The sequence below is a fragment of the Microcebus murinus genome, chromosome 10, assembly GCF_040939455.1.
Source record: "Microcebus murinus isolate Inina chromosome 10, M.murinus_Inina_mat1.0, whole genome shotgun sequence".
In the NCBI taxonomy this organism is placed as follows: domain Eukaryota; kingdom Metazoa; phylum Chordata; class Mammalia; order Primates; family Cheirogaleidae; genus Microcebus; species Microcebus murinus.
In genome coordinates this window covers 29,221,651-29,293,739 of record NC_134113.1, presented here as the reverse complement: position 1 = coordinate 29,293,739, position 72,089 = coordinate 29,221,651, and positions in this window count along the sequence as shown.

Sequence of the window (72,089 nt, the reverse complement as noted above, 5' to 3'; positions counted from 1 at the left end):
TAGCAAAGTACCTGGCATTTAGCAAGGACTCAATAAATATGAATTACATTATTATTCAGGCTGAAAAGTGAATACTTTAAGAGTTTTAAATATATACTGGAATCACCTTGAGGTTGCCTTTCACATGTAAACATGTCAATGCACAGAATGAGAAATTTCTTTATACAAAGATATGGTATGAGAGGGAAAGCTTTAGTTATGTATGCTTGGAGAATAGAGAGGGCTCAAAAGTGTTTTTAGCTATAAATAAAACACTAGGCAAAGAATGAACATATTCCGCATTCCTGGGAAGGGTTATGGGGAGAGGTGAAGCTAAGGCAAAGCTGATGCATTGGATGTGGGCCTGTGGACTAATGCAGAGCTGTGTGGTCCCACCCAGAGGAAGAGGCATTTCTTGAAGAAGCTACTGTGCTTTTGGATGTCCCTGAGGCTGCTGTATTGTTTCCTGTACCACCCTTTCCCTCAACTCCAAGGGAAAGAAGAAGAAGAGTCTTAAGTAGCCCATGCTCATCTCACCACTTTCAAATCTGGGAAAGAATGAAAAGGGACATCTGTGCTTGTCTAAAATGGGTTGAGGATATATAGGTCTTGTCCCAGGACCATTCTCTCCCCACATCCCTGCAAATATCCTTTTCCCCGGAAAAGGAGTGAGAGGTTTCCTGCAGGCGTGAAGGAGGTAGCTGCATAGACAGTACTTTTAACGAGAAACCGCAGGGTCCTATGGTGAAATGTAGCTTAATCAAGTGAGATGGGGGACTAGAAAGTGGGAAGGGAAGAGAGAGAAGGACCCTGATCACAAGGTCAGGCAAATTACTGGGTTTTGGGAGATCGAATGGGCTACTAGTTTACCAAACCCAATGCAGTCATCTTCACTTCTTGGTTCTGTGCCTAGGATGCCAGTTTGTGGATCTTGATTTATCAGGAGTAAATAATGTCCTTCCATTTGAGGCCCTTCTATCTTCAGTTTTAAGGTACTCTTTGTCTTTGAAACTCTGCAGTGACCCTTGGTTGACTTCTTTCTGTCCTCATACCTTATTCTGATCTGATGTCTCTGGGTTCTGTTTCTTTGTCTTATTTTTCCTCACCATTTTCTCTTTTCCCCTCTGGGCTATCTGTTCAATATGTTCCTGTAATCTGTTTCCATGTTCTTCCTTACTTTATCTTCTGCTGTAATTCTCCTAGTCCTGGTTGACAATTCTTCATTTCATAATCCACTGTTGCTCAAGGTTCGATGAAGAAGGAGGGTCTGACATCAGAGGGACACGACACACCAGAAGGGACTCTCCAGTGGGGGGGAGACAGAAGGGACAGGAATAGAGAGATGGCAATCAAGAATATTGAATTTGTTCTTCTAAGGGTCCTTAAATTGTAACTTGGTTGTATTTGCTAGCCTATGTGTGTAGAACTTGTGCTGAGAGGAGGTAGTGGAGAAGGAGACTAGCACGAAATGCATTGTTAGATGGAATCATGTGGCTCTGAGTGGGAGAAATCTTCCCTTCAGTCCTTCTCCCTTCTGCCTACCCTCTTTGCACTCTTTGAAGACAACACCACAGATTGCTTGACTTGCTTGTCAGATGGGTTCCCTGTCTATTTTATTACCCAGAAGTCATTTTGCTATTTGATGCTTATTAAATATGGCATCTTGTTATTCCGGGGGACACTTTCCAGAGACCAAGTGTGACAGCAAAAGCCAATTCAATTCTCAGATTTATCAGTATTTTGGAAAGAACATAGCCTTTCCCACTGTTTAATCCCTATCTATTCCTTGGTGTAAGTAAATGTTCTCTGGCTTCCTTCAGATGTTTCTGACTTACTTAGAAGTAGAATTGCAATGTTAGGCTATCTGACAGTATATTAATGATAACACTATTCCATGTTGGCTTTCTGTTCTGACCTATTCCCCTTCATCTCTTTCTTCTCATTGTCTAGTTTGTAAGGTTCATATCATGGTGGTTAAAATGTTATTTTAAACTAAAATACATTTTCTCATCATCTGAAATTCTGCTTAAAGTAAAAAAATTGGGATTGACATAAAAGACCAGTGATAGATAAGTGGGTACATTCAGAGTGTATCTTATGAGTAACAGGCAATCATTAAAAACGATCATTTCAGAAAATGTTTACTATAATGGAAAATCCTTACTACACAACTTAAAAGAAAAAAAAGTCAAACACAAAGCCATGCAGATAGTATGACTCCAAGTAGGTAAAAAAATAGATAATATAAATGAAAGAAAATATTAGAAGTAAAACAGCAAATGTTTACAGAGTTTATATATGGTACAAGTTTATAGCTGGTTTTACATATTTTTCTTTTCATGTTTCTATGCTTTTCAAATTTTCTTTTTAAGTGTATATTAAAGCATAATAATAAAAGTAAATATTGTGAAACTTTTGCTTAATCAGACCTTTCTTATTATTCCTTTTCAAGTTACACCTTCTAGTTCTACAGTCTCCCCAGTCTCCTTTATATTCATTGCCTTTTATTTTATATCATTTAGATTCTAAGCATTCATATGTACATATGGATAGCTCTCATTAGTATTTATATATTTAAGTGACTTCCCTATTACTTGTGGTTTTGTAAACAATATGTACAGCTGCTTGGTATGTAGTGATTGGAAACATGTTTCTGTTTTTTATTTTCATTTTTCTTAATCTTGGTGTCTAAGAAGCAGAACTACCAAGGAGGTGTAGGCTGGCAGTCAGAAATCAAAGTAAAATGCATATGGCAAGAAAATGAGTGGTTATGGAATGTTCTGTACGAGGCACATTCATGTTACCTCATATGCTCTTTGCAATGCACCCAAGAGGAAACCGTTTACTTCTTTTCATAGAAGAAATGGAGGCTCAGTGAAGGCATAGGATTTGCACAGGTCACACAGGCAGTAGGTAGTGCCTCTCTTGACTTGACTCTTCTACTTACTTGGTCACAAACAAATCTGTCTGGTAACCTGTGCATACTTAGAGAGCAATGACATGATTGATAAAGTTTGGGAATGCATGATGGAAATTGTGTGTACATGCATTTTTTATATTTGTTATTTGATATCACAGTGTTTTGTTTTGTGTATGTTGGTATGTAAGTTTCTAGTTGTCAGAGGACAAATTCTTTTATTATTTTTCAACTCCCTACAGTTAGCAATACATAGTGCCTTCCATCCAGATTCTCAGTAGGTGCTCCTACTAGCCATTAAATCTTAGTATTATATTATATACTACTCATAGCCTGCTACTATTCTGGATCTAAAGGTGGCTTGATGCATTTCATTATGTTAGGATTATATAGAGATGGATAAGAGCTAATGAGACTACAAAGCTTTCCAGACAATCAAAACCAATAGATATGATCTCATGTGTATCTTCATAAAATGGAGAGAATTAAATTTGGCCTATTTTGTAGTTAATTTTTAGACAGGAATGTTGGGAAATGCATGCATTGTTAATGCTACTTATATAACTGCTTCCTAGCAGTGGAGTCTCTTAAGTTAGTGGTATTTTCTGAGGTGCAAAAGTGTAGTAATAGTCATTGAGTTCCAAATATATTGCTGAAATGAAGACACTTTGGTAAGGTCATCAAGAAAAGTTGTAATAATTAAATCACCAGTGATGAGTTTACATAATTGTTCTTAGGTTGTAAGTATATTTTTGAATCAGAATATTTGATAAGATCAATAACAAAATGATCGTAGAATACCACCAACAAAACCCAATCTACCAGGCTTTCTCTCCGTGCATTTTAACTTGCTTTATTTAGCAGAACTTTATGTGTATCCTATAATTAATTGATTAATTGTTTAATTAACTGTATATCTAATCATGTCCCTGGTGGTCTGCTAAATATAACAGAATACAAGGATGAAAAGGACCTCCTGGCATCAAAGACTAGTAAGTTATTTGCATACTAACAAGGACACAGGTAATAGTCAATGAAAGTGGGGTAAGGAGAAAGAACAACTCTTCTGATTATAGAATGAATCAATTTAAAGACTTCAAGGAGTTCTTAGAAAATCCTGGTAGATGATGGCAAGAATGGTTTTCTTAACATTTTACTGTCTCCCATTTCCAAAAAATGTATAATATTTATAGAGCAATGAGCCCTATAGATCCGATCCAGGGCTGTTATAGTGTGCAAAGGAACTTAGCCACCAATAGTAATTTCAGAATATCTCAAACACTTTACTTGTATTTCTCTAATACCATTAAGGGGACACATAGCTCTCAGAAAATTCCCACAAAATTCTCCTTTTCTTTTTCCCAGAAGCTGTCTTCACACCCAGCAGCTATTGTCACTCTTAGCTTCTTCCCTGAGGTATTTCCTCTCACCCCAGCTTGGCTGTTTCTTACTTTCCTCTGCCCACCTTCTCCTGCTCTTTATCATAGTTGGCTTAAGATATTTTGTTAAGTTCTTCCCCTCTTTCTACCACCTCACAGGCCTTGCTTCTTAGTTCTCAGACAATTCTCTATTATTAATGACAAAAACATTGCTTTCTTTTGACTTCTCTTATCTTCTCGGAAGTCAGAGGAGAGGAAGAAGCTGCACAAATCCAAAATCTTCTTTAGCAGGCTGGAAGGACCTTAAAGGAGTAGTGTTCTTATGGTACAAACAAACAAACAAACAAAAAACTTTCTTAAAACCTACCAAATCTAAGGTCCTACACATTATTGCTTTAATCTCCCACCTATTAATTCTTCAGAGTGCTGTTGCCTATACATTTTTGTATGTCTTCCACTGCACATTTCACTGCATCTGTGATTCACTCAGGAAACAGCCTTCAACTGCGGAAATGTAGGTCAGGATCATATACATTTAAGATGTCATTCATACGAAAGATAAGACAAGAAACTCTATTGTAAATTTTCTATTTTTTTAAATTTATTCTAGTGTTTTCCACAATTGTAGGTTTTGGTACTTTGATTTTTCTTGGTCTCCTATGGAAAAAAGTGGGGTTTTTAGTATTAATATTCACAACCACGCATACATATGACACAATCAATAAGCCAACATTAAAAAGATTATTTACCAAAACATAATATTCTATATAATTGTTATGATAAAAGTAAATAGCTATGACCATCAGCATGTGTATTATAGTAATAATTTAATGACATATTCATGGATTATGGGCTAAGAAATGAACTTTTGGGTAACTAAGGAATTCTGTTATTATGCTGGTCGACTAATTACACACATATACACAAATATATATAGTTCTAATAATGACAGAGGATATAGAAAAAAATTGCATAAATATTATAAAAGACTCAGGCTAGTCTTTTCCCAAAATTTGTCTCCAAACCAGAAATACTAAAAAGCTTAAAACCAGTGAATGTGAGAGCTTTTCCCAGTTTCCTGCTTCCTCCCACTCTTGTTGGAAGTGCTAATGAACTGATCTCTCAAATCAAATCCAGCACACAGTAGTCACTCAAATTTTTACTGAATGAAAAATGAAACCCACCCAAATCAGAGCATGGAATGATACAAGGCAGAAAGAACTTCACTGTCTCCTGTTCATTTCTATACTGCATATCTGGTCCCTGCATACTCACAGAGTGGCTGAAGATGATTCATCTGAAAGACCTATTTAAGGAAGGAAGTGAAAGTCATAGGCTAAAAAATGACCCATAATCAGGTGCTGACAGTTGTGTGTTGAAAGGTTCTATGTAAAGCCAAACTTTCCAACCACAAAAGGGACCTGTTTTGTTCAACATTTTGGAGTGAAGAAATTAAGGGGAAAACAGTTAAGATGAATGGCCTAGAAATAGTTTTAACTTTCACACTTGACACAGAAAAAGAAAAGAAACCTACTGAGTAGATTAAACAAATAAATGTCCAATCATGCATTTAATTTGGATTCCCATGAAAATTTATAGAATTTGTAAGATTCCAAAGTTTATTTTTGTTATGAGAGAGGCCATCTCATATGCCAAAATTTAAAAGTCCCATAAAATTGTGTACAGGTGACATGAAGATTCAGGGGCAGAATATTCAGATTGTTTGTTATTGATGTCCTTTACTGCTTCCTTATAAATTCATGTATGAATTAATTCACTTATGCATTTCTTCTTTTGTTTTTTAGTTCAACATGTAGTTAATTACTTATTCATGCTGGGCATTGTACTAGGCTTCAGGGATACAAAAAATGTGTCTCTCTCTGTTAAAGAACTTACAGTCTGTGAGACAAGAAAATGGACTTTAACTGTACAGTGCTATAAATGCTGCAGCAAAAATAAGCCCATTCATGATGCTAATTCAGACTGGGAAATCTAAGAAGTCTTCCAGGAAGTTTTCATTCATGAGCTGAGTTTGGAAAAAGAATGGGTTTAACCAGATGAAAGAGAGGCACTAGAACATGGTTGCTAAATGCATAGATTCTACAGTCAGGCTATCTGGGCTAAAGTCTTGGTTATGCTATTATAGTAACTATGCATGGCCCCAAGCAAGTTACACAACCTTTCTTTCCATCAGTTTTCCTCATGAGTAGGGATAATAACAGTATCTACCACTTACCTATCCCAGGATTATAAGGAAAAGTACATGAGTTAGTATTTCCAAAGTACTCAGAACAGTATCTGCCTCGCTTAAGTGTTATATAAGTGTGTGATGAATATATAAAGGAGTGGGATGGCAGGTGTCCTAGGTAGCAGGCACAGCTGGTGCAGTGGCCTGAAAGGGCATGCATGTTGCGTTTACAAGAAAGTAAGGAATAGAGTGTAGAGTCCAAGACCGAGAAGTGAAAGATAAGGCTGGAGAGATTTGAAGGCTTTGGTAAGGAATGTGGTTATTATCCTAGACACCATGAAGAACCCTGGAAATATTTTAAGCAAAGAAGTGATAAGATTAGATTTGCATTTTAAACAGGTCAATCTGGCAGTATTATGGAGAGTGGAGTGCCGGCTGTGTGGCAGCTCTTGGAGGCAGGAAGGCAAATTAGGACAGTATTTCCCTGAAAACAAGACTCAACCAGGCAGGTCCCAGACCCCTTCCAAGTAGATTCTTATCATATGTCCCCAGAAGATTTGGGACAAATTTGGTAATCTGTGTTTTTAACAAGCACCTGAGATGATTCCTGATTTCAGAGAAATTTTTCAAACACTAAATTAGGTGATGGTCATGCATCCAGGTGAGGACTAATGAGGGCTTAAGCAAAAATAGAAGAAACAGCATGGTTGGAGAGAAGAGAGCAGATTTAAAAAGGATAAAGCAGTAAGACTTGGTGACACATAGGATGTAGCCAAGGATGACCCTCAGATTTTTGGCTGTGGTGACTGGGCAGATTATGGAAGAATTTGGAAGAGAAGCAGGCCTGGAAATGAGGTTAGTGAGATCAGATTCAGACAGGTCGGGTTTGGGATGTCAGTGGCAAGACAGTCCAGTCAGAGATTGCATACACATGCCTGAAGTTCAGGAAAGAGATTTGGGATGGAAACATATAATTGCAAGTTTTCAGTGTATAGGTATTGACGGAAGCTTGGCAAACTTTAACATTTAATCAGTGGGTAGGAGAACATAATCCTATTTTATTTGTTCATCCATTTATTCACTTAATTGTTCATTCAAAAAACCAATCTTAAATGCATATTTTGTGCCAGGCACCATGCCATACACTTTTTACATATGGGAGACTGTAAAGAAATAACTAAGAGGAGAATAAGGAAAAGAACAGTGTCATTGAAGTCACAGAAGAAGATTGTGTCAAATGATGCCAAGACTCCAAATGAGATGATGAGTGAAAAAGTTTCCCTGGATTTAGCCTGAGACAAGAAGGTTATTAGTTACCTAGGAGAGAATAGAATAGATTCTGCTAAGTGATAGGAAAGGAAATTGAATGTGAGGCGTGGCTTGATGCATGAATGGGTAGTGAGGAAGTGAAGGTAATGAAAGAAGAAGAGAGTAGATGTGGTAGACAGCAGACATGGTTACAAAATCTTCCTCTACCTGGATGCCTGTCCCTTTGCAACGTTTCTTTGCAGCTACTCCCATCAAGAGGTAGAGTCTGTTTCTTCACCCTTTAAGCAGGGCTTGGTCATGTGACTTACTGTGATCAACAGGGCATTAGCATATGTGATGCAAACAGACAATTTGAAAAGAGATTGTATTGGGGCTCACTCTATCTTGCTGCTCTTAGAAACCCTGTGACTATAACCAGGTAAATATAAACATGGACTTACTTGCTGGAGACCTGTGACCAATCATTTCTGTCATCATGCTGGCAGCCAGCAACAACTGACAGACAGTACCAACCACCGGACCTTGAATGAGATGCTGAATCATCCCATAGAATATCTGTCCACTGACTGCAGCTGCCAGTCTGAGCAGAAGAGCTGCCCAGCCAAGCCCAGCCCAAATTACTGATCCACAGGAAAGTGACTATTATTTCAAGCCACTCAGTTTTGGGTGTAGTTTCTTATACAGGAAAAACTAATATAACAGGACATTGTCTAAGTGTTATAGATTTGAAATGTCTTAGTTCTCCTGGGGTTTGTATTTGTCTTTGAGACTTTGGGTTGGAATAGAGAGTCAGAAAAACTATAGTTGTTCTTAGTCTCTTCTCTTCCTAATATACTGTTCTAGACAGAAACAATAAAGAAGTAGTATCTAGGAATGGAATAGCTGGGTCATATAGTATTATTGACTCATGTCACAATATAGGTGAATCTAAAAATAATAATGTTGAGCAAAAGAAGCCAGACCAAACAAACAAACAAACAGAGAGTACATAATATCAGTTCCATATATAAAACTCTAGAAAATGTACATTCATCTATAATGGCAGAAAATAGATCAGTTTTTGACTGGGGAAGGAGTGAGGGAGGGAGGAATGGATTACCAAGGGGCATGAAGAAACCTTTATGGATGATGGATATATTCATTATCTTGATTGTGGTCATGGATTTATGGATATATACTCTCTATATATGCCAAAACTCATAAAATTATACATTTTAGAGATATTCAGTGTAATGTACAATTGACCCTTAAATAACTCAAGGCTTAGGGTTGTCAATCTTCCTCCCCACAGTAAAAAATCTTCATATTACTTTTGATTCCCCCAAACTTAACTACTAATAGCTTACTGTTGAGTGGAAGCCTAACTGATAACATAAATAGTGTATTACCACATATTTTGTATGCTATATGTATTATATACTGTATTCTTACAATAAACTAATGAAGAGAAAATCATAAGAGAGAGAAAATATATTTACTCTTTGTTAAGTGGAAGTGGATCATCATAAAGCTCTTCATCCTCATTGTCTTCAGGTTGAGTGGGCTGGTTGAAAAGGAAAAGGAGGGATTGGTCTTATTGTCTCAGATGTGGCAGAGGTAGAAGAAAATTTGCATACAAGTGGACCCTCAAAGTTCAAACCAATGTTGTTCAAGGGTCAACTGTTCACCAATTAGACCTAAATAAAGCTGTTAAAAAGAAACAAATAAAACCTTTCCATTGGCTTCTTATTCATAAATGTAGAGTCAGACTAATGGTCCCTCAAAGATGTCCCTTCCCTAATCTCTGGAACTGGAGAGCTAAAAATGTACAACTGTGTAGGACTGTGAATATGTCCCCTTACATAGCCAAGGAACTTGGCAGATGTACAGTAATTAATGGTATGGACTTGTAGATCATAAAATTACCTTGGACTAATTGTGTGGGCCCAATGTAATCAATCACATGAGTCCTTAAAAGGAAAGAGTCTTTCCCAGTTGGGTCAGAGAGATGAGATGGAAGAGGGAGGAGCAGAGATTTGAAAGACTCAACTTGCCATTGCTGGCTTTGAAGAAAGAGGAAGGAGGCTACTAGCTAAGGAATGTGGTGGCCTCTAGAAGCTGGGAATGGGCCTCAGTTTACAGGAAACAAGAAGATGGGGACTTCAGTTCTACCCTTCCAAAGAATCAAATTCTACAAACAACCCAAGTGAGCAGGATATGGATTCTCCCCTGTGATCACCAGAGAGAAATACAGCCTGGGGACCCTCAATGAGACCCATACTAGAGTGCTGACCTACTGAACTATAGGATACCAAATCTGTGTTGTCTTATGCTACAGAGTTTGTGGTAATTTGTTACAGCAGAAAAATAAAATGTATACAAGAAGTTTTTATGGGCCAAACGTTGAAATTATTGGCTCAAGTAGCTGTTTGAATAGCCTATGTTTCTCGGCCATATAATACAAATCATCAAGATGTGATTGTATTTTGCCTTTGTTTACTGCATGCTCTCCTTTTACCAACTTTAGATTTACTCACTTTTTAAAATGCAGCTCTAGCCACTCAGGTTTGCTGTCATAGGCTAGTTGTGGGTGGCAGTAATAGCTCTTTTGACTTTCTAGTCTGAGCCATACCCAAGTGACATTTTCTGCCAAATATAAAAATATCCTCTCATTAAACACTGGTCCCACAAAACAACACATTGTAAATTATGGGGATTTGTTTGTGCAGACTTTTGAAAGCCAACAGACTCCAAGGGAAAACATTGTACTTTCTCAGATACCTACAATCTTGTCAGCTTTTAAAATCTGTAACCAGACTACCTGGGTTTAAATATTGACTCCATGCTGCAACTTTACTGGTTGCTTAGTCTTCTGTGCCTTAAGTTTTCTCATCTGCAAAATGGGGACAAAAGTGGTACGCTGAGAGTAAGGATTAAATGAATCTATGTAAAACACTTTTAACAATGACTGGTACATTATAAGCACCCAGTGAGTGTTGGGTTGTTAATTATTATTAAGATGATTTCTTTGCTACCAGTTAGGACAATTTCTGTCTCAATAGTGGATTCACCTAACTTCATGCATCCTAGCAGAAGAAACCTCAGTTTGCCTTTATTGTGTGTCTGTTCTGCTAAGAAGATGCAGGTCACTTCCTCTGGCTTTCTTGCCTTCAAAGTTCCTGTTTCAGCTGAGGCAGAAGCAGGAAGAGAAAGTGACAGTGATGTTTATTGAGCAGAGCAGAAAGCCATCCGGTGACTTCTTTTTCCCCAGCTAGAAGGGTGTGTTGCCAGGGCATGGATTATTCTTTTCACTTTCCCCATCTTTCCAGCTTTTTCCAAATGCCCATGATCTTTATCCTCTATACTGGGGGCTATCTTCATCAGCGCATGACAATGAGCTGAAAGATCCCTGAAGTCCTGTTGTTTCTCAAAACAAAACAGCACATTCCAACCGCAATTAAACAGAACCATTTACAATTTTATTACATATCAGCTTTCCTGTATGGCATTTATTTGAGGAAAGGCTCTCTCGTTTATGAGGGAGTTGGTTTTAGAAAATTAAATCAGACAGACTAAAATGACGATCTGATTCACGAGAAGAAAGAAGATACACTATGTGATAGAAGAGTTATTTTTGGAAAACTTATTTTCATGGCTCTGAGTGCCCAGAGGAGAAAACATATGGATGGTATTGCTAATTTAGTACCATGTTTGCTTCAGGCTCTATATGCCGTTTTCTGCAGACCGGGAAACCAACTCTTTGGTCTCCATTTTTGAATGGAGTGCTGCAAGAGATGCTGTCTGACATACGGAAGAGTCAACTGAAAATAAAGTAGCAGAGTTAACGTAGGCAGCTTTCTTCACCGTGATTATAAGATGGCAGGGCCTTCCAAATTTGCACACTGTACACTGAAGGGGAAGTAGATGCTAGCTCTAAGAGCTCTGCGTGGGTGGCCTTGAGAGTGGGTATTTTGATTTGAAAATTTTGTTAGTTGCCATAGTAATTGTCACAATTATGTGGTCTGTTCCATCTTTGTGATACTGAACACCTATTAGAGGCACCCAGCAAGCAGTGTGTTTTACTTTCTTTTTCCTTGTGCATGCATACTGACAGAGAGAAAAACAATAATGTGTGGCTGGATTTTAAGTTGAATTAAAAATAATAAAAAGCTATCACTTGCATATCTTTATGTAAAGCATGTTCATTTCATGATTATTTTTTAATCAGATTTTTCTTAAGCAGAAAAATCATCAGGAAGTGATTTCTTTTTTCCCCAAACAAGGAGCTCCCAGAAACCAAGGTGACAAAGCTTCGTAAAAAGAACAGGAACCTCCCTCTTGTTACTAATGTATTGTGTCAGCAATGATGCTCCTCAGGTTCAGACTGAAATTTAAACTAAAAGGAAAGTGTGTGTTTCTACTTCCTTTGAGCATTATGGTGCTCACCAGGGTCACTTATTATTTAGTCCCTGAATGCTATTCCCAGGGCGAGGTTTTGCAGGTGGCTTTTGAAACACGGAAGATATTCTTTGGCCAAACAAAATACTTATTGCAATTGTTATAAAAACTTGGCTGCCTATGTCTAAATCTTCACAGTCCTCTTTATTTTTGTCAGAGAAGTATTTTTTAACCTATCTGAACATTAATTTTTATGATAATTGAATATAGACATATAATAATAAAAAAGTAAAGAGTGTTTCCTTTGGGTTATTTTCTTGTTTTTATCAGAAGGTCAAAAGCTGGTTTTGACCTTTGGCTGAAGTATATGTCATGGAAATTGAAGTTCTCCCATTGTTTGGCAGACTCACGAGAGGAAGAGAATGTGGAAGCACTGGTTCATCTGGAGTCTGGATGGCTGTGCATGTTGGGATAAGGACAGTAGAAACTGTCCACCTCTTACTGTTTCCAATCAAATTCCCTGAAAGAATTTGGGACGAGTGATTGATAAATGGCATTTCTTTTTTTTTTCATGTTTATTTATTTATTTATTTATCTTTTTTTTTTATTTCAGCATATTATGGGGGTACAGATTTTAAGGTTTCACTAAATGCCCATTTCCCCCCCTCCCCCCAAAAGTCTGAGTCTCCATCATGACCATCCCCTTGATGGTGCACATCTCACTCATTATGTATGTATATACCCACACCCCTCCCCCCTCCCACCTGCCCAATACCCTATTACTGTAGTACCTATGTGTCCACTTAGGTGCTACTCAGTTAATACCAGTTTGCTGGAGAATATATCTGGTGCTTGTTTTTCCATTCTTGGGATACTTCACTTAGTAGTATGGGTTCCAGCTCTAACCAGGAAAATATAAGATGTGCTATGTCACCATTGTTTCTTAGAGCTGAATAGTACTCCATGGTATACATATACCACATTTTATTAATCCATTCTTGGATTGATGGGCACTTGGGCTGTTTCCACAGCCTTGCAATTATGAATTGTGCTGCTATAAACATTCGAGTGCAGGTGTCTTTTTTGTAGAGTGTCATTGGATCATTTGGGTAGATGCCCAGCAATGGGATGGCTGGATCAAATGGTAGATTCACTTGTACCGCTTTAAGGTATCTCCATATTGCTTTCCACAGAGGTTGAACTAGTTTGCAGTCCCAACAGCAGTGTAGGAGTGTTCCTCTCTCTCCGCAACCATGCCAGCATTTATTGTTTGGAGATTTTTTGATAAAGGCCATTCTCACTGGGGTTAAGTGATATCTCATAGTGGTTTTGATTTGCATTTCCCTGGTGATTAGAGATGTTGAGCATTTCTTCATATGTTTGTTGGCCATTCTTCTGTCTTCTTTAGAAAAATTTCTGTTCAAGTCCTTTGCCCACTTTTTAATGGGGTTATTTGATTTTTTCTTCCTGATTTTCGTGAGTTCTAAGTATATTCTAGTTATCAGTCCCTTATCGGATGCATAGGATGCAAAAATTTTCTCCCATTCTGTAGGTTGTCTGTTTACTTTCATGACTATTTCTTTGGCTGTGCAGAACCTTTGTAGTTTGATCATGTCCCATTTATTTATTTTTGTTGCTGCTGTGATTGCCTTTGGGGACTTCTTCATAAACTCTTTGCCCAGGCCAATGTCTAGGAGAGTGTTTCCAACTTTTTCCTCTAGAGTTCTAATAGTTTCATACCTTAGGTTTAAGTCTGTTATCCAGCGTGAGTTGGTTTTTGTGAGAGGTGAAAGGTGTGGGTCCTGTTTTAGCCTTCTACAGGTGGCTATCCAGTTTTCTCAGCACCATTTGTTGAAGAGGGATTCTTTTCCCCAGCGTATGTTTTTGTCTGCTTTGTCAAAGATTAGATGGCTATATGAGGATGGTTTTATATCAGGATTCTCACATCTGTTCCACTGGTCAATATTCCTATTTTTGTGCCGATACCATATTGTTTTAATTACTACAGCTTTGTAGTATAGCTTGATATCTGGCATATTAATGCCTCCCATTTTGTTTTTGTTGCCTAGAATTGCTCTTGATATTCGGGGTCTTCTTTGGTTCCATACGAAGCGTAAAATTATTTTTTCTATATCTGTGAAGAATGCTGATGGGATTTTAATAGGTATTGCATTGAATCTGTAGATCAGTTTGGGTAGTATAGACATTTTGATGATATTGAGTCTGCCGATCCACGAGCATGGTATGGATTTCCATCTGTTTACATCCTCTGCTATTTCCTTCCTCAGTGTTTCATAGTTCTCCCTGTAGAGGTCTTTTGCATCCTTGGTTAAGTATATTCCTAGGTACTTTAATTTCTTTGTTGCTATTGTGAAGGGAATTGAGTCTTTGATTTGGTTCTCAATTAGATTGTTGTTGGCGTATATGAATGCCTCTGATTTCTGTGTATTGATTTTGTATCCTGAGACATTACTAAATTCATTGATCAGTTCCAGGAGTTTCTTGGTTGAATCCTTGGGGTTTTCTAGATACAATATCATATCATCAGCAAACAGTGAAAGTTTGATCTCTTCTGCCCCTATTTGGATACCTTTGATTCCATTTTCCTGTCTGATTGCTGTAGCCAAGACTTCCAGTACTATGTTGAACAAAAGTGGAGATAGTGGGCAGCCTTGTCTGGTTCCAGTTCTAAGTGGGAATGATTTCAATTTTTCCCCATTCAGTATGATGTTGGCTATGGGTCTGTCATATATGGCTTGTATCATTTTTAGGTATGTCCCTTCTATGCCTATTTTCTGAAGTGTTCGTATCATGAAAGGGTGTTGAATTTTGTCAAAAGCTTTTTCTGCATCTATTGAAAGAATCATGTGGTCTTTGTTTTTGCTTCTGTTTATGTGGTGAATTGCATTTATAGATTTACGTATGTTGAACCATCCCTGCATCTCTGGGATGAAGCCCACTTGGTCGTGGTGGATTATTTTTTTGATAAGTGTCTGGATTCGGTTAGCTAAGATTTTGTTGAAAAATTTTGCATCTATATTCATTAGGGATATTGATCTGTAGTTTTCTTTTTTTGTTGCATCCTTTCCTGGTTTTGGTATCAGAGTAATATTCGCTTCATAAAAGGTGTCGGGAAGGTTTCCATTCTTCTCGATGTTGTGGAATAGTTTCTGCAAGATAGGTACTAGTTCTTCTTTGTAAGTATGGTAAAATTCAGGTGTGAAGCCATCTGGACCAGGACTTTTCTTTTTAGGAGATTTTTAATTGCTGTTTCTATTTCAGCTGTTGAGATTGGTCTGTTCAGGGAATCTATTTCTTCCTGGTTGAGCCTAGGGAGGCTGTGTGTTTCTAGAAATTTGTCCATTTCCTCCACATTTTCTAGTTTGTGTGTATAAAGATTTTTGTAGTATTCATAAATTGTATCTTGTATCTCTTTGGGATCAGTTGTGATATCTCCTTTTTTATTCCTGATGGAGCTTATTAGAGATTTCTCTTTTCTGCTTTTCGTTAGCTTAGCCAATGATGTGTCAATTTTGTTTATTTTTTCCAAGAACCAACATTTTGTTTTATTAATCTCCTGAATAGCTTCCCTGTTTTCAATTTCGTTTAGTTCTGATTTGATCTTGTTGATTTCACTTCTTCTGCTGGGTTTGGGGTTGGTCTGTTCTTCTTTTTCCAGCTCTTTGAGTCGTTTCATTAGATTGTCTATTTGTGATCTTCTTGTCTTTTTGTTATAGGCATTTATGGAGATAAACTTTCCTCTCAGAACTGCTTTAGCTGTGTCCCAGAGGAGTTGATAACTTGTCTCTCCATTGTCGTTTTCTTCATAGAATTTTTTTATTTCCGTCTTGATTTCTTCATTTACGAAGTAATCATTTAGTAAGAGGTTGTTTAATTTCCACGTTTTTGTGTAGAAATGTGAGTTTCTGTTAGGGTTGATTTCTAGTTTTATTCCACTGTGATCTGAGAAGGTACATGGTATGATTTCTATTTTTTTAAATTTCTTGAGATTTTCTTTGTGTCCTAGGATATGGTCAATCTTAGAGAATGTCCTGTGAGCTGATGAGAAGAACGTATATTCAGTGGATTTTGGGTAGAATGTTCTGTAGATGTCTGTCAGACCCAATTGTTCTAGAGTTTTGTTTAAGTCCATTATTTCTTTATTAATTTTCTGTTTGGAGGATCTGTCTCGTGCCGTCAGTGGGGTGTTGAAGTCTCCAGCGATTATGGAGTTGCTATTAATCCATTTGCTTAGCTCCAGTAAGGTTTGCTTTATGAATCTGGGTGCACCTAAGTTGGGTGCATATATATTTAAAATTGTTATCTCTTCTTGTTGGACTGTGCCCTTCACCATTATATAATGACCCTCTTTGTCTTTTACTACTTTTGTTGGTTTAAAAACTAAATCGTCTGAAATTAGAACTGCCACACCAGCCTTCTTTTGGCTTCTATTTGCTTGGAATATTGATCTCCACCCTTTTATTTTTAGTCTATATGCATCCTTGCAGGTTAGATGTGTTTCCTGAAGACAGCATATACTTGGCCTGTATTTTCTTATCCATTTAGCCAGCCTATGTCTCTTGAGTGGAGAGTTTAAGCCATTCACATTTATTGAGAGAACTGATAGGTAAGGTAGATTACTGATCATTCTGTTGGGTTGGATATTGTTGCTATGATTTCTGTCTTGAGCCATTGTAATATCTGGCCTTTAATATCTTTGGGTTTTGGTTGTTTTTATATTCGTGGGTTATTATTATGATGTTCCGTGCATAACACTGTTTTAAGTACTTCTTGTAGGGCTGGTCTTGTCTTGGTGAATTCTCTGAGCCTTTGCTTGTCTGAGAATGTTTTTATTTCTCCTTCGTATTTGAAGCTTAGTTTTGCAGGGATTAATATTCTAGGCTGGGCATTGTTTTGTTTCAAAAGAATGAGAATGGGGCCCCAGTCTCTCCTTGCTTGTAAAGTCTCATTAGAGAAGTCTGATGTTATTCGAATTGGCTTTCCCTTGTATGTTACTTACTTGCTTCTTTTGTCTTACAGCTCTTAGAAGGGCCTCTTTAGTTGATACTTTGGTCAGTCTGATGACTGCATGTCGTGACGTCTTCCTGTTTGCGTTGAATCTCCCAGGGGTCCTCTGAGCTTCTTGAACTTGTATATCAAGATTTTGAGCAAGGCCTGGGAAATTTTCCTCTATTATATCTTCAAACAGCTTGTCCAACCCTTGAGTGTTGTCTTCTTCCCCTTCTTGTAACCCTATGACCCTCACATTAGGTTTCTTCACATAATCCCACAGCTCTTGTAGGCTTTGCTCTTTTCTCTTGTTTCTCTGCTCTATTTCTGTGACTGATTTATTTAATTGGAGGGTGTTATCTTCAAGCTCTGAGATTCTTTCTTCTGTTTGATCTACCCTGTTCTTGAGACTTTCCACTATATTTTGTAGTTCCTTGAATTGATTCTTCATTTCCAGGAGTTCGGTTACACTTTTCTTCATTGTGTCTATTTCTTTTCCCATATCCTGGAGACTTTTTGTGGTTTCTTTGTGTTGGTTATTGAGTTGTTGTTGCAGCTGGATGAGTGTTCTTATGATCCACATATGAAATTCCTCTTCTGTCATATTGGTTGCCTGATTTTGGTTGGTGTCCGTTTCTAGGGAGCTGGTGCTCCTCTTTGGGGGTGTGTTTTCCGTTTGGTTCTTCATATTTCCTGAGTTCTTTCGCTGATTTCTTCCCATGTCAATCAGTTGTTGTTGCTTTCCTTAAGTTATTGTTTGGGTACTCACACACCTTGTTTAGTTTCTGAGGCGTTAGGTGGTGTCTGTGGGTGAAATTGGACCACTCCCTGTATATTGAATCAGTGGGTGCCGTGGAAAGGCTGTGCAAGATGCCGTCCCTGTCAGTAGGTGGCGTTTGCTTGGAGGAACAGGCTATACTGTTGATTTTGTGTCCTGGTAACAGCTCTTGTTCTGGGCGGAGCTGGGTTGGGTAAGCCTGCCCTCAGGCCGTTAGCAGGGGTCAAAGTTCTGTTCTCTGCTCCCAGGGAAAGCTGTCAGGGCAGGGCTGGAATGGTCCCACTCAGCCAGAATGTCTGTGTGTGGGGGTGGGGCTGTCTGAGACCCGCAGTCTGGAGCGGGCCTCGCTTCTTTCCACCGTCCCCAAGTCCACAGCTACTACTGGGCCTCTGCCAGCAGGGCAGACCACAAGCCACCAGGCCTCCCCGGATTGTGATGCCGGCGGGGAGGTTCCCTTCACAGGAACGCCACCTGGGTTGGGCACACGGCCTCCTCCTGGGAGGAGGGTTGCCCTCTAGGACGCCGATCCACCCCTGGAGGTACACACACCTCAGTAGGCTGTTCACTTATAACCCTTCTGTGCCCCGGGCAATGCTAGCCCTCGGTGCAGGGGATCTGGTCTGCAGGTCCGACCTCTGGGTCCCAGAGTTCAAACTGTATCCCCACCAGGGAGAGGATTTCTGGTCCCAATTCACCCACAGGGAGCCCAAGCTGTGTCTGTGTCTCTCAGCCTCTGAGTCGGCACCGTTCTCCTGGGAACACCGTGCCAGCAGCACCTGGGAGGGCGGGCGGGTAGGGAGCTCACAGTCTGAGTTCCCCTGAGTCAGGTGTAGGGTCCCAAACGGGAAGGTCCTGTTCCCTGGAGGTGCCTCTTGCTGGTGGCTGTATTGTCTCTCTGGGCAGCCTCGGGTAGGGTCGGCGGACGGGAGGAGGAGGCAATATGGCGCCTGCCGCGGCTCGGGTCTTTGCACACGGAGGTGCCCGGAGGAAGTTCGGAACCTGGTGCCACGTCTGCTACAGGCTCACTGTTGGCAGGTGGCGGTGGTCTCTGGGCTGGTGTCCGCAGGTCTCTCCACCCGCTGGGGAGCCCACCATCAGTCCTAAATGCAGGGGAGGGGAAACAGCAAATCCACCTACCCTTGCCGCTGGTCTCCGGGCTGCTCCGGTGGTCTCGGCTCCAGTTCTCCTCTGCAGCCTCCTCCCGTGGAGTCTCCCGGGATCTCAGGTACCCCTCCTTCCGGCCCTTGTCCGCTGTATGCTCGTCTTCTTGCTTCTTTCCTCTAATTTCTGCTAGAATCTGTCTTTTCTGCAGAGACGCTCTGTCTGGCAGTGTTATTCGTCTGCCATCTTGCTCCGCCCCCCCTGATAAATGGCATTTCTTACATTTAATACACTGGGCTTATAAACTGATCGGTTAAAAATTAGGCAACATGCTGCTGAGGCAGGAATGCAGTGCTGCAATCATAGCTTACTTTGACCTTGAACTCCTAGGCTCAAGGGATCCTCCTGCTTCAGCCTCCCAAAGTGCTGAGCTTGCAGGCGTGAGCCACAGGGCCTGGCCAACACTGGAATCTTTATGCAACTGTTGATTTCACTGCCTTTGATATTTATTGTTAGTATTTATATTATAAATTCACTTTTGTTTATTAAAAACACTTTGACCATGCAAATTGAAACAATGAGATACCACTCCACACCTATTAGAATGCCCCAAATACAGAACACTGACAACACTACATGCTAATGAGGGTGTAGAGCAACAGGAACTCTCATTCCTTGCTGGTGGCAATGTAAAATGATGCTGCCACTTTGAAAGACAGTTTAGGAGTTTCTTACAAGACTAGACATACTCTTATGTATGCTTAGATACCAAGGAGCATGATCCAACACTTGTGCTCCTTTCCCAAAGGACTTAAAAACTTATGTCTAAACAAAACCTGCACACAGATATTTATAGTAGACTTGTTCATAATTGTAAAACTTGGAAGCAACTGAGATGTCCTTCTAGGTGAATGGATAAATAAACTGTGGTACATTCAGGCAGTGGGATATTCAGCACTAACAGAAATGGCCTATCAAACCATGGAAAGACATAGATTAACCTTAAATGCATGTTACTAATCGAAAGAAATCAATCTGAATTGTATGATTTCAACTATATGACATTCTGAAAAAGGTGAAACTATGGAGACAGTTTAGAACAGTGATTGGGGGGGAGAGAGATATGAATTGACAGAGCACAGAGGATTTTTAGGGCTGTGAAAATACTCTGTATAATCCTATAAAGGTGGATATATGTCATTATATTAATACATTTGTCCAAACCTGTGGAATCTACAACACCAAGAGTGAAACCTAAGTTAAACTATGGAGTCTGGGTGATAATGATCTGTCAATGTAGCTTCATTAATTGTAACAAATGTCCCACTCTGGTGGGGCATGTTAATCATGGGGGCTTCTGCGCATGTGTGGGAGGCATACTGTATATGGGAAATTTAAGTACCTTCCTCCCAATTTTGCTGTGAACCTAAAACTGCTCTAAACAATAAAGTCTTAAGAAAAAAATACTTTTGTCATAAGAATTCTGTTGATCAGAAAATATGACCAGGAAACTATACAGTCCTGGCAAACTATTTTGAGTGAAACCTTTTGTAGTTGAAAAGTAATCAGTTTTATGGTTTGGGCTTTCTAATGTAGTTTCCTGCTGGAAATGTTAAGGATTATGCAAATGTTAAAATTTTATTAAAAAGGAAATAATGTATAGTGAGATATAGACTCTACTAATGCCTTCAAAATTTTATTTCCTACATTAAAAATGCATAAAATTAAGAAAAGTGAAAAAAGACACAAACCAGTATTAGCTTCATAACAAATTGTTCTTTCTTGTTTAAATATTTTAAATTTGATTTTGAATAGATAAGGCATTCTTGTGGTTCAGAACTACATAAGAAGTTATACAGTGAAAAGTGTCATTTATATCAACATCTCTTATTAACTCAGGCTCTAGTAACCCTATAGGTAACAGCTATTAATCATTCCTTGAGTATTCCTCTAGAATTTTTTTATGTATATACAGGAAAATATAGTTATATGGGGGAACTTCAAAAATTTTGTGGAAAAGTGGAATTAAGGGATAAAATTTAAAAATATGGACTTTATTTCTCAATATAAGCTCCATCAAGTTCAAGACACATTTGTAAGGGGTGATACCAGCCATTTAGTCCATCCCTAAAGAACTAAACATCCTAGAAATGTAACCATATCAATGCATCTTTTTTACATTATTAACTGAAGACAAATGGGTACCCTTAACAGACTTTTCTTAAAATTAGAAAACAAAAAGAAGTCAGAAAGAACCAAACAAGACTGTAAGGTGGATGCCTAATGATTTTCCACTGAAACTCCTACAAAATTGCCCTTGTTTGATGAGAGGAATGAGCGGGAGCATCATTGTGGTAGAGAAGGACTCCCTAGTGAAGCTTTCCCGGGCATTATTTTGCTAAAGCTTTGGCTAACTTCTCCCAAACACTCTTATAATAAGCAGATGTTATCATTTTTGGTCTTCTAGAAAGTTAACAAAAAAAATGCCTTGAGCATCCTCCAAAACTGTCCCTGTGTCGTTTGCTCTTGACTGCTCTACTTGTGCTTTGACTGGACCACATCCACCTCTTGTAGCTACTGCTTTGATTGTGCTTTGTCTTCACGATCATACTGGTAAAGTCATATTTCTCCTCCTGTTACAAGTCTTCAGAGAAATGCTTTAGGATCTTCATCCCACCTGTTTGAAATTTCCACAGAAAGCTCTGCCTTTTTCTGCAGCTGATCTGGGCACAACAGTTTTAGCACCTGAATAGAAAATTTGCTCAACATTAATTTTTCATTCAGAATTGTGTAAGCTGAACCAATTGAGATGTCTATGGTGTTGGCTATTTTTTGTGCTGTTAATTGTTGGTTGTCTTTAATTAGGGAACAAACAAGATGAATTGTTTTTTCTCAAAAATTGATGTGGATGGTTTGCCGCTAAAAGGCTTCATCTTCAACATTGTCTCATCCCATCTTAAAACAAGTTATCCAGTTGTAAGCTGCTGATTTCTTTGGGTCATTGTCCCTCTAAACTTTTTGTAAAGCATCAATGATTTCACCATTCTTCTGCCCAAAATGTCACCATAAACCTAGTATGTGTTCTTGCTTTAATTTTAGCAGAATTCACGTTGTTCTGTTAGGGACTCTTTTCAAACTGATGTGTCTTATCCTTAGTGCCTCAAACTAGATCCTGATCACACTGGTTATACCGAATTAGTATGTGTTTATTCTGGTGAAATTTTTTTTTTTAAATCTATGCATAGTTTTTTCATAATATGCATTTTCCATGAGCTTTCTGAAGACCCAGGAATATTATTTTCCTACTTTTTACCCAAAAGATCACATAAACATATACACTCTTCCCTTTTCACTTAACAAACACTATTCTACACTATTCCATTTTCACTTAGTTTCATTACTTTCACTTAATAGACCTTAGAAACCACTCAATGGGAGTAGATGGAGAGTTTCTGTATTCAGCATTTAACAACTACCCATAATTACATTATATAGATATTTAGCTAGTTACATTTTGGTGGATATTAGTATATTTCCAAATTTTTCATTGTAATTAATAATCTTATACATACAATATTTTACATATTCCTGGTGTATGTCTGGAATTTTCTAGCAGTGAAATTGCTAGGCTGAAAAATAGATGCATTTGTAATTTGTATAGATGTTAGCACTTTGTCCAATTTATACTCTAATCAATAATGCATGAGAAAATAATTTCCCCCCCAGAGCACTATCAACAGAGTATGTTAGCTAACTTTGGAATTTTGCCAAATGAAAGGTACAGAATGGTTTTCCATCTGTAGTTTAACTTACATTTCTCCTTCTTAGTGGTGAAGTTGGTTATCTTGTCATTTATTTAAGAGCAATTTAGTTTTTTTCCTATATTTCAAATGGATTATAGTCTTATCAATTTTTATATTAGGAAGTCTAGCCTTTAATCTGTGATGAGTTGCAACTCTTTTTATTAGTTTGTCTTTTTAAAACTTCATTTCTAATCCTTCTTTTCATGAAAAAATTTTTGATTTTTAACAACAAAATATATTACTAAAATAATTTATGATTTGGGGATTTTGAGTCATGAAAAGTTAGGCAGACCTTCCTAACTCCTGATTTATAATGAAAATCTCCCAGGTTTTCTTCTTAATATTTTATTGTTGCCTTTTAAAATATTCAAATCTTTGGTACATTTGGAATTTATCCTGGCATATGATGTAAGGCATGAATATTACTTCATTTATCCCTATACCAGTTATTGACTTAGTCCTTTTCCCCAATGATTAGAGATGGTATCTTTTTTTATATACTCAATTCCTGTATGTATATGAGTATGCTTACTTTTGGGCTTTCTATTTTGCTAATGGACCAGTCTGATACTCTTAATTATTTAGGTTTTTATATTATAAATGTTCTAATGTCTTTTAGTCCTTCTTCTCTGTTTATTTTTCTTGATAAATTTAGCATCAGGTGATGTAGCTTAAATTGTTGAGTTTTAATTTAGATTAGGTTACATTTACAAATTAATTTGAGAATTGACACATTCATGATGCTAAGTCTTCCTACCAGATAACATGGTCTTTCTACTTGTAGAAAGACTATTTTGTGTCCTTCAGTAGTATTTTATGTTTAATTTTCAATAGGTCTTACATATTTCTTGAAAACAAAGTTTATGCATTTTATCTTTTCTGTTACTATTATACATGAAATCTTTTCCCCCATTAAATCTTCTGATTGTTGTTTGATTATATGAAAATTATTTATTTTTGTACATTGATTTTGTGCTTGATTATCTTACTAAATTATCTTGCTGTTTATAGCAGTTATTAATGACATCTGTTGAATCTTCCAATTATACTACAATGTCATCTTCAGTTAGTGATTATTTTTACTCATATATTCCATTTTTTTATGTCTGTAATTTCTTTCTGTTGGGTAATTGTGTTAACTAGTAACTCTAGCATGTTGTTAAATAGTAATGGTATTAGTAGATACTAACCAACACAATGAAGACATTCCCATAAAAGTCAGGAACCATATGATAGCTTTGAATTGAAATAGATACATTTAACCATGATAAGACAGCCTCTTTCTCTTTCTATTTCATTCAATGTTTTCTTTGTTGTTTTGTTTGTTGTATCAAGAGAGGCTGATGAATTTCAGCTGGTGGTTTTTTAGCATCTGTTGAGAGATCTTATGATGTATCTTTTAGATCTGTCAATATGATAAGCTGCATTAATAGAGTCTTTAGTATTGAACTATTATGACCCCATTTGGCAATGATATTGCTATTGTTTTTCTGAGCTTCTGAATTCAGTTTGCTAATGTTAATATATTGTTTAGAATATTCATATCATTATTAATAGTGTTATTAGTCTCTAGTTAGTTTGATCAAATAATATTATTTATATGATTCTTTTTTTAGAGTTTAGAAGATTTGTATTGGCCCATTATTTGAAAAGATGATATATTCTCTATTTTAAGGTTATAGGGTTTATATCAATCATTTGTATTACATCAATTATGATATTTAGGTCATTCTATTATTATTTGCTATTTGTCCACCTAATCAGTTGTACACTAGGGAGATGAACTAAAGTTTCCCAACGTTAGTGTGTTTGTGTTTATTTCTCTTTATAATATCTTCTATAATTTTTGCTCTATGAATATTGTTATGCTATTTGGTGCATAGCTATATTTAATTGTACATTTGAATTGTGCAATGATATTTAATTACACATTTTGGCATTATGAAGTCCTATTCTTTGTTTCATTTAATGCTATTTGTCCTGAATTCCACATAGTCTGGTATAAAGATTGTGACTTTTCTGGGTCATCATAACTCACTGCAACTTCAAACTGCTGGGCTCAAGCCATCCTCCTGTCTCAGCCTCCCAAGTAATTGGACTACACGTGGGAACCACTTAGCCCAGCTAATTTTTCTATTTTTCTTTGTAGAGATGGGGTCTCACTCTTGCTCAGGCCTATCTTGAACACCTGACCTCAAGTGATCCTCCTGCCTTGGCCTCCCAGAGTGCTAGGATTATAGGTGTAAACAACCATGCCAAGCCTGAACAGGTACGTTTGAGCAGAGAACTTGTGCATGTGCAGAAACCAGCCACACAAGAGCCAGGGTAATAGCATTTTGAGGAAGAGCTAATAACAAGTATGAAGATTTAAGCTCAGAAAGAACTTGGTGAGTAAAAAATAGAAAGGAGATCTGGATGGTTGGAACACTGGCAAGAGGGAAAATAATACAAGATGAGACTAGAGATCCAGCAAAGGATTGTAAAGGTGCAGTGGATTAGAAAAGAAGACCAAGTAGGAGGTTATTCCAAGAGTCCATTTAGGATATCATGGCTTGGATTAGATGGTGGCAGTGGCGGTAGTCAGAAGTGGATGGATTTGAAATACATTCTGAAGGTTGAATTAAGAATCTGTGCTAATGAATTTGATAAGAAAAAATAAGAGAAAGGAAGTACTCAAAGATAATTCATACTGCAAATATGTAAGAATATCTGAGCATGAACCTATAATATGACTTTGAATCAAAAGAGCTGAGCCTTCAACATTTGGATTACTATGATGGGAATGAAAGTAGAAAGAAAAAACACACATTTACTAATTAACAATGGGATAGACATTTCCCATACGGCATCTCTGTTATTGTACATATAATTCATTCCTTCAACACATATTTGAGTGCCAGGCAAAGTCTTAGCTACTGAAGATACAGAAATTGGTGGAAAACACAAAAAGCTCAGATTTCTTGCTCTCATGAAGCTCAGATTTCTTGCTCTCCTATCAGTTTAAAAACTGATAGGAGATTACATTTTCTATTACTTTGTAATACCTAGGACCTAGGTATTATTTTTCCTCATTTTCCAGATGAGGTCCTGAGTCTTAGAATGCATAAATCATTTGTCCAATGCCCTATGAAGGGATAGGGCCTACATTCTAATGTTTATATTTATTTCATTACTTCATGTTGGAAATGCAGTATCTAGATATGGACCCACATACATGTCCATATAAATTGATGTAGATAATCTAGGAAATCAAAGATTTTTCTATTACAGTGCTTTTGAATTTTTCTTTGTTCATTTCTGCTTAATTCAAATTGATATTTAAATTTGGCATTTGCAATTACAGGATGCTGATAACAACATTCTCAATTAGGACTGAAGAAGTGTGTCTAACACTCTGGAAAACACATCTCCCAACCACCAAAGTGTCTGAGTTTATGTAAAACAGAGAGATTTTCTTTGCTGTAAGGTTTCCTTCCTCTCACTTCACTCCCACACCTGTGTGTCTGAATATTCAGCAGAAAGGTTGGAGGGAAGGGTCCATTATTTTGGGTAGGTGACTGTATCTGAGTTTTTCACTCAGTAGTGGAGGCAAAATACAGTGTAAGTAAAAACAGAGATTTTTTGAAATGTTTGAGTTACTATTCTGAAACTTCCAATAGAAAATACATTTATAATGAATTATCTCAAATTAAATTTTAATGGCCTCTAAATTGTATATAAAGTACTAGAACAGAAGCAGTCTCCTGTGCCGATAAACATCATTAGTGTGTAAGTAGGAAAACTTCTTTGGCTTCTATTTCCCTCCGGGTTTTCTAACAGCTCTGTGGATTCTTTTCTGCCTAATGTGAATACCAATGTGCTTTTCTTTTTGACTTCTCCATTGAACCCTCTGTGCTAATAGCTGGATTTTGACTTGATGCTCCTGGAAAAAAACCAAAAGTGCCAGTTCTTTGCTGCCATCCTCACACGCTCATTCTGGCAGCTCCCCGTGATCCTTCAACTCACAGGAAAACCTTAGAGGAATGGAAAGGATAGGCCCACCCCCACAGCAGAGCAAGTTCCCAGCTTAGTCACATCAGTGGGATGAACGCTGACACAGTATATTGACAGATCTGTTTAATACCTAAGTGCTTCTGCGACCTGGCACATGGCTGCTTGAAAACTTGGCCCTCCCTGAGGTGGTGTGGAATTTTGGCCCCTAAACTTGTCCTTCTACTTGGAGTAGAAGTTTCCCTCTATCCACCCAGCCTTTCTGGATTAAGTGAAGCATATTGGAGGGATAGGAGAGACCTTCCTTGACCACTTGGATTCTAACAGGGCCATTACAGCAACATGGTCCTGTGGTCTGCTCACTGCTACTACCCACGCCAGCGTAAATGACCACACTCTGAGTGGCCTGTTCCCAGAGCCGCTGTTTGGGCTGCTTGTATGTTCATACCAACCTTCAATAAGGGACAATCTGCCAAACCCCAGGAAACTTGGAGTTTAGGTCAACTTCATGCTTTCCCATTGGGCCTTAAGAAGAAAGAAGGTGTAGAGCGACATGCACACATAATAGCCAGTATAACTCGCCAGATCGGTTTTATCAACAACTGCTTTTTATGAAGATATTTTTGTTTCATATCTGATTTTTTTGTTTATTTGTTTTTTGAGACAGAGTCTTGCTCTGTCTCCCAGGCAGTGGTGTCTGCTTAGCTCACAGCAACCTCAAACTCCTAGGCTTAAGCAATCCTCCGGCCTCAGCCTCCCGAGTGGCTGGGACTACAGGCATGTGCCACCACATCCAGATAATTTTTAGTATAGATGGGGTCTCACCTTTGCTCAGGGCTCAGGCTAGTCTCAAACTCCTGAGCTCAAGAATTCCTCCTGCCTCAGCTTCCCAGAGTGCTAAGATTACAGGTGTGAGCCACCACACCCGGTTTCAAATTTGTTTTATCTCCAAGGCAAAATAGGGTATAATGAATGAATGAATGAATGAAAACGTTCAATTAAAGAAAGTATATAAATCACATAGTCTACTTAACCAAATAGACTAATATCCCTTGAATTTCACATATGGTTTGTGTAGGATGATCTACAATAGCCACGTACCTATTTTCAAGTTGGAAATGGCGGTTCTAAGATTGGGGATTTAGGACATGATCTTTTGGCATGGGACTGACTGTTTTGTTTAATGTTTATCCTGCCTCTTACCTTGTGACCTTGCACAGTTACTGAATTTCTCTAAGCCTCAGTTTCCTCATCTGGAGAATGGACATAATTATTATACAGTACTTGTCACATTGGGTTTTGAGAGAACTGAGATCATGCATATAAAATACTTAGCATGATACAAGACACATAAGAGGCTGAGTGCCAGTGGTGTATTGTTACTGAAACTGGTAACATCACCACTCTACTTAGAGTTTTTCTCCACTTGTATGGATCAAAGACCATTGAGAGAGAGCATCCTAATCAATTATTGGGCATATCTGATTTTGGTCATTTGGCCAATTCAAAAAAGAAAAAAAGTACCCTGGATTTTCTTTTCTTGTCTGATTGCTCTAGCTAGGACTTTAAGCACTATGTTGAATAGAAGTGGTGATATAGTGGGCAACAGTGTATAAGAGGTGTTTGCTGATGTTATGATCTTGTATCTAGAAAACCCCAAAGAATCAACCAAGGGACACATGGAGTTGATAAATAAATTCCACAAAGTCTCAGATTACAAAATCAATGTATACAAATTAGTAGCTTCCATATACTCTAACAACAGTCAAACTGAGAATCAAATCAAAGATGCAATACCTTTCACAATAGCAACAAAGAAAACAAAATACCTAGGAATGATTTTTAACTAAGGAGATGAAAGACCTCTATAGGGAGAACTATGAAACACTGAGGAAGGAAATAGCAGAGGATGTAAACAGATGGAAAAACATACCATGCTTATTAATTGGCAAAATCAGCATTGTTAAAATGTCTATACTACCCAAAGTGTCTTACAGATTCGATGCAATCCCCATTAATATATCAACTTCATTTCTCACAGATCTAGAAAAAATAGTTCTACACTTCATATAGAACCAGGAAAGACCCCAAATAGCCAATGCAACCTTAAGCAGTAAGAACAAATCAGGAGATATCACTTTACCAGACTTCAAGCTATACTACAAGCTACAGTAATCGAAACAGCATTGTATTGGCACAAAAACAGAGACATAGACTATGGATCAGAACAGAGAACCCAGATATGAAACCATCCTCATATTGCTATCTGACCTTTGACAAAGCCAACAAAATCATGCACTGGGGAAAAGAATCCCTATCCAATAAATGATTCTGGGAAAACTGGATAGCCACAAGTAGAAGAGTGAAACAGGATCTGCATTTCTCGCCACTCACAAAAATTAATTCACAATGGATAACAGACTTAAATTTAAGGCATGAAACTATAGAATTCCAAAATAAAATGTTTGAAAAACTCTTATAGGTATCTGCCTAGGCAAAGAATTTATGAAGAAGACCAAAAGCAAGCACAGGAACAACAAAAATAAAGAAATGGGATGTGATCAAATTAAAAATCTCCTACACAGCCAAGGAAATAATCAGTAGAGCGAATAGACAACCTACAGAATAGGAGAAAATATTTGCATGCTATACATCTGATAAAGGGCTGATATCAAGAATCTATAAAGTGCTCAATCAAATCAGCAAGAAAATTTAAACAACTCCAATAAAAGGGGACAAAGAACATGAACAGCAATTTTGCAAATGAGGATACATTAATTGTCAACAAACACATGTGAAAATGCTCAATGACTAATCATCAGGGAAATGCAACTCAAAACCACAATGAAATATCACCTAACTCCAGTTAGAATGACTTTTATCAAAAAAAGTCATCAAAAATGACTTTTATCCACTGCTGACATGGATACGAAGAGAAAGAAACTCTTAAACATTGTTGGTGGGACTGAAAATTAGTATAACCTCTATGGAAAGTAGTATGGAGATTCCTCAAAAAACTAAAAGTAGAAATATCATTTGATCCAGCAATCCCACTACTAGGTATTTACCCAAAGGGGAAAAAAAAAGACATTTTATAAAAGAGACACTTGCACCCAAATGTTTACAGCAGCACAATTCACAATTGCAAAGATGTGGAAACAATCCAAGTGCCCACCACTACATGAGTGTATTAATCAAATGTGGTATATGTATACCATGGAGACTACTCAGCCATAAAAAATGATGATCTAGTATCTAGTATCCGGGATGGAACTGGAGCCCATTCTTCTAAGTGAAGTATCACAAGAATGGAAAAAACCCCACCATATGTACTCAATACTAAATTGGGACTAAACAATCAACACTTATGTGCACATATGGAAGTAAAACTCAAGGAAATCAAGCAGGTTGGGGGGAAGGGGATGGGTAAATTTACACCTAATGGGTACAGTGCACACTATCTGAGTGAAGGACATACCTATAACTTTGATTCAGATTGTAGAAAAGCAATTATGTATCCAAAATGTGTGTACCCCTGTAATATTCTGAAATAATAATAAAAATATATACCACAAAGATTTAAAAAAAATAAAAAAGAGGAAAAAACTAGGTCAATGAATATATCATGTTTTTCATAAATCCATTTATAACATAGCAAATGAATTTTAGCAAGGGTTTGATTACTGTTTGTTATTTTTTGGTAAAATATTACAAAAAGCTACAAAAATTATTTTTCTTGTCAGGATCAACTTAAGTTCAGGAAATTGTGTGTGTGCACGTGTGTGTGTTTTGCTTTATTAATATTATACATTTCTTTTTCTTGCAGTTCATTTTGACTGATGACTCTAGAGAAGAGATATGCCACATGTAAACATGTGGTTATCATACATGGATAGAACAGTGTAAGGCTATCACATGATTGCAGATTTTTAGGATGATTTTTGTGTTAATAACAAGGAGTGGCTTCTCACTATTGCTACAGTGAGCACTATTGGAATTCAAGAGGAATTTATGGAATAACAGTTAATTTCTATATTGATTAGGGGAAAAATCTACTAAGTACTTACAAACTTAATGCCATGGTAATTTACTGCATCTTATGATATCAAATTGACCACCTATAAACTTTTTACTAGAAAAAAATCCTCTATGTCTTTTTTGGTGTATCTGTACATAATTTACTTTTTTGAATCCCTTGTGAATATTCAGAATTAGAAATACAGCCAAAAGCCTCAAAAATCCAAGAAAGTAGATTCTTTGGAAAAAGAATAAGATCAAAGTTCTCCAGCATCAACCTTGGTAACTCAATTTGCAGGAACTGACAAAATTCTCTTTCCTTTGGCTAAAATTCATTTCTTGTTTGTTGTACAATACCTGATTGGTGTCTTTGCTCTCTAAGAAACCCTATCTCGGTTTCCAGCACTTTATTGGCATAAATGCATTTTGACGTTGGCATGTTGCCAACCAGCTGGATATACACACAAGTTTGAACGAAAATACTCCAGGAATGTTGGGAGATGTTTTAACTGCCTAATATCTATTAGTGGACATTTCAGAATGTCTCCCCATTTTTGATTACTGTCCAAGTCAGTAATTATTAATAATCATCTGTCACTTTTCACATTATTACTTACAAATTAAGAATTGATGTTTTATGCTAATATATTCCTGATAAGCTTTGCCAGTCATTTTTCTCTCTAAAAAATGGAAAAGTATCTTTTCAATTAAAGGATGACTTGAAGATGGGAACTACCAATTCACAGACCAAGGGAGCTAGTCCTTTGTCCTTGTCACTATTATTGAGGGGCAAAAAACCCACGTTAGAGTGTTTGTTGAGAAGTATGTACCTATAATGCTGCTGGGTCAGTCTGTCACAAACAAATACTATTGAGAGTTTCAGAGGTCGGGGAGCAAAGATCTTTATTAGGCGAAGGGCCAACATGCTTTCAAATTGGAGGGCAGTGTTGAAGGTATAAAAATGATCCAGAGAAAATTACATATTTATGACCATCTTTGCTGCCCTTCTTTGCCTAAAATTTTATACAGATGGCATCAGATTTGACTAAACTTTAAGGCAGCCTAAAGGGGAGAAGCAAATTACGTGTATCAATGCGTAGGATTCATTTTTTTCTCCATGCTTCCAAAGCTTTAAAAAAAAAAACAACTTGTAGTTTACTATCACATTTCCCTTTACAACTAGGCGTGTTTACATTTAACAATTTTAAAATTCAGGAGGGTAGAGCAGGTTTAGAGAAACTTTTCATGGTAGAAGGACATGTTAATTTAGCTGTAATTAAATAAGGTCGTATCCAAGAAACTTCAAATATATATACTTAAAAATGTACATTTTTAAAAAATTGCAATATAATTTACATACAGTGCACAAATCTTAAGTATACAGCTTGGTGAATTTGACTCCTGTGTAACCACTGCACAGATCAAGATATAAAGCATTTATATTACTTCAGAAGTTCTTCTCACATCCCCTCCTTGTCAGTACACACCTACATCTAGAAGTAACTACTATTCTGGTTTCTATCACCATAGATTAGATTTGCCACTTCATGAATCTCAAATAAATGGAATCATACAATGCTTTTTTGAGTCTGGATTCTTTTACTCAACATAGTGTTTTTTTTTTTTTTTTTTTTTTTATTTTGGCATATTATGGGGGTACAGATTTTAAGGTTTCAATAAATGCCCATTCCCCCCCTCCCCCCAAAAGTCTGAGTCTCCATCATGACCATCCCCCAGATGGTGCACATCTCACTCACTATGTATGTATATACCCGCCCCCCTCCCCCCTCCCACCTGCCCAATACCCTATTACTGTAGCACCTATGTGTCTACTTAGGTGCTACTCAGTTAATACCAGTTTGCTGGAGAATATATCTGGTGCTTGTTTTTCCATTCTTGGGATACTTCACTTAGTAGTATGGGTTCCAGCTCTAACCAGGAAAATATAAGGTGTGCTATATCACCATTGTTTCTTAGAGCTGAATAGTACTCCATGGTGGACATATACCACATTTTATTAATCCATTCTTGGATTGATGGGCACTTGGGCTGTTTCCACAGCCTTGCAATTATGAATTGTGCTGCTATAAACATTCGAGTGCAGGTGTCTTTTTTGTAGAGTGTCACTGGATCATTTGGGTAGATGCCCAGCAATGGGATTGCTGGATCAAATGGTAGATTCACTTGTATCGCTTTAAGGTATCTCCATATTGCTTTCCACAGAGGTTGAACTAGTTTGCAGTCCCACCAGCAGTGTAGGAGTGTTCCTCTCTCTCCGCAACCACGCCAGCATTTATTGTTTGGAGATTTTTTGATAAAGGCCATTCTCACTGGGGTTAAGTGATATCTCATTGTGGTTTTGATTTGCATTTCCCTGATGATTAGAGATGTTGAGCATTTCTTCATATGTTTGTTGGCCATTCTTCTGTCTTCTTTAGAAAAATTTCTGTTCAAGTCCTTTGCCCACTTTTTAATGGGGTTATTTGATTTTTTCTTCCTAATTTTCGTGAGTTCTAAGTATATTCTAGTTATCAGTCCCTTATCGGATGCATAGGATGCAAAAATTTTCTCCCATTCTGTAGGCTGTCTGTTTACTTTCATGACTATTTCTTTGGCTGTGCAGAAGCTTTGTAGTTTGATCATGTCCCATTTATTTATTTTTGTTGCTGCTGTGATTGCCTTTGGGGACTTCTTCATAAACTCTTTGCCCAGGCCGATGTCTAGGAGAGTGTTTCCAACTTTTTCCTCTAGAGTTCTAATAGTTTCATATCTTAGGTTTAAGTCTGTTATCCAGCGTGAGTTGGTTTTTGTGAGAGGTGAAAGGTGTGGGTCCTGTTTTAGCCTTCTACAGGTGGCTATCCAGTTTTCCCAGCACCATTTATTGAAGAGGGATTCTTTTCCCCAGCGTATGTTTTTGTCTGCTTTGTCAAAGATGAGATGGCTATATGAGGATGGTTTTATATCAGGATTCTCACATCTGTTCCACTGGTCAATATTTCTGTTTTTGTGCCAATACCATATTGTTTTAATTACTACAGCTTTGTAGTATAGTTTGATATCTGGCATATTAATGCCTCCCATTTTGTTTTTGTTGCCTAGAATTGCTCTTGATATTCGGGGTCTTCTTTGGTTCCATACGAAGCGTAAAATTATTTTTTCTATATCTGTGAAGAATGCTGATGGGATTTTAATAGGTATTGCATTGAATCTGTAGATCAGTTTGGGTAGTATAGACATTTTGATGATATTGAGTCTGCCGATCCACGAGCATGGTATGGATTTCCATCTGTTTACATCCTCTGCTATTTCCTTCCTCAGTGTTTCATAGTTCTCCCTGTAGAGGTCTTTTACCTCTTTGGTTAAATATATTCCTAGGTACTTTAATTTCTTTGTTGCTATTGTGAAGGGAATTGAGTCTTTGATTTGGTTCTCAATTAGATTGTTGTTGGCGTATATGAATGCCTCTGATTTCTGTGTATTAATTTTGTATCCTGAGACTTTACTAAATTCATTGATCAGTTCCAGGAGTTTCTTGGTTGAATCCTTGGGGTTTTCTAGATACAATATCATATCATCAGCAAACAGTGAAAGTTTGATCTCTTCTGCCCCTATTTGGATACCTTTGATTCCATTTTCCTGTCTGATTGCTGTAGCCAAGACTTCCAGCACTATGTTGAACAGAAGTGGAGATAGTGGGCAGCCTTGTCTGGTTCCAGTTCTAAGTGGGAATGATTTCAATTTTTCCCCATTCAGTATGATGTTGGCTATGGGTCTGTCATATATGGCTTGTATCATTTTTAGGTATGTCCCTTCTATGCCTATTTTCTTAAGTGTTCGTATCATGAAAGGGTGTTGAATTTTGTCAAAAGCTTTTTCTGCATCTATTGAAAGGATCATGTGATCTTTGTTTTTGCTTCTGTTTATGTGGTGAATTGCATTTATAGATTTACGTATGTTGAACCATCCCTGCATCCCTGGGATGAAGCCCACTTGGTCGTGGTGGATTATTTTTTTGATAAGTGTCTGTATTCGGTTAGCTAAGATTTTGTTGAAAATTTTTGCATCTATATTCATTAGGGATATTGGTCTGTAGTTTTCTTTTTTTGTTGCATCCTTTCCTGGTTTTGGTATCAGGGTAATATTCGCTTCATAAAAGGTGTCGGGGAGGTTTCCGTTCTTCTCGATGTTGTGGAATAGTTTCTGCAAGATAGGTACTAGTTCTTCTTTGTAAGTATGGTAAAATTCAGGTGTGAAGCCATCTGGACCGGGACTTTTCTTTTTAGGGAGATTTTTAATTGCTGTTTCTATTTCAGCTGTTGAGATTGGTCTGTTCAGGGAATCTATTTCTTCCTGGTTGAGCCTAGGGAGGCTGTGTGTTTCTAGAAATTTGTCCATTTCCTCCACATTTTCCAGTTTGTGTGCATAAAGATTTTTGTAGTATTCATAAATTGTATCTTGTATCTCTTTGGGATCAGTTGTGATATCTCCTTTTTTATTCCTGATGGAGCTTATTAGAGATTTCTCTTTTCTGCTTTTCGTTAGCTTAGCCAACGGCGTGTCAATCTTGTTTATTTTTTCAAAGAACCAACTTTTTGTTTTATTAATCTCCTGAATAGCTTTCCTGTTTTCAATTTCGTTTAGTTCTGATTTGATCTTGTTGATTTCACTTCTTCTGCTGGGTTTGGGGTTGGTCTGTTCTTCTTTTTCCAGCTCTTTGAGTCGTTTCATTAGATTGTCTATTTGTGATCTTCTTGCCTTTTGGTTATAGGCATTTATGGAGATAAACTTTCCTCTCAGAACTGCTTTAGCTGTGTCCCAGAGGAGTTGATAACTTGTCTCTCCATTGTCGTTTTCTTCATAGAAGTTTTTTATTTCCGTCTTGATTTCTTCATTTACGAAGTAATCATTTAGTAGGAGGTTGTTTAATTTCCACGTTTTTGTGTAGAAATGTGAGTTTCTGTTAGGGTTGATTTCTAGTTTTATTCCACTGTGATCTGAGAAGGTACATGGTATGATTTCTATTTTTTTAAATTTCTTGAGATTTTCTTTGTGTCCTAGGATATGGTCAATCTTAGAGAATGTCCCGTGAGCTGATGAGAAGAACGTATATTCAGTGGATTTTGGGTAGAATGTTCTGTAGATGTCTGTCAGACCCAATTGTTCTAGAGTTTTGTTTAAGTCCATTATTTCTTTATTAATTTTCTGTTTGGAGGATCTGTCTCGTGCCGTCAGTGGGGTGTTGAAATCCCCGGCGATTATGGAGTTGCTATTAATCCATTTGCTTAGCTCCAGTAAGGTTTGCTTTATGAATCTGGGTGCACCTAAGTTGGGTGCATATATATTTAAAATTGTTATCTCTTCTTGTTGGACTGTGCCCTTCACCATTATATAATGACCCTCTTTGTCTTTTACTACTTTTGTTGGTTTAAAAACTAAATCGTCTGAAATTAGAACTGCCACACCAGCCTTCTTTTGGCTTCTGTTTGCTTGGAATATTGATCTCCACCCTTTTATTTTTAGTCTATGTGCATCCTTGCAGGTTAAATGTGTTTCCTGAAGACAGCATATACTTGGCCTGTATTTTCTTATCCATTCAGCCAGCCTATGTCTCTTGAGTGGAGAGTTTAAGCCATTCACATTTATTGAGAGAACTGATAGGTAAGGTAGATTACTGATCATTCTGTTGGGTTGGATGTTGTTGCTATGATTTGTGTCTTGAGCCATTGTAATATCTGGCCTTTAATATCTTTGGGTTTTGGTTGTTTTTATATCCGTGGATTATTATTATGATGTTCCGTGTGTAACGCTGTTTTAAGTACTTCTTGTAGGGCTGGTCTTGTCTTGGTGAATTCTCTGAGCCTTTGCTTGTCTGCGAATGTTTTTATTTCTCCTTCATATATGAAGCTTAGTTTTGCAGGGAATAATATTCTAGGCTGGGCATTGTTTTGTTTCAAAAGAGTGAGAATGGGGCCCCAGTCTCTCCTTGCTTGTAAAGTCTCATTAGAGAAGTCTGATGTTATTCGAATTGGCTTTCCCTTGTATGTCACTTGCTTCTTTTGTCTTACAGCTCTTAGAAGGGCCTCTTTAGTTGATACTTTGGTCAGTCTGATGACTGCATGACGTGACGTCTTCCTGTTTGCATTGAATCTCCCAGGGGTCCTCTGGGCTTCTTGAACTTGTATATCGAGATTTTGAGCAAGACCTGGGAAATTTTCCTCTATTATATCTTCAAAAAGCTTGTCCAGCCCTTGAGTGCTGTCTTCCTCCCCTTCGGCTAAACCTATGACCCTCACGTTAGGTTTTTTCACATAATCCCACAGCTCTTGTAGACTTTGATCTTTTCTCTTGTTTCTCTGCTGTATTTCTGTGACTGATTTATTTAATTGGAAGGTGTTATCTTCAAGCTCTGAGATTCTTTCTTCTGCTTGATCCACCCTGTTCTTGAGACTTTCCACAGTATTTTGTAGTTCTCTGAGTTGATTCTTCATCTCCAGGACTTCGGTTAAAGTTTTCTTCACTGTGTCAATCTCTTTGTTGAACCTTTGTTCCATTTCTTGGAGGTTTTTTGTGTTTTCTTGGTGTTGGTTATTGAGTTGTTGTTGCAGCTGGGTGAGTGTTCTTATGATCCACATACGAAATTCCTTTTCTGTCATATTGGTTGCCTGATTTTGGTCGGTGTCCGTTTGTAGGGGGCTGGTGCTCCTCCTTGGGGGTGTGTTTTCCGTTTGGTTCTTCATATTTCCTGAGTTCTTTCGCTGATTTCTTCCCATGTCGATCAGTTGTTGTTTCTTTCCTTAGGTTATTGTTTGGGTATTCACACACCTTGTTTAGTTTCTGAGGCGTTAGGTGGTGCCTGTGGGTGAAATTGGACCACTCCCTGTATATTGAGTCAGTGGGTGCCGTGGAAAGGCTGTGCAAGATGCTGTCCCTGTCAGTAGGTGGCGTTTGCTTGGAGGAACAGGCTATGGTGTTGATTTTGAGTCCTGTTATCAGCTCTCGTTCTGGGCGGAGCTGGGTTGGGTAAGCCTGCCCTCAGGCCGTTAGCAGGGGTCAAAGTTCTGTTCTCTGCTGTCAGGGCGGGGCTGGGATGGTCCCGCTCAGCCAGAAAGTCTGGGTGTGGGGGTGGGGCTGTCTGAGACCCACAGTCTGCAGCAGGCCTCGCTTCTTTCCACCCTCCCCAACTCCGCAGCTACTCCTGAGCCTCTGCCAGCAGGCCAGACCACAAGCCACCAGGCCTCCCCGGACTGTGATGCCGGCGGGGAGGTTCCCTGCACAGGAACGCCACCTGGGTTGGGCGCACGGCCTCCTCCTGGGACGTTCCGCCCGATCCGCCCCTGGAGGCACACAGACCTCAGTAGGCTGTTCACGTATAATCCTTCTGTGCCCCGGGCAATGCTAGCCCTCGGTGCAGGGGATCTGGTCTGCAGGTCCGACCTCTGGGTCCCAGAGTTCAAACTGTATTCCCACCAGGGAGAGGGTTTCCGGTCCTAATTCACCCACAGGGAGCCCAAGCTGGGTCTATGTCTCTCAGCCTCTGAGTCGGCACCGTTTTCCTGGGAACAAGGTGCCAGCAGCACCTGGGAGGGCGGGCGGGGTCCCAAACGGGAAGGTCCCGTTCCCTGGAGGTGCCTCCGGCTGGTGGCTATATTGTCTCTCTGGGCAGCCGCGGGTAGGGTCGGCGGAGAGGAGGAGGAGGCAATATGGCGCCTGCCGCGCGGCTCTCCGTGCACACGGAGGTGCCCGGAGGAAGTTGGGAACCTGGTGCCACGTCTGTTACAGGCTCACCGTTGGCAGGCGGCGGCAGTCTCTGGGCTGATGTCCGCAGGTCTCTCCACCCGCTGGGGAGCCCACCAGCAGTCCCGAATGCAGGGGAGGGGAAATAGCAAATCCACCTACCCTTGCCGCTGGTCTCCGGGCTGCTCCGGTGGTCTCAGCCTCCAGTTCTCCTCCGCAGCCTCCTCCCGTGGAGTCTCCCGGGGTCTCAGGTACCCCTCCTTCCGGCCCTTGTCCGCTGTATGCTCGTCTTCTTGCTTCTTTTCTCTAGTTTCTGCTAGAATCGGTCTTTTCTGCAGAGACCCTCTGTCTGGCGGTGTTATTCGTCCGCCATCTTGCTCCGCCCCCCCAACATAGTGTTTTTAACATTTATCCGTGTTGTGAGAAATCGTCATTGTTCTTTCTTTTCATTGCTGCATAGCAGGCATCCTCAAACTATGGCCCGCAGGTCACATGTGGGGGTTTTTGCACATTTGTTTTTTTACTTCAAAATAAGATATGTGCAGTGTGCATAGGAATTTGTTCATAGTTTTTTTTAAAGTATAGTTCGGCCCTCCAACGGTCTGAGGGACAGTGAACTGGCCCCCTGTTTAAAAAGTTTGAGGACCCCTGCTATATAGTATCATATTGAAATGACTATGCCAAGGTTTGTTGATCCATTCTTCTCCTGATGGGTGTATGGATTTCTGAGTTTTAGCTACTAAGACTAAAGCTTCTGTGAAAATTCTAAGAAACATCTACTGGTGGACATTCATTCCCATTTATTTTGGGTATTTCAGGAGCAACATTTCTGGGTTTTAGATTGGGTAAATATTAAAACTTTAAGAACTGCAAACAGTTTGCAAAGATCCAATTGAAATATGGAAAAATGCAGTAGAATATCCATGCCTTCGGCAACATGCCCCCAAAATGCTTCCTTGCTTTTCAACCACTTATTGCTGTGAATCTACATTCTTCTACCTAACCCAAATCATGATGCCCTTAAGGTCACGAATGACTGATGCCCATCTAGAGGATCAACTGAAACTGTCGACCTCCATGCTGTAGCCAAATATTCAAATGCTTTCCAGCAAAAAGCAGACAGAACAAAGTCATTAAAAGGTTACTTAACTTTAAAATTAGTTTTCATGTTTTTGAAATTATTACTTATTTTGTAAAAATCTAACTATGTACTTAATAATAATCACACTCAAAATACCATTTCAGTCTCACCTAGTTAATATCACTAGTAACAACAGTTGATATCACTAATAATTACTAATTATTTTGTAAAAATCTACTATGTACTTAATAATTTCAAAATATGAAAACCATTTGTTAATTTTAATGTTAACTAACCTTTTAATGACTTTGTTGTGTCTGCCTTTTGTTGGAAAGCATTTGAATATTTGATTGCAGCGTGGAGGTCCACAGTTTCAGTTGATCCTCTAGATGGGCATCAGTCATTTGTTACCTTAAGGGCACCTTGATTTGGGTTAGGTAGGAAAATGTAGATTCACAGCCATAAGTGGTTGAAAAGAAGAAAGCATGTTTGGGGGATGTTGCCAAAGGCATGGGTATTCTGCCTTTTTTCATATTTCAATTGGATTTTCCTTAGCATTACACAATGACATTAAGATGTCATCTACTGAGAACTCAATCAATTCCATCTGTAGTTCCTTAGGTGCCTTGGTGATATCAACTAAGTAAGGCTAAAATGCTAATTTGTGTGTGATGTCATGACTCTCTACGTCAGTGAACCTTTCATTGTATTCTCCAAATAATAGGTTTATAACAGCTGCATTCTTCAAATGACTCACATATATCATCCTGCTCATCAATGACCTTTGCTAACTCGCGAAAATGTTCCTCTGAAATTTCCTTTTGAAGAAGAAGTGTTTTGAAAAAAGGTAGCTTTTTTCAAAATGCTCGGATTTTCTGCCCCATATCATATAGAGACTTAGTTTTACCTTGCAAAGAAATATTGAAGTAGTTTTGATTTGATATGATATCAAACAGAAATGCTGCATTCCTATAGAAATTGTCTTTCAATAATTCATATTGCTGATTCTACTCTTCATAAAATTTAACCATTTCTTCTCACAGAGATAAAATTTGGCTAACACCTGTCCCTGCAATAGCCAACCCATTTTAGAATGGTACAGCAAATCCACACTGAATACTGCATCATTCAGCTTTAGGATGTTACAAAACTGATGATGCCTTGTTGCATTTGCATGAATATAGTTGACAGTACTTATAACTTGTTGCAAAATGTCATTTAAAATACTAGCTTTAGCATGGAGAGGATGCAAGATACAATGAAAAGAAATGAGAGCATCTAGATCTGTTAATACAATTTTTTTAAATCTGTGCTCTAAACCTTTCATGTTTTCCTGTCATGGAAGAAGGTGCACCATCTGTACATACGGTCACCAAATTTACCAAATTCAGTCCAACTTCATGACATTTATGTTGAAAGTTGTTGAAGATATCTATTCTCCTGCATTCTCTTTACAACAGTGCCCAAAATGAGTAACTTTGTAGCAAAAAAAATCATCTGTCATGACCCAAATGAAGTCTAAATCCTGTGTTGAGTCATTAGTATTTGTTGATTCATCCAAAGTGATTTGGATTTTCCTTTTGAAGTATTGCATAAAGTTATTCAATTCAATAAAGTTAAGTTGAAGGCTAATTCATGCTACTGATCAGTTATGGTTCTCCTTGAAAGAGACAGTTGTTTGTACTTTGAAATGTTGTCAGGGGAGCTCCAGGTGTGCCATAGGTTAGCACAGAGTACTTACATGAAACATTGTCAGAGTCTAAGCATCCTACAACTTCTACAATGTATTCTTTCACAATTTCCACATCACTGAATGCTTCTCTCTTTTCTTGAGTATATAACCTACTTTATAAGCTGCTCCAGTGGCAATATTTCCAGCTCTTATTTCTGCTTGAAAGAATTGTCTTTGCTTTGGTTTTTCATCTTTTAATTTCTGTGAAACAACCTTTCACACCTCTCTAATTTAAAATATTTGTGGTCCTTATGAGTTTTATAATTCTGATGAGCATTGAATTTCTTTAATGTTGATATTGCAGTATCACAAAGCAAGCAAATCATCTTATCTTTAGCAGAAAAAAGGTAACATTATAGTTACCAATACTCACTGAAAAATCTGTTTTCTTCCTTCAGTGTTCTCTTGGTCTTCTTTGACATGATGGGGTGTTAAGCAGAGAGAATTAAAAAATACTGTTGAGCTGTGCAACTATTCACAAATTCTACTTCAAATAGAAACACAGTGCACCATTGCAAAAGCTGATGACAGACTGGCACACTCGATCCCCTTAACTCTCGCCAACCAGCCTCATGTGGTGGTGGCGTCAGTCTGGCAGGGTAAGTTAGGACTGAATCATAACCATAACAGCAGTCAATTTGATCCTCATGGCTTACTAATGTTCTAATCATGCCAATCAATTTGGGAGGATTATTTCATTGAAACTTATGTTATTCTTTGGTATTTTAAAAATAAAATGAAAATATAAAATATGAACAAAAATGCATTAACGAAAATAAAATAATTCGCTCTGTAAAATTTGGACTCAGTCAAAAGACTGCTCTGAAGGACCTAGAAAGCCATGTGTGGCCTGGAGGCTGCAGGTTCCCCACCCCTGGGGTAGAGCATGGCCTCATTAGGTTTTGCATCCCATCTATGCTTCTGCACAGTATCTGGAGCTTAAATGATGCTCAGCAAAGGCTGTTGACTGTGCAGGAGTTGAGGGGGCAGTACCATCCCTTTGCCTTAGTCATGATGGAAGTTGGTTGTTTCTTACCAGATTTTCCATATGAAAACCTCCACCATATGCCTGCAACCTCTCTCTTTTCCTCACTGGACATCCCTTCCCCAACTTCTCTCTCCCTGTATATCAAGGTACTTTGACCCTCAGACCAAATGTATTCACCCAAATTTGCCATAATTTGGTGGAATAGACTCCAAGATTCAGGGCAAGGATTGAAACTTATGGCTTATATAAGGCAAACTGGAAAAGAACAATTCATACATTCAGGGAAAGAGAAGGGAGAATAAGCTTTGTCAAGGATTGATTGATGAAGCAAGTGAGAAAGGGAATACAGGTAGAGAGACACAGAAACAGAGAAGTGCTCTGACTGAGAGATGGAAAGACAGAAATGGAGACACACACACACACACACACGTGCGCGCACGCACATATACACACACACCCCAGCATTCCAGGTCAGAGCTGAACTTGTAAGCATGTTCCTTGATTTGGTCTCTTGATGTTTTTTGTTATTTTTCCCTCTAACGTTTAGAAGTAGGGATATCTGACTTATGCTTTCTTTGCAGGAATATTTTTAAACAATTATTTATTTAAAAAATAAATATCCTGCAAACACTGTGATCTCCTCAGGGACAATAATCACATATTTCACATATGAAGTGCTTACTTAAATTTGTTATAAGTATTATCTATTGTGCTTTATAAGTTTATATATAGTGGTAGGGGAGGAGAACATCTAGAAAGTGTTTAGTCACTTCTGTGCCACATAAGCAGCCACCAGCTGCCAGGTGAACTGCTTTTTGATTCTTTTAGGCTCCCTCCAACCCCAGCTGTTTCTTGTGATCCTTTCTCCTTAATTTTTTTTTTTCATGAAAGAAGAGTGGGAGGAAGCCAAATGAAAAAGGAAAAAGGTTTATTTTATGATATAGATTTATAAATAATAGATCTTTTTATAAAGCTGTTTATTTAAGGATTAAGGGGCCTATGGACAACTATGAAATGTGAATCTTGCATAAATGAATAAACAATGACATGTGGCTGCACTGGCTATGAATATGGTCACATGTAATGGAAAAAGAAATCCTATTGTTTGGAAATAGGTCCTTATATGTGATTTTAAAGATTTATTATTTATTCATAGGAAGAAAATGTTAGGGTTCACTTTGGAAATTTTCTTTTGGTCAATTTTATAATTGGTTAATTTTTGTCATATTAAACACAAATATCGTACTAGGAAAAAAGAAAAGGAAATGTGACCAGATACACAAATAGCAGTAAATTCTGTAATGTAAGACATAATAAAACTATTACTATATATTAGACTTTCCTAGATAATTGCCAGATAATCTTCATTTTAAATGCTTTAAGACCGCCATCTTTTCAAGTAAATCAGACTCTCTCCAACTCTAATTTTAAGTGATTCTTTCACCACTACCAGGAATAACAAGCAGTTTCTAAATGTCCTCTTCAAACATTTGGGGAAGGAAAAGCAAGTTGCCAAATGTGTTATTTAAAAGTGGTGGGAAATCTCAAATCTGAACCATAATACGCAATTGATTACGATTTTTTAAATAAGTTAAAAAAAGTCAAATTAGGGATTTTATGTGGAACACTTCCTGTGAGTTCTAAAACAATTACTGATATGGGACTATAACTTTGGGAGTCAGTTCATTTTCAACTTGTTTCTCACTTGTTACATTAACATCTTTGTTACTTATCAGTAATTCATATTAATAATCTCAGTAAAAAGACAATAAAGTGTCTTTCAACCCTCACACACTTACACACACACTCACACATACATGTACCAAAAGTCATGGGTTCAAGTGTTTACTAATACAGTACCCCTCAATTTAGGGTCCAGCAATTGTTAACTTTGAAAAATACTGCACTATTCTAAGAATTTACTAAGAGTTTTAAAGGGAAGAATGGTTGCTCTTAGAATTTAGAAAGACTTTATTGAACAAGGATATTTAAATATCTCATAGTCAATCAGAAATACATAAATGTACCAGGACACACCATTCTGCAAGCATTGAGGTTTCTTGGCTTCAGTCCAAACCTCTGATTTATTATACAAAATAAGATACAAACAGAAGTAGTAGCAATATCAAGAGCCACAACTTCTTTGGGGGTGGAGGCTTACTACATGCCAAGCCCTCCTTGTACAAATACCATGTGATTTTCACAATATGCCTGTGAATTTGGTTTTTTTTGAGACAGAGTCTCACTGTCACCCCAGCTAAAGTGCAGTGGCGTCATCACAGCTCATTGGGACCTCAAACTCCTGGGCTTAAGCAATTCTCCTGCCTCAGCCTCTGGAGTAGCTGGGACTACAGGTATATGCCACCACTCCCAGCTAATTTTTCTATTTTTTTTTTTTTTTTTTTTGTAGAGATGAGGTCTCACTCTTGCTCAGGCTGGTCTTGAACTCCTGAGCTCAAGCAATCTTCCTGCCTTGGGTTCCCAGAGTGCTAGGATTACAAGCGTGAGCCACCACTCCTGGCCAATTTGGGGTCATTAATCTGATTTTATAGTTGGCATCATAGATCCAAAAAGGAACAGAGTCGAATTTGAATGGAGCTCCATTTCACTTGAAGCCTGTGTTTGTGGTGTCAGATTTGTGGCTTTAAAAGAGTACAGGCAGTTATGCCCTATTTACTAGAATATTTGTGTTTTAGCCAAATTTATTTAAAGCATGTTTATTTCTGAAGGAAATCCCATTTTGCCAATGATTTATAGAATCTGAGACTGTTAACCAGTATATAGGTTTTATAGGTGCTAGGACCATGTCTGTTCTTTTCATTGCAGACACAGTACCTGGCTGATAGGGGTGTTAAATGAATATTTGTTGAATAAATTAAGTGTGGGAAAAATCATCTTGTAGATATCATAGAAAAATAGTTAAGTGTTCAGAAAAAAATTTAGCATGCATTTTAGATTGAAGAACAAGTTTCTAAAAAAACCAATATTACTCAAATATGGTTACATGTTCAAAATATTAGTAACATTCTTTGTTGTATTCCAAATGAGTAATAAAATATTTCTAAAAATCAGTTATAACCTATATTAGGAATTTGGATATAAGGAATCCTTGTTTTATGATTTCCACTGTAATGGTACTCAAGCCTTAAAGTTTGAGTGATTTTAATGGTTGCATCAGCTTCAATTTATTTTAATATACATAACTTCAAATACAGAATAGATTTCTTTTTATTACCATTGAAACTTGCTTTCTACTCTGGTAACATTTTGTAACCTTCTTTAACCTGCATAGGTATTCATTGACTCTGAATTATATCTTTTTCATTTTCTACCACCTTCATTTTTTTGTAAGCATCTTAAATTCAGAAAACTGTAGTGTTTATCATTGGATCTTTGGTGCTTGACAAGAGATTTAGCCTATTGTAGAGACTCAAGGAATTCTTGTGGAAAGAAAAGGGAAAAGGGGAGAGAGATGGAAGGGAAGAGAAAGGGAAAGAGGGCTGAGAGAGAGGGAGATAGAGAGAAAGTTAGTTTTTATATTGGAAGAGATAAAATCAAGAATCAGCAATGCTGAAACCTTGCTCAGAAACAGAGATTTATAGCAACATCTACCAAGATATTTACATGTAAAATAACTTCCCAGCATCCAACAAGATAGTCCATTAATGATTGCCATCTTTGACTAAGGCTTTTATCCTTACTGATATTTCAAGTAGAATTTATTGAGCCTGGAAAAGTGCTAATCACTGTCTGACATTTCACTACAACCCATTAATTACAGGATTGGTGTAATTATTCAGATGAGTCTTGCCACAAGGATACATTTATTAATTTGTGGCTACATGCTCCAGATTCTCTAGATTTTAGGGGATATGGTGAATTTTTGCTGAGTTTAAAGCTCTGTTACATTCATTTTGGCTAAAAATACATACCCATATGACATGTAGTTTGGTTATACTTTGTTCACGTGCATCTTAAGGACTGTTATCTTTCTAAACATGATCTTCTATGTTTCTCTCGTTTCTCATACTAGCAAATATAAAGATATTTTTCTCAGAGAAAAAGGAAAGGGAATAAAAGCAGAACATAGGGTCTGTGACAATCAGTTCTAATGTTCACACCAGTTAGAGAATTTGTCTCTTCTTCAAAGTCAGTCAGGTGGCAAGCATTAAACACCAAAGGGTAAACTACATCTTGAATAAGAATAATTTTTAGGATTACAGTTTATCAGCCAAATACTTATTTTCCATGTCACTCAGAAAGGAAGAAATTTATTTATGATGCCTCTCCAAAGAGCTGATTGAAATACTTAACACTAATTCACTTTTTATCTAAAGATAAAATAATTGAATGGGGAATTAATGAAGAGCTCTACTCAAGTTCAGATCACACAGATGATTGGTATTCTTATTGTTACTCTTAGGGTGAAATCATACAAATAAGAAATTATTAAAGAGTCCCTCCTTCTAAAAATCCAAGTACCATGTAAATTGAATATCATTTGTTTATTCAAGAGTCTTTTATAGAGTACCTACTCTGTTGATTGGGGCTGTGGCAGAAGCAATGAAAGTTTTGTAAAATTCTCTGATGACCCTGTGAGTGTCATCATATTTTTGAACATTTCTGTCCAAAGAGTGCTCTGGGCTTTCCTAATGAAGTGCAAAAGTGCTTTATCTCCTGTTTCTCCACATCTAGTCAAATAGTTGAGCCTATTATAAATTTCTTACTAAGTACAAGGTGCTTCAAATACCTTGCCTTTTCTGAACCTTTAATCCATTCAATTAGGGGTTATCTGACATTCCTAAACTAAGCAAGGTGTGTGTTGTGGTGGAAAAAGCATGGGGTTTGGAATCAAATGGATCGTACCTCAAATTCTAGCTCTTTTACTAATTAATCTCTGGGAAAAGTACTTAAATTATGTGAGCGCCAGTTTTCTTATATATCAAATGGATCTTTTTTTTCCTCATAGGATCTTTTTTCCCTCCTCATTTTTCCTATCAAATGGATCTTTTTTCCTGATAGGAGGATTAAATGAAAGGAGGATTAAAATGAAAAAAAAAAAAAAGATAAGCAAAGTACATAGCCCAATTCTTGTCATGTATTAGTAACTCAGAAAATGACTCCATCCTCTTGGTCCCTCCCTAAATTAGGGAAGGAAGGGGTAGAGGAGTGAGAGAGAGGGGCTTAAATCATTGGAAACTGCCAGCAACCTGCCCTGGCTTTTGGATGTAATTGCTCTACATTTTGTAACATAGTTCAAAGCAGTTATTCTCTGATAAAGTTGATTATTAAAATCCCATGGAAATGGGCCTGGGCTTCAAGCTCATATTCTAATCTAGGATGGGCCTCAACTTCAGATTCAGATTCAGAAGGTTGTAGTAGGGTCCAGAAATCTGCGCTTTTACAATACACTAGGTTTTGATGTCAAGCATGACTGAGCACCATTGAACTAAGAGGTAATGTCAAAGGCTTGATAACAAGAGAAGATTGCCCAACTCCCAAAGAACTCATGCTTTTGGCATAAGCCCTTGGGATTCAATGAAACAGAAGCATAGGTAATTGTGTAATGGTTGTGGGGAAGATGGTTATTACCTGGGAGAAATAAAGAGTACTGGGACTCATCTCAGAAGCTGACGCCTATAAGTGCAGGGTTGGGAACTGTGATAGGGGTCTGGAAGCTGGGGTTCCCTGACATTTCCACGAAGAACCTACAAACAGCCTGGTGTGTTTTCATCTTACAGGTGCTGGAAATCCTGTGGAGATGGATTGCTATGGTTTGAATGTTTATGTAGCTTCCAAAAGTCATGTTGAAACTCAACCTCCAATGCAGCAGTATTAAGAAGTGGGGCTCTTAGGAAGTGCTTAGCCCATGAATGCTCTACCATAGAAGGGCTGGAGGAAATTATGTAGGTCCTTTTTTGCCCTCTGCCTTCTGCCATGTGAAGACATAGTGTTAGACATGGTGCTTGTCTCTTTCCCCTTCTACCATGTGAGGACACAGTGACAAGGTGCCAACGTGGAAGCAGAGATCAAGCCCTTACTAGACACCAAGTCTGCTGGTACTTTAATTATAAAATTCCTAGCCTGCAGAACTGTGAGAAAAAAAATTTCTGTTGTTTATAAGTTATCCAGTTTCAGGTATTTTGCTATAACAGCACAGTCAAACTAAGACAAAAGTTGGTACTGAGAAATGGGATGTTACTGTAACAAATACTTAAAAATCTGGAAGAAGTGGCTTTGGAAATGGATAATGAGTAGAAGTTAGAAGATTCTAGAGATGCATGCTAGAAAAAGCCTAGACTGTCATAAATGGAGCATTAAAGACAATTCTGGAGATGGCTCAGGAGAGCTGTAGAGAGAGCCTAACTCTTCTTGGAGATTATCTAAGTGATCATGATCAGTATGCTGGTAGAAATACAGACAGTAAAGGGCATTCTGATGAGGTCTTATATGGAAATGAGGACTATCTCATTGGAAACTGAAGAAAGGCAATCCTGTTACAAAGTGGCAAAGAACTTGGCTGAATTGTGTTGGTGTCTCAGTGTTTTGCGGAAGGCAGAACTCAAGAGTGGTGAACTAAGATATTTGGCAGAAGAAATCTCTGTGCAAAGCATTCAGGGTGCTGCATGGCTTCTTATGACTGCTTATAGAAAAATGTGAGAAGAGGGAAACACATTAGGGATGGAATTTATAATCAAAAGGGAAGCAGAACTTAAGGAACTAGAAAGTTCTGAGCCTGTGAAAAAAAGAAAATGTGTTCAGGGCAAAACACCAAGGTATGGACAAATAACCATTTGATAAGAAGATTATAATGGATAGAAGGAAGCCAGATGCTATTCATTTGCACCATGGAATAATGATCCCAAAGGCATTTCAGAGATCTTGGAGGCTGCCACTCCTACTACAAGTTCAAAGGGTCTTGAGAGCAGAACACTCTTAAAAGAGGAGCCCAGGGTACTTGTGGGATGTCGGGGCTCACTACTCAGGGCTGCTTTGAGTTTCTACTCCATGAATTCCTGTGCAGTGTTCTTTAGCCACTCCAGCTGTGGCTCAAGTGGGCCCAGATATGGCTCAGACTGTCACTCTAGAAGGCACAGGAGGTAAACCTTGACAGCATCCACGGGGTGCTAACTCTGCAGGTGCATAGAGTATATAAACTGCGGAGGCATGGTTACCTCCACCTATATTTCAAAGGATAACTTGGAGCAGCTGGGGGATCAGGCAGAGTACTGCCACAGGGGTAGAGCTGCTACAGAAATTCCCCACTAGGGCAACATCCGGCAGAGTTGTGGGAGTGGGGCCACCCCTGAGATGCTAAAACAGCAGAGCCACCAGAGTATGATTTCAGCCTGGGAGAGCTGAAGGGATAAGACTTCAAATATGAGAGCTGTTGTGTGGGCTGCACCCAGGAAAGCCAAACGGGGTCCCCTGGTGCCTTGGGGATCCAACCCCTGCTGGATGTGGTCAAAGATTATTTTCAGGCCTCAAGATTTAATGTTGTTGGGATCTTTTTGTGGATTTTGGAGTTATTTGAGACCTATTACCCCTTTTTTCTTTTTTATTTCTCCCTTTTTTGAGATGGAAATGTCTCTTCTGTGCCTGTCCAACTATTGCATATTAAAAGACTGTACTTGTTTGATTTCATAGGTTCATAGCTGAAGAGCAATTTGTCTCAGGATGAATCAATCATACATTGAGTCTTATCCCTATCTTATTTAGATGATCTATAGATTAGATGTTGAACTTAAAGTTGATCCTGGAATGAGTTAAGAGTTTTGGGGCTATTGGAAAAGAATGAATGTATTAGTATGTGAGAAGGACATGAATTTTGGGGGGGGCCAGGGGCACCATGCTATAATTTTAATGTTTGTATTCCCTCCAAACTCATGTTGAAACTTAATCCCCAATGCAACAATATTAAGAGGTGGGGCCACTGATAGGAGATTAGGCCGCCAGGCCTCTGCCCTCATAGATGGGATTAACGCTCTATGAAAGGGCTGGAGGGCACTAGCCGGGCCCTTTATGCTCTTCTGCCTTTCTACTCTGTGAGGACACAGCAAGCACTCAAGGTGCCGTCTTGGAAACAGAGACTGGGCCCCACCAGACACTGAACCTGCTGGCACCTTGACCTTAGACTTCTCGGCCTTCAAAACTGTGAGAAATTAATTTGTGTTATTTATAAATTACCCAGTCTCAAGTATTTTGTTACAGCTGCACAGACTAAAAGGAATGAAATCAGGAAGAACCACCGAAACATTTGAGCATGGCAAAGAGAAGGACCAGCAGGTTATAGAGAAAACCTCAGAATTTTTCATTTAAAGAGACAGTGGGGATCTCCACACTCCCTGCCCTTGTGCTGTGGGGAAAGGAGGGGTGGGATGCAGAGGAGGATTCCCCTCAGCTCCTTACCTCTTGAGACTTGCTCATCTCGTAGGACACCACTTCCCTTAATGGCTTCCTCCCTCCAGACTACTGAATACTGCTGAGGTCAAACAAGGCACTCTGTACATTTTTGACAACTCTTTTTCCTTCGTGCCCTAGAAGAGTGCCACATCCCCAAAAACACTCAGTGGAAGCGATGCTCATAGGGGTTAGGTGACAGGAGGGTCTACCATCCACCAAGCTTGGGAAACAGTGGGTCAAAACAGATAAACAAGTTTCTTTAATGCAGATCTTCTTAGAAGTCTTAATAAGTTAGCACACAATAGGACTCTGAAAAGACTTTTAGTTTGAAGCATTTCCCCAAAATTTCTGACCACAGTCCCTGTCTAAGGCAGGACTTTCTCAGTTTTTAAGTGACAGAAATCTAGCTCTGACAGGCATAGGCCATAAAGAGAACTTACTGCTTCACAGAACCAGGAAGCCCAGGCGTGGTTGAATTTGGAGGCCTCCAATGATGCCATCGGTGTCTGTGTCCCTTAGTCACTCAGCTTTCCTCTGGTTTAGCTTCACTCTCACAAGGTCTTTCTCTGTGCGGTGGTCCTTGGCAACTCTAGGTTGACATCATTCTTATGGTTACCAAGTCCACTTTGAAAAAATACCCATTAGAGAACAGAACTCATCTGCAGTGAATCATTTTTGCAATTAGAAATATTTAAACCAAATGGCTTCCCAATTCCCTGACATTTCCCCTACTCCAAATTAGTGCTTCCTAATTTACACAGGGTTTTCTTATTATTTCCAAAGTCTTTAAGGGCTACCTTGTGTTAATGAAATAGGTTATTATCACGTTGCAGTAGCATGATTTTATAAACTCGGTATTATTGTATCTAAAATAAAACCTTTAAAAAAAGTCCTGGGTTATTAATCTTTATAACCTCTGACCATGAACTTATTTTAATTGAATTGTTTTAGAAAACTACAGAAAATATACGTAGTTGAAAATTTATGTGAGTTTTCAATTTATTGTGAATTTATGACTAGACTTAAGATCTGTTTAACTGTGAATCACAAGGTTCTTCATTAGTGACCCAAATTGGTTCTAAATCATCAACATCACAACACTGGTGGGAATTGCTGAGTAGTCAATATGAAAGAGGTTTCACTATAACTGGTCAACTAGTAATTATTTTCATTTTGAAACGTGTAATGGTAATGACTTTATTTTTACATATAGGATATTTTGGGGGATTTTGATTTTTCTAATCTAAGAAAATTATTCCAGCAAGTCAGAAATTAAATTCCCTGGTGAATGCTTATTTCTCTCCCATGTATTTAATGTGTCTTTATGGCCAGCTAGGAAGGGAACCATAATGAAAGCAAAATCATTTGAGATTTTTACAGCTGGACTCACTATTGTCAGTTCATTCTATGACACTACTTGGTATTTGCTGGTGACAAGAATCTTGAAAGAGTCAAGATTCTTTAGCAGTTTCTGAATCATTAAAAAGAGATCATACTATACCTAACAATAAAACAACAACTGAATATAATTTAATTGCTTGAAAACTAGTTATCCACATAAAACACATATGTGTACCTTCTTTGAATTGCTTGATTAAACAGGATACCCTGCAAGATAAAAGAGTTTTCAATGAATTTCTTTGTTTCATACCTTTTGAATGAAATGCTTAAACTTTTTTCCACATCAAAGGACCCTTTTAGGTAACAACAAACATAAATTGCCAAGTGCTCTATTTAGATGATCCCATTTAATTCTCACAATGACTTTTTGAAAGAGGTAGCATTTTTTAAACCCCAGTTTTACATGGGAGGAAACTGAGGCATAAGGAAGTCAAGTCCCTAACATGAAACAGTTTGTACACGGCAGGGTTGGCTAGGCAGTCCAACTTCAGACCAGTGGTATGAAACACTGTTAATACAATGACTGAATGTTTACCTGTGAGCAGATCACTTGACAATATCACCTAAGGCACAGCAGTCATGGGAACTTTCAGGTTTTCCTGGAATGTAGGAGAGCCCTCCCTTCCCTCCCCACTACTAAGGATTGCCTGATGGTTCAGCACATTCTGGTTATTGCATGGCTTTTATTTTCTCAACTTGGGGTTAAAAAGACTTTTAACAAAGATCCCATAAATAAGAGACCAAGTAAATAAAAATCTCATATTTGTACTGTTACACTAATAAGCTTAATAACAATAATCCACAAACATCTGCAATCATAAAATAAAAACTTCATTACCATTTCAATACAGTCACTACAAATCCTCAGGTTAGCCACACACCAGCTGTGTCCTGGTGCTTCACAACACAAAACGGCAATTCATTCCAAATTACCACTCTCTGTTAGTAACTCTTCCTGGCTCCCGTCCCAAACACTCATGCGGTTCAGGTCTATTGTTTCCCCTCACTAGAGCCTTTTATTTCCTGGGAAAGCTTGAGGGATGGTCTCTATGAAAAACCGGGCTTAATCTTCTAACTTCCAATTTCCCACTGTCTGTCCTCGACCATTCTGGACATACTCAGCTTTCCTTGCCCTCCATCCAGTGGCATTTAAAATACCTTTCTGGAAAGTGTTGAGAATATCTCACCCAAAGAATGAAATTGAAGGAGTTAACAAAGCTTATGCTATTTTCTGGCTTTGTAAAATGAACTAGTCCAAGATTCAGATAATGAACTTTGGTCTCCTACAGGAGCTGTGGAGTTGTGAAAACTCCCTTTCCCTCCTTCCTGCCATGGGCCTCTAAATCATGAAATTCCATATCAAATTACAGAGAGCCTCCCTCTGAGAGTTTATGGCCTTGGAACAGCAGGTTCAAAACCAGACTGGTGGAAAACGAAGGACGGTCTTTGAGCCACATGTAACATATATACCGGTTTATAGAAATATTATACTACTTAAGAGATCATTCTGAATGGGCAGTTTATTTTTATGCCGCAAAATACTTATCTATTCCCTTTCATCTGGAGCTTAAACTTTTTTGCAACCCTGAACACAACTGAAGAAAGGGAATGAGAGGATATTTGATCTTAACCCAAGTGATGATATATAAGATTTCAGGAAAACATTGTCTTTTGTATTAACTCTCCAGTGCAGGACCATAGCCAAGAAATTTCTTTCTTCTGAGGATGTGGAAACCCAAGTGCACTAAGTGTCAAACTAGGGGATCATTTAAATATTTCCTCTGTTTATAATTTCTTATCAGGTATTAGAAAATATTGGGAGGAGCGTATTTTTTGGCATTATCTTATTATGTTGCCATAACCCATGACTTTGTACAGATGACCTCACACTGTTTGCCCAGAGACCCTGGGGATCAACTTATAAAAGCCTCTTCAGATCTTTATCTGGGAGCCTTTTATGAAGCAGAAACATACCCTGTTGGTGCTGGAAGCTCGCTTCAGAGACCATCTTTCCCTTGGCATATAGCAGCTGATTGAACCTGGAGTTAACCCTAATAGCATGTACCACAGGTATCTAAACTCTTTGAAGATGTATCTACGTTGACATTGTCAATGAAAAAGGACTGCCCTGCTTGCTAACACAGAATGGAAGTCTGCTGATTTAAAATGTGGCAGCTATTCATGATGCCACACATACTCTTCTAAGCAGTCTGTTATATGAATAAATGTTGCTATTACATGGCACATTTACAAAGGGAAGAGGGTGGAAGAATCTGTCTGTAGGTTTCTATTGTACATTACAGAGATAGCTGGTAGGGAAAAATTGGTAATAAACATGGTAATGGGCTCATTTTCATAGATTGAGCTCATTAATCTTCTCAAGGGCCTCTTTTAAATCTTGACAAGAAATTTTCCACGAAGAAGTATAGACATTATGATATGAGGAATGTAAATAGGACACTCTGCAAAGCTGACTGATTTTAAACACAAAAGCTAAGGGTGAGCTAAGGCGTTATAGGGCCTATTTCTCCACTAATACTTCAATGTACTCTTCTTTTTGGCAGCGAGGAAACAGTGCTTGATGTATTTTTCAAGACAGAAAAATAAAGTGACACCTATTTATGGAGTTCACCTGCAGATCCAAAGTGTGGGTTGTTTTGACAATTGGTTACTAAAAATATATTTAGGGCAAATGTAGGCATTCTGTGACATGGTTAGAGTCATCACGGAGTGCCTATATAATCAACTCCTGGCACTGGAAGGCCTAATTTTAGGAGATCCTAATGAGTAAGTTGTAGTCATTTTGGAGTCATCTATGAAGCTTCTATTACATCTTGGATGGTAGATTTCCATTATGAATGTGGACGCTCAGGAATGAGATTCAACTTAAAGAACTGAAAACATTTATTATGAAAGCACAACAATGAACCTTGCTTAACCATTCCAAGATAGTGTGTTATAACACACCATTGTAAATTTACCATATTCACCTAGATGGTTTGCATAGACTGGGTTCAAAATGCACCATTCTTAAAAGAGAATAGGAAAGTTTAACAATTATGAACACCATTAGTTAGGTGTCTGTGGACAGATTAGTGTCAGAGTGTGATAGGGAAGACCTGATTCTGGGTGGCAGGAAAACATGGAAAAGGGAATCATTCACATAATTTGATGGCTCCAACTTTTGACAGGGTATGACATTCAATACCTTGTGTAGAAACAGGGTAGAGGTAGTATGTAGCTGTATAACTTTTGGTGGGATAGTTAAAATACTGAATTAAAAACTAATAGCCCCTTAACTCCAGCCTGAGAAACAGAGTGAGACTTTGTCTTTTAAAAAACAAGCAAACAACAACAAAACTAGTAGCCACTTAAAGGAGGAAGGGACACAGAGCACTCAATCAACCAACAGGATGTATTCATGTTCATAGCAATATTCTAGGAATATTATATAAGAAACCAACCAAATAAAATCTATATTACTTAGAAATATGCATTTGGAAGACAGGATACTGTTAGACATAAAAGTGAATGAGATAACAGACTCTTTTAAAAGAAAACCTTGATTAAATAAGCAAATAATATTGATGTTTTATACAAGATAGAATTAGATTCAAATTTCTCATTTACGTGGTAATGTCTAAGTCTTTCTATAGTTTGATATGTTTCATTCTTTCTTTCTTCACATGCTATCTTGACTTGTATTTTTAAAATTGGTGATAAAGACCCTTTGAATACTTTTCATTCTGACTTCTTCATAAGCAAATTTCTTTAGACTGAGCTCATTTTCCAAAGGCCAGATAAGTTGCACTATCATTAAAATGTCTTTTGATTTCTGGTGATGATTTATTCTAATTTAAAGGTCTTCCTCAACTTTTCTGCAACTGAGGGGTAGACTAAATTACAATCATTGTATAAAGGAAAATGTGTAGACATTAATCTTCTGCCAAAGACAACTTGGAAGTTAAAGGTAAAGGGAGAACTAGAAATGGGGGCAGAGGAAGGGGATAATCAAAACCTCCCTGATTAAATTTAGTATATTGAAATATTTTAACAAAATGAGAATGATCATTCATGCCCTGAGGGAAAATTGCTGTTCCATTCTAGATGGAATTCCTATTTTTGAGAACTGCAAATTTGCTAAAGTAGTAGATTCATCCAAAATTAGCTTGTAAAATGCTTGCAATAAGCAGCGTCTCCAAATCATGGTCAAATGGCATTTTGTACGGATATTCGGTAACAAAATATCTTGCATAGCTTAAAGTACAATTATGAAAATGTCTTCTATTTCTTCAGGATTTCATTACCACATTTTACAAATTTAATATCATATACTGAGACGACATGAGCCAAAAAATAATATATTTTTGTGTCTGGCAAGGATATCCTGCTTCTGTGCTTAAGAACCAAGGGATGCTGTCCTCAAAAATATGTAAAAATTTTTTCAGCAAGCAAAGCACTGCTAATGTCATGATTGATCACCAGCTACGTGATCTATCTCAGCAAGTCAAAGGAGAACTTTTTATTAAAAGCCTGTAGTGTGCAAAATCCCATATTATAATGATTAAGTGACATGATATTAGTTTAACAAAAAATAAGAATAAAAAAATTCCTAGTGCAATGGGTGACACATACTAAGAGCTCAATAAAATTTAGCTTCTTTCCTGATTTTTAATGGGGGAAGGAGGTTGGGATAATGAGAAGGAGAAAGAAGTCAAGCAAAGGCCCTGTGGTTTATGTGTTGTCAGGGTCAAGAATGGAGTAGCACTGACCTGCTTCCTCTTTTCAGATCCTTTTGGTGTAATCAAGGTATAACTTTACAACAGAACCAGTCCTGCTTGGGACATGGTATTAATAGAAGGAAAAGTTGACTTCTCTCATGGGAACTGAATCCATTTTCTTGTTCTCTCTAGCCCTGTATTCTAATAGAGCTAAAGCACAATGCAAATAAGTGGTGATTTTAGACATCATCTTTACATTTGATACTTTGGTAGACAGAATCAGTATAGTCCTCTCCCTTCCTGACAATGGTACCTATGTGGCCCCCTATACTTTCATTTGGAAGAATTTATTAGAACATTATTTAGGTTGTTTTTACACTTATGGAGTTCAAGTTAAATCCCAAATAGGGTTATAAACCACAGGAATTTTCAAGCCTACATGGGCCCTGATCTTTTAAACAGCCACAAGTGGCACTAAGCCCCTTTGAGGTCAGATTCTAACCTGAGTAACTTGAGAAATTCTTAACTTTGTTCCTGCCTTCCAGAAAATCACAAAGCAGTGAGTCAGTTTCTTTGTTTCCTGTCAAGCTTGAATCAATTGAAGAAAGGTACTTTGCAAACAACAATGGGATTACTGTTCCAACAATAAAACCTTTGGTTTGTTTTTCTTCCATAGATATGCTAGATTTGGATAGTGTGATGGATCACAAAGAGGCAGAGTCTTTTTCCCTTCCTCTTGAACTGAGTTGATCCTGTGACACGTTTTGGCAATAGAATGTGGTAGCAATAATGCTGTATAATGATACCTCTTGGAACTCTATGAGAAACCCAAGTGATATGGAGAGGCCACATGGAGGAGAATCCAGGTGTTCCAGTCAGTAGCCCCAGCTGAGCTTACAACAATGTGAGTGCACCATCTTGGATTCTAGCTCAGTCTAGCCTCTGGAGGGGTGCAGCCCCAGCCGACAGGGCATGGAGTAGAAGAAGCGCCTAGCCAAACACAATTAACATACCATATCTTTAGAGACAAAATAATGATTGTGGGTTTTCCATGCCACTATGTTTCAAGAATGGTTTGTTATACATAAAAAAACATAAAGACATTAACACTCTCTCCAAGTTTGCTTTGCACACAATGACACTTATTTATCAGATGTCTGGCTGAGGGCTATCTGTGCTTTTGAAATATATTTTTCTTTAAATGTGATTGTTTTGAATGGATAAAAATAAAGGTTGGAGTTCTGGCAGTAAAAGCACCCTACATATTTAAATCACCAGAAAAGAGGTGAAGCCAAATGTTGTCAAGGCAATGACTAGTCTTGGGGAAGAGGGGTGTTTGGTGGGGGAGAGGGTTGCACCAGTGTCGTCTGGTCACTGTAACATGCCAGTACCCACTAAGCTCTTGGAATTCAAACTTCTGCCCAGATTTTTTGAGTTGCACAAGTAAGACTTCATTCTTTTATTATTTTCATATTGAATTAGAAGCTCTTTTACATAAATATAATTTTCTTCAGCATCTGTTGATTTTTTTGGACCATGAAATTTAGCAGGAAATTAAAAGCATGAAGATTTGCATAGCATAATGCTGAGTTATGCAAGTTTGAAATAAAACTTTATCTAATTCTGTCACAAAAATCTGTTTTTTAGAAGCATAAGGCCTGACAAGCTCTCATTACTCACATCCACATTTGTGAATGCCACCTAACTCTCCTCCCAAGATGATTCTGTTGCTCACCAGTTTGATTGGCCAGTAGAAAATGCACTTGCCAATAGTCTGTGTCAGGTGCCAGTTGCTTTTGGGCTCTTTGACTGCCATGTCCCTTCTGGAGAGGATAAGTTGCCAAGGAAGTAGCAGGAGTCAGGATAGAGTCAAGGTCAGGAGATAATAGATGTGGCATCAACCCTGATGGAAATTAGCAGAGTTCATCTTGGGAGGCAGGGATTATGTACAAGAACAAGAACTGGACCAGAACCTTTCAGGCTGGTATTGCATTTTATGAACCCTCAATTCTCCATCTATCCTATGGCAAAACAGTTATCCAGATTCTAAGAGAAGAAACTGGATAGAAAGCTAGTGAAGTTATTGTTTTAACCAAATAGAAGCAAGAGTAAAAGGCCAGATCTCAAGGGTGCTGGCCTTTGGTGCAAGACATTGAGCCCCAGGGTACTGGTGCTAAAATACTAGGTGAAGAAAGGACAGGTGGTGTGAAGTGTCAAGCCCAAGGAAGCAAGCAGAGAGCAAGCATGTCATTGGTCATGAACGGATGGCAACAGAAGGAGAGATCAGGTTTGGGAAGTAGACCTTGGAAAGATTCCTGGGTACAAACTGGTACAAATGGTGAGAGATTTTTAAATGTTATCTGCAGTCAAACCTGTGGGAAAGGAGGAAGCATTAATAAGCACCGGTAAAATCACTGGATTAAGAATCAGGAAGCCTGCAATGCAGACCTAGTTTAGAAGCTAACTAGCCAAATGATCTTTAGTAAGTCATTTTGTACCAAGCAACCAATGGTGAAATGAAAGGATTGGTATAGTTGGGGGTAGTGTTGTACCAGTTGACCTTGAATCTCCACTTATTGTTGGAGTACTATATTCCACAGAGGTGAGCCTCTGAGACCACTATAGATTATGTATTCAAATTCTAAACAGAGTCTCATTGTTGTTGTTATTGGAGCTTTCCTTTATCTAAGATCCTATCTAGCTGTGACTCTATGTGCTTCATTTATTTTAGTCCTGGACTTATGAGTCAGAGTTTATTTTCATGGTTGGGTTGGCTGTCAGCCTTTAGTCTATAAGAAACTATTAGAAAACTAGATGTCTGTGGTTATTGACATTAGAAATATGGGAGCAACTCTTGTTCTCACTCTGGACTCGGGTTATTGAGTGGGGGGAAGAACTTGGACATAGTGTCCTTGAACCATTCTTTCTTTATGAGCCAAACTCAGGGAAGGCTTCATGAATGTGGGAAGGAGGTGAGGGTTTACCAAGACTGGGGGATCAGAGTGTGAACTTTAATTCTATCTTTTGATGTTCAGAATGAAGGGACTAGTTTGAGGGTAAAGGACCCTCGATCTTCTGTGAAAAGGCACAAATGTCTTCAGGGCAGAGGCTCTGCTATGTCAGAGTTCTTTAGTGGTTTTTTGAGACAGATGGGGAACAGAGAGGGCAATTGTTTTATAGAGACTAAAAAATATATTGCCCCACATAAGTCATAGTATAAATCTCAACACTTATTTGTCCTCTGGGAGGCCAAATTTTGCTTTTCCCTTTCATATAATGCTGCATAGTAGTGTTCTGGGATGGGTATCATAATGAAATAGTAGAGTTCAATATCCTCTTCTCATCCATAGAGAGATGAAAGTTGGCCCTAGACACAGATTAAACTTTGCTTCTATACTTAACAAATATGTCATCGGTCTTATCACTACATAGTTCTGATTAGATTATTATAGAAGAACCATTCTAATCATCACCACCATTATTGCAACACCAATAAAAGTACTTCATACCAGCCATTGTGCCAAGTACCAACATCTTCATGTAACCCACTGCATGATCCCAAGAATGCTATAAGGTAGATATTATAGCCCCTATTTCATAGATGAGGATTCTTCGGGCCGGTGAGTTTAATGCAAGATGTTTCACAACCAGTCTCACTAGGTCAGTGGCTGATCCGAAGTGGTACATAGGTATCCTGATGTTAAAGGTCGAAAATTCAGCCCTCATCTTCCCCTCTACTCTTTTCCTGGTTAATTCTTTCCTTAAGTCTCAGATTAAATATTATTTCTTCAAAGAGGTATTTTGCCCTAAGGGCCTGGGCTAGTGCTGCCTCTGCTGTGCCCTCATGTCACCACCGTCTCTCTGAGTAAATCACCCTGACAATAACTTACATATTTACAGTTTTGTTTCTCACCAGAGCAGTGCTCTTGCAATCAAGTTCCTCATCCTGTGTCTTCTTGAAAAGGGGGTAAACAGGTTTTTGTGGGGGAGGTCTATCAGCTGTCTACAAGATCAGTTAAATTTTCTATCCTCATTATATGTAAATATATATATATATGTATATATATATATTTTCAATTACATTAGCACCAAGTCGTGGCCCTTTAATTGTCAGGGATTAATGCGAGTAGAACAGAGGCTAACACAATAAATAAATAGTGTATTTGTGCCAAGTGAAAATCAAATAATATCACAGTATGTCACATAAACAAAGATTTATAGGTGCTCATGTAAAAAACATGTTCAGGAGATTACACACTTTGTTACAGAATTGGTGTACCTTGTGAGTTGCTGTTTGTTTTAACAAAATATCTTCTGTTATACTCAATTAATGATACTAGTTAGCATTTTACTGATGTCAAAACTTGCATTTATTTTATAATTTTGATACCTTTTTTTAACTGTATAAAAGCTGGATATATAATGTATTCATATCTAGTCTTATGCTTATATATTTTATGTAACATTGTAACATAGTTAATTTAAATCAACACCAGGTGTCTGGAAGAGTTTGCTTTTTTCCCATTGAAAGGAGACTTCTATCATTTCCCCAAGTCTGAGAAACACTAGATGAGACAGTAAGTGTCCATGAAGACAGGACTTATATTTCTCTTGTCCACAGCTGTATCTCCATAGCTGGTAGTCTGCCCACTGTCCAACACAGTATGTTCTCAAGACACACTTAGTGAATAAATGGAAGACTAAATATTTCATCCTATTGTGGAACTCTTTCTAATCTGTTTTTCTGTGTGAATTTCATTCTCTGGGTTTCACAATGAATGAGCTTTGGCCTATCTGACTTTTTTTCTCTTCCTGGTAACTTAATGCTATGCTCTGTATGCATTTCATCTGTTTCTGACAGCACCCTTGGTAATTCCCACTTTGCTGTCAGTCTTTCTGGGCCAGTCTTGCAGAACTCCTAGCAAAAATAGATATATTGCTTTACAAAATGAGTCATCTCTAGTCTCCTTTTCATGCCAAACATTTTTAGAGTTCTTTGTAATATGATCCAATTTTCCAAAAATTTCCAGCAACTTTCAGGAGGACACCTTTGCATGAACATGCTTAGGACATTATAGCTGATGAAAACAGGATATATTAATAATAACACAGGAGATTTCTTTGATACCAAGTAATATAAACCCCAAAGTAAGAGATAACACAAAATAGAATTAATGTCTTTTTTTTTATTTTGGCATATTATGGGGGTACAGATTTTAAGGTTTCAATAAATGCCCATTTCCCCCCCTCCCCCCACAAGTCTGAGTCTCCATCATGACCATCCCCCAGATGGTGCACATCTCACTCATTATGTATGTATACACCCACCCCCCTCCCCCCTCCCACCTGCCCAATACCCTATTACTGTAGTACTTATGTGTCCACTTAGGTGCTACTCAGTTAATACCAGTTTGCTGGAGAATATATCTGGTGCTTGTTTTTCCATTCTTGGGATACTTCACTTAGTAGTATGGGTTCCAGCTCTAACCAGGAAAATATAAGATGTGCTATATCACCATTGTTTCTTAGAGCTGAATAGTACTCCATGGTATACATATACCACATTTTATTAATCCATTCTTGGATTGATGGGCACTTGGGCTGTTTCCACAGCCTTGCAATTATGAATTGTGCTGCTATAAACATTCAAGTGCAGGTGTCTTTTTTGTAGAGTGTCATTGGATCATTTGGGTAGATGCCGAGCAATGGGATTGCTGGATCAAATGGTAGATTCACTTGTATCGCTTTAAGGTATCTCCATATTGCTTTCCACAGAGGCCAAAACCCAAAGATATTAAAGGCCAGATATTACAATGGCTCAAGACAGAAATCATAGCAACAACATCCAACCCAACAGAATGATCAGTAATCAGTTCTCTCAATAAATGTGAATGGCTTAAACTCTCCACTCAAAAGACATAGGCTGGCTGAATGGATAAGAAAATACAGGCCAAGGATATGCTGTCTTCAGGAAACACATCTAACCTGCAAGGATGCATATAGACTAAAAATAAAAGGGTGGAGATCAATATTCCAAGCAAATAGAAGCCAAAAGAAGGCTGGTGTGGCAGTTCTAATTTCAGACAATTTAGTTTTTAAACCAACAAAAGTAGTGAAAGACAAAGAGGGTCATTATATAATGATGAAGGGCACAGTTCAACAAGAAGAGATAACAATTTTAAATACATATGCACCCAACTTAGGTGCACCCAGATTCATAAAGCAAACCTTACTGGAGCTAAGCAAATGGATTAATAGCAACTCCATAATCGCCGGAGACTTCAACACCCCACTGACGGCACGAGACATATCCTCCAAACAGAAAATTAATAAAGAAATAATGGACTTAAACAAAACTCTAAAACAATTGGGTCTGACTGACATTTACAGAACATTCTACCTAAAATCCACTGAATATACGTTCTTCTCATCAGCTCACGGGACATTCTCTAAGATTGACCATATCCTAGGACACAAAGAAAATCTCAAGAAATTTAAAAAAATAGAAATCATACCATGTACCTTCTCAGATCACAGTGGAATAAAACTAGAAATCAACCCTAACAGAAACTCACATTTCTACACAAAAACGTGGAAATTAAACAACCTCTTACTAAATGATTACTTCATAAATGAAGAAATCAAGACGGAAATAAAAAAATTCTATGAAGAAAACGACAATGGAGAGACAAGTTATCAACTCCTCTGGGACACAGAATTAATGTATTTTTAAATGCATTAATATTGAGATACATTTTACCAACAAATGAAATGTTAGGAGAGACATAATAATAAAAGTTAGGCAATGCTTTTAAATGAAAAATGTTCTCTCTTTTACTAAATTGCTAAAATAATCTGCACGGATATAATCACTTATCTTGTTTCTCTATAGAGATAAAAGAATGTAGAGATAAAGTTAGTGGACTTGGATTAAATATTGTTGTGCCATTTATTTCTAGACATAATTTCTTTGAGTCTCTTATTTAATTCTCACAGGGATGTTGTGAGATATATATATGGAACTTTTTTTCAAGTGAAAAAAGCTATATTTATTTTATGTGTTTTGAAAATTGTTGGTTGAAGTCATTTGATTTGCTAGCTGTTAACTTGACCTACTACTAACTGGTTATTTTTAAAGTAACCATTTGAATTAGTTTCCTATCACTTGAAATGAATTTAATACCGGGTCTGAATGACTTTCACAGCGGTGGTCAGAAGGTGAAGTGTATTACGGTACCCATTTCCCTGGGCTTTGTCATTTAGTTGGAGCATTGCATGTGCAGTTGTGTTTTTGTTTATTTGGCATCTGTCAAAATTGTTTTGAAATTAATATTATTGTATGACATCTAGATTATGAAGATATTAAAAATACAGTTAATGCATCAATGAAATAATGCAATGGAACAAAGTATCACATGTACAGATTTTTTTTTCCTAAAATGTGTTATTTTTCGTTCTCTATGAATTAAGTTTATGACAGATGGGAGATAATATGGGTCATCTGGTAGTAGGAGGCTGCCATTATAACAAACACCTGTTCTGGGGTGTTATCCTCCCTCCCTTCCTCTTCATAGTAGTAGAGAAATCAGTTCAAAGGAAAAATTTCAAAAGAAAAAGTAACAAACAACAACTACAGAAGAAATGCAGGAACAATGGTATTCATCACTGTATTTTTTTAATGTGTTTTTTCTTGTACTAGCTAGATCACAGTTACAGGGCCATGAGACCACAAGGACTTTTGAAAAGGGAGAGTCAAAAGAATTGTGTTCTAGATAATTTTTCCATTTATTACCAGAGATATTAGGCGATAACTTCATATTTCTAAACTTCATATATCTACTGTGCTTAACGGTGATTTGAGGGTTCACTGAGAAAATGTATATGAACTTTATAAAACAGTGTAGAAAAACATCAACGTGAAAAAATAATTTTTTAATGTAGACTTCCTGAGAATGTGTCCCAACTGGGTAATGTACACTGTGAAAATCAAAGATAACAGAGGATTGAGCATTTCTCAAACTTATTTGCCCTGTTAATTTTTCCATCTATCAAACTTCAGTATGCTTGTGTTCAACTGAGACCATATCAAAATCACTTAAAAGAGCATAGCTTGTCTAGACGCTCACTGCATCTCTTAAGGCAGAATGGCTAGTGCAGAGGCTGGGGCAGTCCAGTCTCATTTCTTCACAATTTTGATATGTACCCTAATTGTTGAAGGAGTTCAGGACATGCTATGCCAAAATATGCTGCTTGGGCATGTTGATTATTTTTTTTTTTCATGTCAAATGCTTATCATTTATTCCTCCTATCTAACTGAAACATTATACCCTTTGACAAATGTCTGCCTATTCTACTCACACCCTAGCCTCTGGTAACCACCATGCTGCTCTTTGCTTCCATGTATTCAATTTTTTAGTTTCTACATTTAAGTGAGAACATGCTGTATTAGTCTTTCTGTGCCCGGGTTATTTCACTTAGCATAACGTCCTCTAGGTTCATCCATGTTGTTGCAAATGACATAATTTTGCTCTTTTAAAAAGCTGAGTAGTATTTCATTGTGTATATTTACCACATTTCTTTATCTATTGATCCATTGACGGACACTTAGGGTTGCTTCTATGTCTTGGCTGTTGTGAATAGTGTTGCAATGACCATGGGACTGCAGATAACTCTTCAACATACTAATTTCAGTTCCTTCGAATATATGCCCAATAGTGGGATTTGGGATCATATGGTAACTCTAATTTTAGTTTTTTGAGGCATCCCTATACTATTTTGTATAAGAGCTATACTAACTTACCTTCCCACCAACAGTGTACCAGGGTTCCCTTTTCTCCACATCCTCACCAGCACTTATCTTTCATCTTTTTGATAATAGCCATTCTGATAGGTATGAGATTATATCTCATTGTGGTTTGAATTTGCATTTCCCTAATGATTAATGATGAGGAGCATTTTTTTCATGTATCTGTTGACCATTTGAATGGCAAATTGATTATTTCAAACTGAAGGCCCTTGGGAAACAGCAGACACAGGAAGGGCTTTTTGACTTCCTCTTTTCTACCTAAGAACAGGCCATAAAATTTCCCATAAGAAAACTTTCCCCTGTGCTAGAAGAGAAGAATAGCCTATTACCAGAGACTGAATGATAAGTAATAAGGGTACAAAAATAACCATTAACCTTCCACTAGATTCCTCAATATATCTCTTAGTCACTTCCCAGTTTACTGTTCCTAACCTAAACCCCTTTGTCTGATCATTTCTTCACAAATTGATCATTTCTTTGTCTAAAGGTATATAAGATTTCTGCTCCGGTCACTTCTTTGGGTATTCAGGTTCTTGTGAGGATCTCCAAGTATATGTAAAATTTTAATAACATCTGTATACTTTCATCCTGTTAATGTCTGTTAATGTCTCATGTCAGTTTAAATTTTAGGCGAGTTGGAGACCCTAAGAAGATAGAGGAGAAATTTTCCTACCCTACATATGAATATCTGCTTTAAGGAGAGGGATTTTTAGATTTCATGTAAGTAAGAATTACCTGCAGAACTTGTTAAATGCTCGATGCCCAGGTCCCACCCTTAAAGATTCTGATTAACCAGATCTGAGATGGGGGTTCAGAAATCTGCTTTGTTACAAGTACTCTAGGTGATTCTGAGACAGAGGTTTTGCGGACCAAATATTGGGAAGCTTGGGTCGGTAGTTCACATCCCTGGGATGTGGCACATTAGAACCACGCAGGGAGCTTTTCCAGCCCACTGATACGCAGGCATCACCCACAGAGATTCTGATGTGATTGTTCCAGGGAGTGACTGAGCATCGCTGGGGGAATGCATTATTTAGTCAGGGCTGAGAACCACTGATCCAGGAATCCTAAACCTGCCAGATAATAGGGTTCACATGGCATGCGTAATTAAAGCACAGATTGCGAGGCCCAGCTCCTAGAATCTCATTGAGAAGGTCCAGGAATCCATGTTTTTAATAAGTCAGTGAGTTGATTCTCATAATTAGGCAAGTTTGGGATAAAAGGTATTAGATATCATGAATAAGTTTATACCATGGTATAAAATAGAACAGGTCCCTGTGGTGCCTGGGGTGGTGAGATCCGGGTTAAAGATTTGATAAGAAAGAAGGCAAGACCGGAGCATTGATAGGAAAAGGTGAATTTGAGAGCCTTGGGGCTGGGGTCGGGGACATTTCAGTAGTTGAAGGGTATTTAGAGCCATAAAAAAAAAAAAAAGATAGATAAAGCAACAATTAAGAGAAAATCCTACATAGATTTTTTCTATTTTGACATTTTGGTGTGGCTCTGGAGTCTCAATTATCCTAATGGGAAGAGTTTAGAATTCTGCTAAAGTAATGTCTAATTTGTGATATAATCTAACATTTTTTAAAAGTCTATAATTTTTAAATTTTGAAAAATAATTTAAAATGAAAAGTTTTAAAAAATATTGATGTGTTGTGTTGTGCCTTTACCCTGAGGATCTGTAGTTTTCTTTAAATTTTAAATGATTAACATTTATGGACTTGAGTTTAATATAGAACTCTGTGGCTCTCTTTACTACTGTTCAAGGTAGTGGAAATTAAAATTTATTTGTGTGTGTATATGCACATCACATGGATTCATTATCCACTGCTGAACTTCACAATGGTTTTAGAACTTCTAGATTTTTAAAAGCATGCTGCCATAAATTATGTCCAATAATCAGAGTGCAGTGTGGCCTCTTTGTTGTATAGTTCTAAAACTTTATAGAAATGCCCACAGACATTTCCCCTCTTGGTACATTTAGAGTCCATTGAAATATCTAATTTTCAGAAACATCTAACAAGATTAATGCCAAACACATTAGTTTAAGAATACTTTGAATACTAAACTTTCTCAGAGAAATTTTAAAATTTACATTTATCTGGATTGGGATTGTTTGCAACTGAATTCCCAGAGTTTGAAAAGTAGCAAAATGGGTGGAAAAGTATGAAATGGTTAAATCAGTGATTCACTTGTTAAGATGTTTCAAATGTTCTCTTTTAGATGTGAATGACTCCATTGATTTGGCCATTTAAATCCGCTCTAAGAAAGTACTTTCACTTTAATCTGCCTTTCTCTGACTTCTCCTCCTCCTAATTTTCACCTTACCAGGCTGTCCCTCTCCCCTTTCCCTCTCTCCTCCCCTTTGGGCTCCAGGTTTACTCTCTGATCAATCAGCTAGCGGCTAAAAATGATAAACATTGGTGGCAAGAAAAATGCTGGGCAAATTTCATCAGGAATGTACCTAATAAACAGAGCTGATGGTTAAGTAAATACAGGATATTTTAATAAACGCTATGTGTTTAATATGGAGTATTTACTGAGAATTCAGGGAGAAGGAAGCACTGGATTGAATGCTTGCAGTGATAGAGGGATTCTGCCATAAAAGTTGTCCTTGTTCTGGACCATACTTCAGTTTTAGAGCTTAGACACATGGTCTTCCTTGCTGTTCTCTAGTCTTTGCCCGGCCCTGCCCCTCCTCCCACCCAAACACACTCTTCCAATTCTGCAGCTCCCCCTCCCCCAGGGAAAAAAATGTGTCATCCAAGCTTCCAAAAGAGTTTGGATGGAAATGGGTGAATCTGTGACTCCCTGAAGTCATAGGCTCATTAGGAAAGGATCATCTCCCAGATGGCCTTCACAGGGCCCCTGAGTGCTATTTTCATAAGTTATTTAGACCTACTTCTATTTATATCAGTTATGTGGTCTGTGCGGTGTTTGGAAAACATTAGTGGAACCTGCCAGGCCCACCATTATTAGAAATGTGAAGGACTGGAAAAATTAGGCTTTTTTAAAAACCTTTTTTTGTTTGTTTCTAAAGATTCTTCATGTGACTATTTTCCAATTTGGAGGTAGAGGAAAAGGAAAAATGTAGATGATATTTTCCTACCCTTTTTAACCCAGTCTTTAGAAAACACCCTGAAAATTTCCAGGGTAAATGTCCCTCAGTGTGTTCACATTTTATGTTGCAAGACGGCAATGTCAGCTTAGGTCTGTGGTTTCAGGGCAAAAGCTGTTTTTAGAAAATACCAGATTCAGCTTTTACATTGGTTGAAATAGGCTTAGAGATTTTATCACTTCCAACAAAACAGCTGTCTACAGCTGTAGACTAATCTATATACAGTAATCTTCCCCTTATGTTCAGGGGTACATTCCAAGACCCCCAGTGGATACCTGAAACCTCAGATAGTATTGAACCCAATATATACTACGTTTTTTCCTATGTATTAATATATGTACCTATGATAAGGTTTAATTCACACAATAGGCATAGTAAGTGATTAATGACGATAACTAGTAACAAAATAGAAGTACTAAACCATTTACTGTAATAAAAGCAAAATAAAGATTACTTGAACACAAGTGTTTGATACTGCAGCAGTTGATCTGACCTGGAATAATTGAAACTGTGGAAAAGAAAAATGTGAATAAGGGGAGACTACTGTAGATGTGTAAAGTCCAGTTGAGAAATTGCCAGGTGTTATAAGTTGAGCCTTATTAAAAAATAAGGCCAAGAGACACTGTAGGAAAAATTCTGTTCCTCTATTCACTGGGTGACCTTATTTAAGTCACTTTTTGGAGGACACATTGGTTTTCTCTCTTGTCACTGATCTTCCATTGCTATCAATAAATATTAAATATGGCCCCCGAATTCCTTCTTGGCCAATTACCTACTTTTTAATTTCTCTGTATTCACTTATTCCCATGCTACATAAATTATTCAAATGCCTAATAAGACTGAGAAGAGTTTTGGAGATTTTCTACTGCAATACCTTTACTTTGCAGAAGAGAAAAACAGGTTCATGGATGTTCAGTTACTTGCTCAATGTCACACACTCAGTTTGTGACATAGGGTCAGGACTTGACCACCTGCAATGGACTTTTGCCTGACATGTAGAATACCTTCTCCACACCGAGGCATCGCCAGTTCCTCATCCTCCAGCACTCTGTTCACTCCTCTTCCCCTCCCAGGAAGGAAGGTACCAGATAGAACAAGCAGAGCAAATGGAAGAGAAGGCAGCAAGATAAGGAACAAGGCGATTGCTGTTTCTCCAGCTGTAACAAGGGCTACCTTTTCTTATCAGCTTTAGGGAAAGAACAGAGAGTTCATTTCAGTAGAAGGAGTTATTTATAGAACTCTAAAGGCTTTGCCAGTTAGGGAGGGGATTCCAGAATTGAGTTTTCCTCCTCTGTCCTCCCCTGTGAATTCCAAAAATGGATTCTGTGTGTGTGATATGATAATTCACATAGCTCCTATGTGGGCATGGAACTGATAGAAGGTGAGAAATGAAGACCACTGGAGCAGTGATAGTAAGAGAAATGTGGAGCATGCACATAGGAACACAGCTCCCTCCATGGAATTTCTACTAGAATGTGAAGCCCTTGGGAATGGGGGGGACTTGGTTTACTGCTGTATCCCCGGGGCTTAGGACACAGCCCTGGTACATAGTGGATGTTTGTTGAGTGAATGAATGAGTGAAAGAAATGGCCGAGCTGTGAGGACTCACATATACTATATACTGAAACACACCCAGCACACCCAGAGTGCACACTCATCTCCTGTGACACTTATTTCTTCTCCCCTCAGTGGCTCAGGTAATAATGCTGTAAGATGACAGTGATGATTAACAGCATGCATTATTTGGTCATTGAGATACCGTCAGCTCCTCTGTGGTCATGCTTCTCTGCTTACATTTTAATTAAAAGATTAAATTCCTCTAACATGGAATTACAATAACAGTTGATGAGGCCTTACCCTTTTACCAAGATGATCTTACATTTTACCCTCTTCTGCTCAAACCACAGAGTCACTGATTTTCTCTCTTTTGGGCCATTGCTCCAATACTTTTATAAGAAGATTATTTTCACTTCTGTGTCTAGCAGAAAAAAGGAAAAATGACTAGAATTCCATTTCAATTTTTGTTAAGAAACTAGTTAATGCTCAGGGAAGGGATACTATGAGTATGAAAGGCAGGTAGCTCATGGAGAAATATCCAAAGTAGCCACCAGAAAACACAATTGTTTTAAAGGACATTTATCAAAGTTGGGGTAAGATGAGAAAGAAACATTTCTTTACTTTTATGACTCATATCAGCATTTGGGATATTAATTGTGTATATTTAGGGCAACACAAAGATAATTTTCTACTCAGAATTAGAAATAATTTTAAACCTTCAAGGACATAGACATAGAAATTGCCAGAAACCAAGAAAGGGAGTAAAAACATTTGATTAGTGAATAAATTAGGTCAACACTGGGTTGATACCATTGCTTCCATTTTTGACTAGCTTTCTTGAAAATGTAACATTGGTACCCATAAGTCTGGAAAAATGCAAATGTTTCAATCCCTTTTGTAGAAGAGTTTGAAAAGTCATCAGAAATGCTCCTTTGCAAGATATCCTCAGCATCGAGGCCTATGGCAATATGTTACTATATGCATAAGACATTGAGAGTACTTTTCTAAATCAGTAAAAATAGAAATATAACATGAGCCAAATATGTAATTTTAAATTTTCTAATAGCCACATTAAAAAAATAAAAATAGGTCAAATTGATTTTAATAAATTTTATTTAATTATGATATCTAAAATATTGTTACTTCAACATATTTTCAACATAAAAGTTAGTAATGAAATATTTTGCATTCTCTTTTCATACTAAGTCCTTGAAATCTGGTGTGTGTTTACACATCTTATTTTGGACTAGCTGTATTTCGAGTGCTCAATAGCACATGTGGTGAATGGCTACTCTAGTGGACAGTCAAGGACTAGATAACTAAGTTTCAGTATGGCTGATGTAAGATACATTTTATTAAGCAGGCAGGGTGGGAGAAGGTTGTTTCTGGCAGAGAAAACAGCAAGTAACAATTAAGCTAATGCTTTTTTTTTTTTGAGCTCACACTTGTCAAGTACTGTTCTAAATTCTTTACAAATGTGATCTAATTTGACTATCAAAACACCCTATTAAACATTTAATTCTGAGTGCAGTGGAAGCAACTGGGCACTTCTGAATATGACTTTCTTTACACTTTAAAGAGCAATCGCTCTGGTTGTTGTTTAGAGATCAACTGAAAGTGGGCAAGAATGGAAATAGAGGCATGTTAGTTTGCAGTTTCACTGGTCTAGGAGAGATGATGAAGTTTGGACAGGGAACTTCCAGAAGACTATCTAGCTTTGCCTTTTTGAGTAGGGAAATC